The 68,891-nt window shown below is 25.4% G+C and overlaps 3 protein-coding genes across 4 annotated transcripts in view; 2 read left to right on the plus strand and 1 right to left on the minus strand.

The window, feature by feature from the left end:
- LOC145842510 (uncharacterized) overlaps positions 1–1,980 on the minus strand; it is a 3,679-nt gene extending 1,699 nt beyond the window's left edge. Inside the window, exons 1-4 of the mRNA XM_082949967.1 lie at positions 1,880–1,980; positions 1,374–1,655; positions 691–828; positions 240–269 (exon numbers count right to left, since the gene is read on the minus strand). Coding sequence (XP_082806093.1) covers positions 240–269; positions 691–828; positions 1,374–1,655; positions 1,880–1,934 — 505 coding nt within the window. The 5' untranslated portion in view covers positions 1,935–1,980. The remainder of the gene's footprint in view (positions 1–239; positions 270–690; positions 829–1,373; positions 1,656–1,879) is intronic.
- Positions 1,981–24,311: 22,331 nt separating this feature from the next.
- On the plus strand, positions 24,312–54,734 carry LOC145843405 (broad substrate specificity ATP-binding cassette transporter ABCG2-like). Of its 2 annotated transcripts, none has more exons than XM_082950882.1 (17): positions 24,312–24,382; positions 28,665–28,715; positions 30,024–30,175; positions 30,627–30,686; positions 36,371–36,488; positions 36,777–36,932; positions 48,422–48,579; positions 49,495–49,646; positions 50,942–51,046; positions 51,221–51,345; positions 51,408–51,491; positions 52,181–52,329; positions 52,657–52,746; positions 52,804–52,928; positions 53,091–53,335; positions 53,397–53,509; positions 53,576–54,734. In XM_082950882.1, the coding sequence occupies exons 1-17, from the start codon at positions 24,359–24,361 to the stop codon at positions 53,721–53,723; spliced, it is 2,055 nt and encodes a 684-aa protein (XP_082807008.1). In that variant the 5' UTR covers positions 24,312–24,358; the 3' UTR covers positions 53,724–54,734. The 2 variants fall into 2 exon arrangements, with proteins under 2 accessions (XP_082807008.1, XP_082807007.1); XM_082950881.1 differs by lacking the exon at positions 24,312–24,382 and adding an exon at positions 27,488–27,549.
- Positions 54,735–57,716: 2,982 nt separating this feature from the next.
- On the plus strand, positions 57,717–60,224 carry LOC145842956 (broad substrate specificity ATP-binding cassette transporter ABCG2-like). The gene is made up of 6 exons (XM_082950429.1): positions 57,717–57,817; positions 58,147–58,236; positions 58,294–58,418; positions 58,581–58,825; positions 58,887–58,999; positions 59,066–60,224. The coding sequence occupies exons 1-6, from the start codon at positions 57,717–57,719 to the stop codon at positions 59,211–59,213; spliced, it is 822 nt and encodes a 273-aa protein (XP_082806555.1). The 3' UTR covers positions 59,214–60,224.
- The last annotated feature ends 8,667 nt before the right edge of the window (positions 60,225–68,891 follow it).

The following is a 68,891-nucleotide window of genomic DNA, read 5'->3' on the forward strand; positions in this document are numbered from 1 at the left end:
TAATAACTTTAAAAGAACTTTTAAAAATGTATTGTATTAGTTTTATTTTAATAATATCTTAAGCTTTATTTAGTTGCACTAAATGTTTAAATCTTAAAAAAAATAAGTTAGAAAATTATGATTGTTGAAAAAAATTAGTAAAGTTTTCACACTTTGTATTTGTTTTTACGGGAAGCTTAAGAAAAAATAACATGTTTTGTAAAATACTCAACATTAAAAAGTATAAAGATTTCACGTACCTTTCACATTACATCCACATTCAACACCACCTGATGTTTATAAAATTGTTATTTATAAAAGTCTTTTGCGTTTCACGTGAACTTGTATAACTTAAGAATTTAATACTTTGTTTTTACTTGTTAGGTTACACAACACTTAAACTAATTTTAAAAACTAATTGCAATAAAAATCATGGACAAATCTATTAAACACTTTAAATGAAATGAAAACTTTATACTCATTTTAGTAAAATACTACTTTTAATCGTTTAAGATTACATAGCAATTGCTTGTTTATTGTGAAATCTGCCAGTTCGAAAAATATAACATATAAAGCTAAAATAAAGTATTTAACCAATATTAAATAGGTTTGAAAGCTGAAAAAAAGAAACATTGTTTAGTTTTAATTTAAGGAAAGAAAAAAAAAATTGCTTTGATTAATCATCAAACAATTTATTGAATGAAAATTTACCTTTTTTACAGCCGTACAAAACTGCATTCCATCTATTACAAACTTTTCTTGCTCTTTTGTATGTTTTTGTATGAGAATTTTGGTCGTATAAGTGTTCTAATGAATATCTATATATTCCATTGTAATCCTCAATGAGTCCTAAAACAATTCTTTTTAGTTTATATTTTCTAACTTTTTAGGACGTTACTTAATCGATCAAATCGAATAAAAATAAAAGTTGTTTTAATTTTAGAAATGCTGAACTGAAAATATATTGTAAGAGATAAACAGAATCAATAAACAATCTTTAGATACTTTTAAGGAATTACTTGTTAACAAGCCTAAAATTTATTATACTTTACAATAGCATTAAAAATTTGATAACTTTTAACAAAGTTCAAAACTTAGAGCTAGTTTTTCAAATAGAAAAACTATTACTTAGTTATAATAAACACAAAACAATAAGTGATATATTACTATTCTTCTTTATAATACAGGGCTTTAAAACTTCAAAGTTTTATTTCACCTTAACTATCAAATAACTACTTCATTTAAATTTAATATTAAACTATATATAAAATATAACACCATTTTAAAATATAAAAGAGTCTGCAATATTCATGTGCTACTTTTCAAGCTCTTAAAAGATGATACGTTTAGTTTTAAAAAATCAATTCAAAGTAGTAAAAAAAAACAAATTTAACCTGTAAATACAGGAAATGTGTACGATACTTCATTTAGTTGACAACGAATATGTACATCGTGAAAAAGAACTTCTGGTCTAAGTATTTTTAACTTGCTAACAGCTTTATTTACATTTGGTTTGATTGAGTTAGATATTTCGAAAAACTTATGGTCATTATCAACTTTCTGTTTGTTCACGAACCACGAAACTTTGTCTTTGACGTCATAACGGAATTTGCACACGAATGACAGTCTTGCTCTTCCAGACCTTTTTTTCGACAATATTTTGGTGGCATCAATAACTTTAAAATATATGTTTTTACAGCTTTATTATTGTAAAAAAATGTTTTTATTAGTTGAAACGGTAAGGTTTTACACGTATATTTACAGTGGTCTTGTTTGTTGAGTTTGCATAAATTAAACAAACAATATTTCAAAGAGTCTTTTTTACCAATAAACTTAGCTCTTTTGCTGTTATAGTTTAAATAACTAAATAAGCAATTATTAGCTTAGTAATAATACTTACTTCTTCCAGAAGTTAATAAATAACAACAACAGATGATGATGATTTGTAACTTCATTTGATATGTTTTTACTTGCTTTTTTTTTGTATTTTATTAAAGCGCTAACAAAAAAATCAACAACTATTCAAAACTATAAATATACCAGCCAAACTTAGATTTTATAGAAAAAAATAAAAATTTCGCTTTACTTAAAAGTTATAGTTTAAAATAGTATTCAGAACTAGTTTAGCACGTACAAAAATAGAAAGAGATAAAAAAAAAATATTTACATATACTTACACAATTTTTTTTTTTAAAACTTTACAAAATGCTTAGTACAGTAGTTTAATAAAATAGTTATAGACTTAATAACGTTAAATTTGTAAATTTACCTTTTAGTTAATTAATTATATTGATATAGCAAACTAAGCTGTAATTCAATTCGAGTAGAAAGTATCATAGCTATTATATAAAGTATACTAAATAAGATCTTTCTAACTACTAACACAATGTTCTAAAAAAAAGAAATAAACATCAAATATGACTTTGGTGTTTTAATTGAAGCTATACCAAAGTTTTTTGATTACATATTAACAAACTAAAAAAGTATATAATAAAAATGAAATGTACAATTCTGTTTAACAAACTACCTAATTATAATATTCGATAAGACTACTCAAACGTAGAATTTTCTTTTTAAGTCTTTCAAAAATTTCAGTACCTGAAGGCAAATAAGAAACACTATATAGAAAGTTTAAATTATCAATGCAAACAATTACATTAAACATTAAAATTTACGACAAAACTAGTATTATATTACAACTTCAAAATTATTTCTAAATTTTCAAAGCTTATCTAATTTCGTAACATTAAAACTTTTAAAATTCCTGAAAATTAACTTATTTTAAACATTTTTAGCTAAGTATAAAATAAATTTACTTGTATCTGAAAACTAAAAAGCTTGTAATGTATTTGTACACCTGCTTTATTTTTTTTTAATATTTATAAAAATGGGCTTGCTTTCTTATTAAATAGTACTTTTATTGTATGCAAAACACGTGTTTGTTTTGAGAAAAACTTCTCTCTCCAGTCTATTTAGTATTTCAAATATTCAATAATAAATCATAACGTCATTGAACACAAAAAAAGCTGTAAATATTAAAAAGCAAAATTCAGGAAGCTGTGTTTATAAACTTCAATCTAACATGCACTTCCTACAACATCCCTTTTACATAATAAAATTTCTATGTAAAAACGTTTTTTACCTATATGTAGAAATATAAATAATATTTAAATTGAAATTTCTAACTGTCTATTCTTAATACATATACTACAATTGTATTTTAATCTTGATTGATTTCAGTATAATTAAACTTTACACACATCGAGCACTAAAACTTCTTTCTCTTTTGCAAATATCAACACGGGACAAGCGTTTCACTTTAAATTTTTAATTATTAAAATTCTTATAATTTCCTAGTTTTTAGACGATTTAATCTTAAACTATTAATTACTTAACTATGTATACTTTTTTTGTGAATATAAAATTAAAACTGAATGTGTGTTATTTGCAATTTTTTTCCCTGTACTTTTACAAATATTTACAGTCAATATTTACAACATAATTGTAGCCTAGTTTAACACTTAGTGTGTTTTGAGAATAAAATATATTAAATTTTCTCTATATTTCAGTAAATTTAATTCCATCTGTTATCTATTTAACAACGAAAAAAAAACTTACTGCTTTTGAAAACATGTGTAATATTTGATTTTGTTGTTATATTTTTAAGTTAGATAAGTAAGTGCAAGCAATCTAAAAACCAAAACTATTTGGTAGAGATGTGAACTACTTTTGTATTTAAGTAAATATTTTTGACATAAACGAATATTAAAGTTCATTTTATATATAAAATGAATGTGTCTTAATTAAACTCTACTTACAAATTTATGGGTTTAAACCATGTGATTGTCATGTGCTTGCTAATGTACTGTCACTTTTTTGTTTATTATGTTCTTTGCACTTTTTAATGTTATTTTTAAGCTGTAATATAAGAACTCAAGTAAACTGTTAATTACAGCAGCGTTTTAAAATATTTACACTTTAGTGTTTTTCGCTATAACAAAATTTTATGATTTGTGTGAAGATTTCGTAATATTTTTAAATCAAAATATTTCTAAAAATAAAGTAAAAATATTTAAAACTTAATTATTACTTGTGATGTTTTAGTTTAGAAGTTTTTAAATAAATTTTAAAGATAGTAACATTTATATCTAAAATAAAAGAATTTTGTAAAACTCTAAAAATAAAAACATTATCATTTTTGTTTAACTTAAGCAAGAAAAATTCGATAACACTAATTAATAAACAACCAATGTATACTTAAAAAAAAAAATTTTAATACAATTCATTTGAACTGAAGATATTATAATTCATAAATTAAAACTAAAAAAAAACAGTTCAATAACAAAAATTGTAATAACAACTTTCAAAAAAAGTTAAGCTAGTTTTTTGTTATAAGTTAATGATAAATAGCTAACACTTCGCACTTAAAAATAATTCTAAGTTATAACTACATATTTTAATTTATGAAACTTATATGGTAGTGCTGTATCTCATACCGATTTTCACTTCAAGCAAAATAATAATTCAACAACTTATATATAAAACCATCTCTCAAGAACATTAATATTTGCAAAGTAAAATTGATTAAAAAAGTTTTATAACTTTGTATACATTTTAATGATAGCCTTGTAAACTTTAAAATTTTGAAGATAAAACATTTGTATCAGAACTTGCTATGATTAGATTACTTGTGAAACTAAAAACACTACGTTGTATAAAAAAACACAAAATGAGTCTAAATTCTGTAAACTTTTCAATTTAACAGTGTAAAGTTAAAATTAAGTACTTTTATATGATTAAAAAGCAGAAGAAGTTTTATGTTACCGTAAAGCTTTTCTCTAAGCAAAAAAGATTTAAATTATAATTTGTAGTAAAATTTGTTTTTGAAACACTTTAACTTATTAACAAAGTAGTTGAGTCTATAATTTGTTTTTAAGTTTTTATGTACAAAAATTTATATTTTGTAAAATAACAATAACTAAATTGAAATATACTTTTTAATTATGTCTTTAAATTAGTATTTTTAGATAGCTTATAGAATTTGTTTTATAAAGTCTTAAAACAACAAACTTAGGTCTATATATTTTTAAGCATAAACTTCTTGTTCACCTAATTCGAATACAATGTATTTTGTTTATGAACTTACTTTAGGCAAAAAATTGTCATATTTAATAAGTAGAAATTATTTACAATAATAATAAAAAAATATTTTGATGCTGTAACTGTAAGTAGTTAAAATAAATATGACTTGTGAATTTATATAAGTGATAGAGATTTTTCTTTCTATCTTTTATGAAAACTTTTGATAAAATTTGTCATACAAAGTATTCGACAGACTTATGCAGTTACTAACATATAATAATTAGTATAAATTTTTTAACACAAATTTATGATAAAAATATTAACTTGAATTTTTGTTTACTGAAAAAATTAACAATAACTTAGATAAAAAGCTAAATATAGTTTTGTAGCAATTAGGTTTTTATTTATACAAATAAAAAAGTTCTATAAATATTCCCATTAAAAAATCAACACATATCTCACTTGTAATCTAAATATAAAACAGTTGTTTTTATAACAAACAAAAATATTAGTAATTTTGTAGAACTTTATTTATTAAAAAAAGTATTTGTGTTCGGATTTGTGTGTACGGACAACTTTTTGTTGTATGCAGACATATTTGTTTAGTAGCTTATACAACAAACCTATATTACATAAAATAATGTAAAATTTACTGAAACTCAAACAAATTAGAAGAAATTACTGTATTAAAACTAATGTTCAGAAACCTTAAAAAGAATAGTATATCTAAATAACATCATTTTTAATGTTTACTTAAGTCATCAACACTAAGGAAAAGAAAATATTTTTTTAAAACTTTCATTTAAACTTTTGTTTGAAGTAAAAGTAATGTTATACTATTTTTTTTATATAAACTATTTAATTAAAAGGACTCAAAAAATAAGATTGAAATTTGAAATGGTACAGTTGTTTAGTTTAGTTAAAAAAATTATAATTTACTGACAAAAACTTATCATAACTTTTGTGAAGACTAAATATAATTCAAAAAGAAGTGTTTACTGACCGTTCCAAAATCTTTAACTTGAGTTATTCTTGTATATTGTTGTAGTTATTTGCTTCCAATCTGCAATTGGTTCCTAGTCAAACAACTACTATCTGAACTAAAAGTGTCATGTCTGTTGATAGTAGCTTTTTTTTTTTTAATCACTATTATAACTTAGGCTCACATTAAAAACTTATTTGAAAAATTTTGATGTTAAATTAAAATGAGTCAATCATTTCTTTTAACTATATTGTGTCCAGCATTAAAAACTAATTTTGCCATTTTATTAACTATGATTTTTGCAAAAAAATCTAATTTATTTAAATTTATAATATATTTTATTTTATTACTTGTGAAAAACAAAAAATTGTAATGAAATCTATCGAATGATAGAAAATGGTGTTAATGATAGGAAATGGCTAGAGAAGAACTAATTTGAATCGAACATAATTTGGACAGAAAAAGGTAAGGGTGAGTTATTAGTTTAAAAATATTTCATACAGATATAAACAATTTTTATCATTTTTACTGTAACCTAAGTTAAGTCTAAGTAAGTTAGGTAAACGGAATACTTATATATTTAATAACTTTAGAAAAAGTGATTTAGCATTATTAATATTAATAAAAGTTTAGATAAGGATAATATATATATATATATATATAGAAATAACATACACAAAATAAACTTTTGCTTGGTACAGCTGTTTCTGCGTTTAATACGCGTCCTCAGCCAAGTTTTATTCAATGAAAAGCAAACTTCTAAGTACAGCAATAAAATTATACAAAATTAGGTATTACGTAATAATAGATAGTTGATTTTAGACAAAATTATTAACAGAGTTTTTAGATAAATTGCTTTCTATAATGTATGCACCCAGTTTGTAATTCGTTTCTTTTGTTTAAAGATTCAGATTTCTTAACTTTTAAAATTTCGATTTTTTCCGCATTGCACAATTTACATCCGTTTTTTAAACTGTATTTATTTTTCGTTCTTGTTAATATTTCCCACTGAATTTTAAAATTAACTTCGTCATTTTTTAGTTTCCAAATGTACTGCGATAAAGTTGTCGTATTTTTATGTTTTTCGTGTTTGAAGCTGTACTTGTGCTTTGTGTAGCGATTCTTGAACGATAGTCCAGTCGAGCCTACATAAAACTTGGTCTGGTTATCAGTTATGACTGTCGCTTTATATATAACATTTTCCATCAGGCAACTTCCATTTACCGGGCATTCTTGTTTTTTGCGGTCACACATTCGCCTCTCTTTGTACTGCGTGTCTAACATCTTTCGATTGTGTGCCATTATAAGTTGTTTCATGTTTGGCATGCAGGAGTAGGACACTTTTAGTGTCTTCCTGTTAAAAACTTTACAATATGGATGGTTTTCAGTAAAGTTCTTGTCCACAATCTCTAGGAAGCGCTTCCCAACCCGTGTTGCCACACTTTTGCAGAATGGAGCGTTGAAATATAAAATATTTCTTCTCCTTCTTTTCTTTTTGTTACCCTTCTCGTTTTTGTGGCTATAGGCTAACTCGTGATCGTATCCACTTTTTCTTATAGCTTCCTGGTATTGTTGGGTTGTTTCCTTAAAAATGCTTTGACTGCTAGAAATCTTCTGGAGGCGGTAGTTCACTGCAACTGTATATATATATAAATAATTGAAATAAAGTTGGCTATAAAAATAATTTTGTTAGTAATTTTAGATTTTTTAGATATTTAAAAACTGTGCATTTAAATCTATAAATGATAAAGTTTTTGTATATAAAATAATAGAAGTTTGTAAAACTCAATTTTAATACTAGAATCAGTAAATTAAGCATTTAGGTAAACAATGTTTGCAGTTTTAATTTTAAGACAGCAAAAAACACATTTTAGATTTTAGGTATTTATTGTTTAAACCGAATAAAAAACCTGTTACACTAAGTTACTAAGAAAGGATTATAAAATTAAATTAGTTATAAGTACCAGTACTCTTGATAAACAAATTGTTGTCCTGGACAAGACATTAAAAAGTATCCAAGTGGTGTACGACTCGAATACTGAACAGTTCTTCGTGCACCAGGTCCTAGGACCAAATATTTTGAGCGTTTTTTTGTGAACTAATGTTGAAAGTAATGTTGAAAGCCAACTATGTTTATAAGCAAAATAAATACTATTCATTTTATTCTAATTTATATAGTGAATTAAAAAAAGCAGCACCAAATGCTGTCCCGGAAACAGTTGATTAGTAAAAATAAAACTTCTAATATTTTTTGTAACGGTAATTAGAAGTTTTGATGTATACTAATATTTGCTCTGAGAACTAGTTTTTAAATTGAAAAGTAGCACCATAGTTCGTTATAAGAATTGCTGATTAACATAGATTTAGTAATTTTTTCATAGAAGATTTCTTTTTTATAAGCAAGTGTATATTGTAAAGATAGTGTTTAAGGTGTATATTAGGTTGTTTCTAAGAACTATTATTTTTTTTTGCAGATTACTTTGCAAGCTACTAACTATTAAAATGTCGATGAATTATACACTGTTTATAGCTAGTGCATAATATACCTATAAAGTGAAGTAGACTCTTTACTAAAACAGTATTAGAACTTGATTTAACTGTAATAGTTTTTTGTATAAAAGTTATAATGGTATTCTAAGTATTAAAATAATAAATGGCAGGAATTTAAAAAAGTTTTTGGATAAACTCTTAATAATAACTTTAGGACAACTTCGATAAAACTAAAAACTTAAAGAATTTTTAACTATATAAAGAAGCTCTGGCATTATATCGCGTACAGACTATTACAAAACTGCTCAATGATTATAAAAGCTTTCAGGACCTAATTTTTAATTTTAATTTGTAAAAGTCAGAGGTTTCTGCTCTAAAACTACTGCAAAATTGTTGTTATAATTTTTTTAGATTTTATACTCAATATTAAACAACAACACACAAAATTTTCGAATACAATAGTTTTTCTTAGTCTATAGATTTCACATAAATTACAGTTTATTTAACTTATTGTAGCAATAAAAAAAAACAAACGCTAGTGTATACTATCAATATAGATGAAGAGTTAAAATTTAAAGAAGAACCAAATAGAATTCTGTTTTCTTCTTTGTTGTGATAGATACTACATTCAAAATAGTAAAATACAGATTTATTTTTTCTAATAAAAGTTGTTTTACTCTGTTTTTCTTTGCGAAAAATACTACAACTCGTATTTTTGTTGTTCAAACTTTTTATTAAGTTTATTTTAGTTATCAAAAGCTTGGTATAGATTTGTAGAAATCCCATAATACAGCGTTTAGTGCATTAAAAGTAAGAAAATAACTTTTTTTTTTATTACGTATAAAAATTTTGGGAAGCTAAAGTTTTACAGATATTCAAAAACAGATATTCGCATTTTTGAACACTTATTCATTATAAACACGTTTTCGTTAAAAAATAATGGAATATTTTACATTTTCTATTCAATTTAGACAAAAAAAATCTTAAACGATTTTCTTGCTTTGTAGATATTATATTTTTGGTTTATATTAATTAAAAACATCTAAAAACTCCTTCCTTGACCTAAAAGATCACCTAATTACTTGAGTATAATCTATATAACACAACTAAATTTCTCAAAAAAATAATTTAGCTTACAATTCTTATTTAATTTAGACAACAAAGTTTTTATTCTATAAATGTTTTTGAAAACATAAAGTTTAGTTTTAAAATTTCAGAGCAGTTACTTATAAGTTAAAAATTTTTTTAGGCCTTATTCAGTTAGACTTATTTTTTAGGATTAGATGGCTTATATTTTTTTTTTACAAAGAAAAGTAATCAGCTTATCAGTTATTTTCTATATTGTTCAAAAGCAAATATAAATTATTTTAGGAAATTTATTAGTTTATTAAAGTTTATAAGCGTTAATCTTTTCTTAACAGTTAATAAAAGACAAAAGAAAGAGTTATTTTTTAAAAGGTTTGTAGTATTGCACGCATGACAAATCCATACAAAACTATTTTAGTAGAGGATCTTAGAACAGTAGGTCATTATCTAAACAACGCGGTAGGTTATTTTTATTTAGTGAAATATTCTGAAATAAATGCTTAGTGAAATTATTTTTTAAAGTTTTTGGCAACAAGTTCATTCGCTTAAAAAAAAATTTCTTTAAGCCGATGAACTTAAAAACATAAAAATATGAAAAAATATTGAAATTATTGAAGAGATTATACTCGAAAACATATTTTTAGATCTTCCTTGAGATAGAAACCAACCAAATTTATAACTGAGGTAACAAGATATTTAAAAATAAAATAAAAAAGATAAATCTTGAATTTAAAATATACATTAATTTACAGAAAAAACTTTATATGCACGAGAAAATATTGTAATTTTTTAAACTTAATGACAGATACTGGAGACTGTTTTTAAGTTAAAGTGGTTTTGTAAAAATATAAATAAAGAGTTTTTAATGTAAAGAACATATTTTTTAACAGTATTTAAACGCTAAAAAAATTACATTTTGGATCATTTTATAACAAGAGAGTCTGATCAATTTACAAATACAAAAAAATACCTCCGACAGTTTGTAGTAAAGCTCTTTGTATCGGTCACATGACAATTCGGACAATTCAAATACGATAAATTAAATACCGCCAATTAAAATTCGGGCAATTTAAATTTCGACAGACCAAATTAAAACAATTCAAATCCGACAACTCAAATTCGGACAATTAAAACTACGACAATTCAAATTCGGACAACTTAAACTCCAACAATTCGAATTCTGACAATCCAAACTCCAACATTTCAAATTTTGAAACTCAAATTCAGACAATTCATATTTCTATAATTCAAGTTCGGACAACTCAAATTCGAAAAATTTAAATTCCAGCAGCTTAAACTTAAATGACATTTTAACCCGACAGTTTTAATTTTGACAATTCAAATGCCGACAACTAAAACTCCGATAATTAAATCTAACAATATAAAATAAAGTTTCAAGATTTATTTATTTTTATAGCAAATAACCTCTTTTTAGTTTTTGCAGTCAAAGCTTTGACAATTGTAACAACTAAAAGATGTTATATAAAATATTGTTAAATTTAAAACTGTTATAAAAATTAGCTTAATTTAAAACAGTGATAACTAATTTTTTGTTTTTATTATTTTTATTTTTAATCTAAATTAGTTAATTTATAAAACTACCTTTAACAAACAGTAAAATTAGTTTCTATCATTACATAAAAAACTCAATGTTATTTTTTAAGTGTTTTATGCTAATTATAATTTATATACTTACTAAAAAATTATACATATTTTCTAACTATTATTTGTTTTTACAGTTTATTATTTACAAAACAATGTTTACTTCTATATTGGCATATAGGAGATTATCAGTCGTAATAAACAAATCTGAAAAAAAGTTTTTTGACAAAATAAATGGAATTTATGTAAAAATATCAAACAAAACAAAATTAAAAACAAAGTATTAAACTTTTTTGGTTGTGGTTAAATATTACTTTGTTTTTCATTTTGTCATTTTCATCTACGTGCACCCCTTTGTATCTTATGTGTTTTTATCATAAAATGAATTTTATACACTTTTAGCACTACTTTTACACAAGCTTTTGGAATCAATGTATGGTTGGATAATTGTGAAAAAAGTTTTATTCATCATGATTCATGAGCAAAAAGTGGACGGGAAAATTTGTGGCATTTGTGTCATCGAAAATGTGATATTTTAAGAAAACAAGAAAGTGTTCTAAGTTAAACTTAACTTCAAATTTTTTTTATTTATGAAATGGCTGAAGAGATACTGAGAGTACTTCTAAAACTACCAAATAAAAAAAATAAAATTTAGCAATACAGAGAACAAATCCGATGGAAAAAGAGTATGAAATCTATATTTTAGCTGCTGAAGATTTGTAATAGTTGAAAAAGTAATATTAAATCAAGTTAAGTATAATGGTAATAAGAATTTTTATACAATTTCATTTAAATATGAATAAAAGAAAGAAGCAGCAAATGTAAAAAGATCACGAAGTGTATCGCTAAAGTTCAAAAACTTTTAAATTTTTGATTAATATAATAAAATTATTTAAATTTCATTTAAATACAGATTTTTAAGGCTGCTTTTCTTTCATCTGAATAAAATTGTCATAGAGACAAAGACAAATCATTTTAGATGTTTTTTGTCTAAACTGACTAAGAACTGTAATCTCCATTATTTTTCTACGGAAACGTGTTTAGAGCAAATAAGTATTCAATAATGCGAATATCTGCGAAACTTCAGCTTAATAAAAAGTTTACAAAACTAATCAATTATAAGGTTATGCTTGATAAATTTTTATTTGATATTTAAAATGTTTCTAATTTTGTAAAAAATAGTTTCCTAATTTGATTTTACTGATAATTTAAACTGTTTCATATTAAGTAGAATAGAACTGTTTTTTTTTTTATGACTTTACTAATGCTAGTTTTAACAAAAACTTATTAATAAAAGACCATTTTTGATAAAAAAGACTACGGTTCTAGCCTTATCAAAATTTTCATATCAAAAGTATAATTAACCTAATTAATTATATTAATTTTGTTTCTAAACTTTTTCTAAACATTTATTTACTCCAAATCATTTAAGACATTTTGTATTTATCGTCCATACTATTTTAAATATAACATTGTAATTGTTGTTCATAATGTTAAATTTGTAATTTACTTCGTTTAGATCTTAATAAATATAATAGTAATGCTTTAGCCTTTATAAAATACAAAAAAAAATAAGTCTTGTTGTATATAAGACCTTTTTGATTTGAAATGTTTAAAAATGAATAGAGTTCACGATTTTTTATGAAGTTTTAATTAATAGCAGCACTAATTGTAATTAATTATTATTTTCTATGTTGAATATTTTGAAAATATTTTAAACATTAAGAAAGTATTAATTTATTAGTTATAAAATTATTAGCTTTGTATGCTTTTTCAGTAAAGTATTTAATTATAATTAATCAAAATTTTATTAGTTAAATTTAAAGATTTGTTTTTTCACCAAAAATATTCAATTTTAATTAAGTTAAAATAATTTTGATTTTATTAAACTAAAAAATTACGTTTTATTTAAAAAAATTGTTTAAAACTGTGTGTTAAAATGACAATTTATACCAAAAGAAAAACTTAATGCTTTAAAACTAAAGCTACATAAAATATAGATAAAATACTAAGTTTTGATATGTTAAGTAGATAGTCATAAAAGTAAGAAGAAAATTATATATTTCTTAAATTATAAATGAATAGTTTTTCTATTGATTTTATATCAAAAACAAGTTTGTTTGTTGTTTATTTTTATGATAAGTCTTCATATTTACTTGAACTGTAGCTGTAATTAATTGTTTTCTAATAAATCAATTTTAAGTAAAAGCATAAAAGTTTGTAATTTCACAAGTTTTATCATTTTTCATGGCATTAAAAATTTAGTAAGCTAAAATTGTTTATTAATCACTAATAAATATTTTTTATAATAACTCTAATTTATGACTAAAAAAAAGAATGAATAGTGTATTTTTAAGTCTAAATAAAATTAGTTTAGTATACTTAACATAAATTTACTAAAATAGAAACCAGTTTAATTTCAGCAAAAATATAAATATGAAGACCATTTTATTTTATGGTTTATTTTTTTAAAACTCAATAAAAAGATAAATTAAATTTATTTAATGAAAGTAGTTCGGTAATAATAGCTCTTATATTTTTTATATTACATAAGTACACATAAATTTCTTTCAACTTTTCTTTTTAATAAAGTTTTTAAAATGATAAATTCTTCTCAAGCTAAACAATAATATATTGACATTTACATTTAGTTGTACTTTTAAATTAACATCACTTGATAACTAGATTGTTTTATTATATTATATAACTTATCAATTTAAAACTAAAATAATATTTACAGTGATATCTTATGGTAATAAATTTTACAGAAAAAACAAATTGAAAATATTAATTTAAGTGTTTTTTAGATTAAAAAATCTTATTTAGATATAAATTTTTTTTTAAAACATTTTTTTTAATGTACTAACAAAAAAGTTTTTTATAAGTTTATCTATTTCTGTTCAATTCTTACTTCAAGTATGAACATGTTTCAAGTACCTTAAAATGTAAAACTGGTTATTAGTTATAGTTATCACACTTTAACATATATTCATAAATGTCTGTTAATTTTTAAAATAATACTTATGAAAATATTTTTTTAAATTCCCTTAAAGTAAAATGTTGTATTTATATTTCACAATTTGTAAATTTTAAACTTACTTTTTATTTGTATACAGTTTTTTAGTAACATGTCAGTTATTAATTTAATACTAATGTGTTATATTTGTTAATGTATATCAAGTAAGTAAATAAAACTTTATAAACGAGGCAACTAGTTTTTTTAATTGACAACATTACTAAATCCCTATAATTCTAATAATCTTAACTTGAAATTAATTTGTTTAGAACTTTTTGATTTGGAAATTTAAAGCACAAGTAAATGAGCGTTTAAAGAAAGTTACTGTTTTAAAGTTTAAGTTTAAAAACTATATATAATAAGTTTTTTTATGAAAATATATTCTTTAGTGTTTATAAAATTGCATCACTAAAGCTTTCTGCTAGTTGCAGTAGTACTTCTCAAACTTTATTAGCTAAACTTTAGTTAATTTTTGAAATTTAATTAATTTTTAACCTTCATTTAATTTATCAAACCTACAGCTTAATATATGTTTTGGTAATATGGGTTTTTAAATTTAGTTTAGAAATGGGTTTCTATATAATTTTACACCAAAAAACATTTTAATTTTTAAATTATGCTAGAAAAAACATATTTTTTTTACTGTTTTTAATTTAAAACTTATAAACAGTAATTTTATTTTTATTTATTATTGAGACTTATTTACTTTTATAGATATTATAATGAACACAGTTTTTGATGAAAAATCTTACCTTCATTGTTGCTCAATATGTAATACAGAAATGGAACAGAGAAGTTTATTAGTAAACCATATGTATAACCATGATAATTGTAATGTTACAAAAGCTATTTTATATACTAAAATTAATCATGAAGAAAGAAAAATTACATACTTTCAGGTATGTTAAAGTATAACTTTTTATGTTTTGAAGAAATTTAGAGAATGTAGGATCCTAAAAAAACTTTTAAAGTAGTTTTTATACCATTATAAAGTATTTACTGTAATTAAATACAAGATAAAACAAGTGTTAATTAACCTGTCATCTAAGATTTTAGATTAAAATTAACACTGTTTTTAACAAATTTTAAGTGAAAACATTTAATTCACTGTAAATAAAAAAAAAATTGAGTATATCAATTAATATGTAAACTAACTTTAAAAACCAATAACTTATATGTTTTTACAATTATTTTAAGAACTTATTATGTGTGATGGCATTTAAAATTAATTTTTACACATTTCCTTATTAGTTAAGTATTTTACAAAGACAACACGTTATAGATCACATTTTTTTACCTGAATTAATTTAAGTTGATAAGTTTGGTAAAAATCTGAGCTCTTCTCTTTAAAATAAGTTATAAGTTTGTTTAGTTTTAACTTAAACTAAATGCTAGATATTCAAAAAACCTTTTAATAACACTACTAAAATAGAAATCTAATAAAAGATAATTGATATATTTTTAAGTTCTACAAGCTTAAAAACTGCTCTTACATAGTCAAATTGAAAGTTTTATTAGAAAATAGAATTAAACTAATTCTATTAAAAAAAATGTTAAATATATCTAAAAGTTATGACCCATAAATACTGTAGAAATGTAAGAACCTGGTAACAAATGAGACACCTGAAACTCAACAAAAAACTCAAAAAACAAATGAGGTTAAAAAGATAAATTTAAACCTCACAAATGATCAGAAAGTGCATGAGGTTAGTTTTTTCACAATAAAAGTATCAGTACTTTTGTAAATAAGAAAAAGTCTTAGTTTCAACCTGACATTTATAATTTAGTTGAATGATCTTTATATTTTTCAAAAGCTGTGCAGTAGAATACTGGAAAATAAATTATGTGCACACTAGACTTAATGATGTAAGTTATTATTAAAAAACACTAGTTTTATTAATTTTGAATATAGGCATTGTGTTAAGAATTGTCAATTTTTAAAATAATTTATATTTTTGATATAAAAATTCAAACCAACAAAGTTTAATATTTTTTATTTTTTTAAACATTTGTGCACGTTAAAATAAATTATATTCACACTAATGTACACAATTTTACACCGTGATGACCACTCTTTTACAACTGTAAATTTTTTGAATGTGTTTATATAACGACTAGTAATATTATTTTGAAAAAAAAAAATTTGAGTACTAAATCAAAAATTTTTTGTCAATCTAATATAAGAATTAATATTTTAATGAAACAAAACAATAATTTATTTAATAAATATCTCTTTATATAAGTTTATCTGACAACAAGGCTGAAACATGTTTATTCAAACCTTTAAAAAAAAAACTTGTTTTATGCGTTTTGTATGAAAGTCAAAAAACACTTCAACATTATTTCTAAACCTTAGTTTTATTTATCTATTGATTTAGAAGTGATTTCTTAAATTGACGTATATAAATGGTATTTAAAACTCTTAATTTTTGAATCACTTATAGTTTTGTTTTACTTATAAATTTTTATGTTTTTGAGATATTTTTTAAATATTTTGATCATAAACTTATGTTAAGCTTTCTTTAAAATAAAGTTATAGTAAAAAATTAAAGCAGAGAAGTGTATTCATTTTTGAATCACATAAAAAAAATTAAAGTAAGATTATTTATAAACTATAAACATTAAATTAAAATCTTTATTAATACGAAGTATCAAAACTTATTTTAAATATCTTAACATTGCTGAACTTTTATAAAAGCTTTATTTGCTATCTAAATGCACTTTAACCAAGTTAGTTTTACATTTCTTAATATACTTTTGACATAACATTAGAATGTGCTCGTGGTGAACCCAAAATGATTTTTTACAGACCAATTCCTTAGACCAAAACTTGTGAAATATTTTTTTTACTTAAAAACTTCAACACACAACAATCTCTTTGTTCGTTGTTCTTAAGGTATAACTTGTACAGAGTTTAATAGCTTAACTATACAGCTAAAATAAATTATGTTTTTTTTTAGTTCGTTTTTTTTTTTGAATCTGTGGTAGAGCCCATAGAAAAAGTGGGACATTTTGGTGTGTTTTTTTTGCGTAACATATTTCTAACACAAATTTTATTAACTTTTTAATATGGTTTAGTGTCTTTTTATTTTTATATACAATTATATTTTTTAGGGATATTGGCCGAGCCACTTTTTTTTAATTTTTAGTCTTTAATTAGGGTCTTCTTGCTTAGTGATTTTTTTTTATTCTTTAAATTCACCTAAGAATAAAGATAATTTTACTAAATAAAAATATGTTATGCTGTAGTTCAGGGACTTAGATAAATAAGAGCTATTGTTTTACATTATAGGGGTTTATTTATTATTCAATGTACTTTATCAAGGTATTAGCTTACTACATTATTAACACGGGCCTGGTGTAAATGACGGTAATGTTCTATCTTATCTTGGCGCTAATGCCTTATTAGAACTTTATTACTAAATCTACTAAAGATTCTGTCTATTTATTAATGTAATAAGTCTTACTTTTTAAATTGACAAATTTTGTGACTAATGATTAACTATAAACTTATACAAGATGTTTCCGTGGTTAATTAATGAATTTCATATAAATTAATTAGTAAAAATACAATTAGAAATACAACAAAATCAATTAAAAATAAAGAACACTAGAATAGAGCTGTGCGAAAAGGGCATGCTAAGGCTGATGAGCTATTTCGTAACGTTGGAAAAAAGTACATAATTCTACAATTTATTGTAACACCAACTAGCGGACAAGTATAAAACAATGAAATCGAGAATCAATCTCGTTACAATGCAAACTAAGAATCTACAAAAAGGTCTTTAGTTGTTACTTAGTTGCGTAAGATATCTATCAAAAAGATTAAAATTAGAATTTATCAAATTTAAAAATGGTATAAAAAGAGCTCTATTCCTCAGTAAGCTTAAACTTTATGAAAAAAAAATGTATTGACTAAGCAAGAAGGTCGTAATTAAATAGAAATGAATGAAACTCTTTGTGTTGAAATTTTCAAGTCAACAAAATTGACTTAACTTTTCTTTTAGAATAATTGTTGTCTTTTTTTGTCGTTCAGATAAAAATAAAGCTAACAATAAGAAGTTAAGCCAACAATATTTTTTTATTTCCGTTACTTAAAAAATATCACAAATTAAGTAAAAAAGTTAAAGACTTTTATTATAGCATTTGTGATTTATTTTAGATAGGGGTTTTCCTAAGTTGTCCATAAGGCCTGCTGTAGCTAGTCTGGGGGTGACAAGCTGCAAAGTGACTACAGGGTACTTAGTTATATTTAACAAAAAAATTGAAATTTAGATTAGATATTTTGGGGTTTTGAATTGAAGAGCAAAAAAAAGTCTTAGGTGTATCAAGGGAGGTTTGAAACTTGAACTAGATGAAAAGGGTTTTGTAATGTGACATCATATATAATTGAAAAAAAGGCGTAAATAAAAATAAGTTTAGAAAACAGCTGTTAAAGTTATATTTAACTGTTTGTAAGTATTACTAAATACTTGTAGTTCAATCGTGAATTGTTAATAGACATTATCTAAATAGGAAGTTTCTTTTGAAGACTTTAAAGCATCTATATCTGACCAAGAAAACAAAAGGATTGAAAGTACCTATAAAGATGACTTAAGTGAGCAAAGTGCTGAAAAAACAAGTTATTATTTTCTTTTTGTAATACTTTTTTTGTAGTTAAACTACTAGTATCAAACTTAATTTATGTATTTTTTACTTAAGTTCAATGAAGCAAGGAAGTTAAGTAAATAAATTTTATAAAAAACAGAACATGTTTGCATTCGTTGTAATGCTAGTGAAAGCAGTTTTGATTCTATGATTGTTCACCTTTATAAAGAGCACACAGATGAAAGAATGCTGGAGTTTTGCTGTAAATTTTGCAATTTCACGTAAATATATTTTTATAATGGAAGCGGTAAACTTAAATATAAGATACTTTAGTTAAAATTGTAGTTTTATTTTCTTAAATATTTCAATTACGTTGTAAACATGTAGTAAACTTTTCCAAAACGTTTATGTTCATTGGTTATTTCATCTTATATTTTTTCAAACAAAATTAGTTTTTTGAAATGTTAAGTTTCTTTTGTTACAAATTAAACTTATTATTCTTAATAGAGATAGTAAAGACTCTGAAGTTATAAAACACACAAAGCTAAATCATTTATCCATAAACGAATACTTGAAGTATAGTTTTGAACAAAAGTATGAATTGAAAAAGTTTCAGGAAAACAATGTGACACTGGTTGATATATTGAAAACAGTTCGTGCAGTTTCTTTAATTAAGTATTTATATTTCAAAATTTAAAGTATAGAGCTGAAACAACTAACTTTTTTTTTAAATTACTTTTAAACAAAATGAAAATTAAACAAAGTAGCTTTTACTTAGATTTTGTAATTTTAATATTGGTTTACAATGAGAGTAATGTTAAGTTTCTTTAATAAAAACTATTTGTAATTTTTTTAGTTTAAAAACTTGCCTAATGTATCTACCTTCCTATTAAAATATAACTAATAAGACTGATTAGTTGATTTTTTTCTGCAGTCGAATAAAGCTTTAATTCCCAAAATTATAAAAATTGACCTACATCAGAAGAATACTAAGGTTATCGATTTAGTAGACGTAAGTATGCACAATTATTAAGTATATATGAGTTAGTTTAAAAGTTGATAATAAATAACAAAAAAAAAAATGTCGTAAGCAGTATTTTTAATATAAAATAACAATGTGTTCTTCTAACTTTATGTCAAACATAAACAAATGAAAACCATAAAAAAAATAAGTTAGATTGTGAAAATATTGCATTGCAGGGTAACGTATGTGAAAGAATCAACGACCAGCAAAGTCCAGTGGGTAGAAAAAGAAAATTGAATAAAGGTAGCTTGGAAGAACTTGAAAACTTTGTGAATAAATTTGATCTCACTTCAAACCTAGGTTTAACTAATACTACATAAAAGTATTTTTAAATAATATATTTTTTGCTTAATGTTACCACAATTTGCAATTTTTATTTTAATCTTTTCATCATTTATCTAAAAATTTTATTGAATTCTTTTCAAAATCTTTAATTTAAATATAAACATTTTTTTGTTCTAGGTAACTTTTTAGGCGAAAAAGTAGTAGAAGAAAAAAAAGCAGCACAACCGATATTTTTTAAGAATAACCCCCCAGTGCAACCTCCAGTAAAATATATTAGTCCTAATCCTAAAAAATATATACCGCTATGGACTAAGAAAGACATGAACTTAAATGCTTCCAAACAGAAAAAACCAGTAGAACTGATCAAAATTTCTTTTGACAGTAACAAACAACCGGTGCTAGTAGCTCATAAAATTTCAAGTAAAGATAAGTTTCATCTGCCGGCCAGAAAAAACTTTGAGCCAATGAAAAAGCTACAGAGATTCAAGCTTACAGGAACACGCTGCAACTTTTGCAATGTAGAGTTCAACAACCCCGAAATTTTCAAAATGCACATGGCAAAGCACACGAAAGGACGTCCATGGGCGTGCAGCAGATGTCACGTTGACCAGAAAGACGTCTGCAGTTTTTTTAAGCACATTCACGACGGTTGTAATATTCAGAAGCACTAAATATTTCTTCGCTTGCCTTTACTGGGCACACGTTTTAGATTAAGCCATTTTAATTTTCATTGTGCCAAGTACTAGATAGTACACTTGTAGAAATCTGTTTTCGTTACAGTTTTGATTTAAAAGTGTAAAAGGTCTTTTTGCTGATATAGAATTGATTTAAAACGTGTATTAATAAATGTCAAATAATAATGTTTTATTTATAGCGTAAAACTAATTTAGTAATTGTTTACGAAAAATATTTTTATCTTAGCTATATTTATTGTTTTTTGGTTAATAAATTATAAAAATGTTATAACTATTTTTCTACAAATAACAATTGTTCTAAAACACTGGTTCATAGTTTCAATTAAGTTTCAAAAGATTTGACGAAAGACTTCAAACGATAAAATAAAGTTTTAGATATTTGTAATACTTATTTAAATTGAAAAGCTTATTGAAAAATTACAAAGAACAATTTTAAAGATTTTTTTATAATAGTACTTATCTGATTAGACTCCAACAATCATACATTTAGAGTAAATACTGTTTTTGACCTTACAAAATTTAAAATACTTTAAATGAAAATTAATTACTTAGCGGTTTTAATTTTTTACTATATGGCCAGTTTTTTAATATTTAAAAACAACTTAATAAATTTGAAATTTAACGGTTTGAACTTTTTAGTAATAAATAACCATAACAAAAACTACAATTTATTATATTTTAAACGCGAAAACTGAACAGAAGTTGATAATATTGAAATTAAAACGGTACTAATTAAAATTATTGTGTTAACTTACACTTATTTTTTTATACTTATTATGAACTTTGTAATCAATGGTTCAATTCGAGGTAGGCGAGGATTGCTTTGGAGTTTGCGCAGATTTCGTCGTCATCTAGTTTGTTCCGTTCGAACAGATTTCTCCCATTACCTCGGCAACAAAGGTTGTCAAAACTTTGTATGTATAATCCACCAACTAGAAGTCCAACCACACGATAACTGAACGACAGTTATTAATATTTAAACAAAAACATTACAAGTTGAAATTGTTATGTAATTTTTCACTTATTCTCTACCATTAACTAAAATTTTCATAAAAAAAATTCTTAAATTTAGATAAAGTAGTTTTTATTTGGATTTAAATAATAATGTGGAAAGTTTTAGTATGCTGTTGCAGCTTAAGATAATTATTGGATTGTAACAATTTAAAAATTCTTAAAACAAAGTTCCCTCAGAAAATAAATATTTGCATATAGCAACTAATTTCTTTGACAAGTAAGCTGAGTGTTTTAATTGTTCGATAGCGTAGTTATTCCAAAAATCACAAAGTATATGTAAAAACTTTTTTTATAAACTTTATTTTTAATTAACTCAATTTTTTTAAATATATAACTTTAAAGTAATTTCAAGCTGAATAATATTTTAATAATCACTTGAAAATTAATAAGTAAGTAAAACTTGCTTAACTACTTTATTATTTTTATAAAAAATTTGCAAACAATTATAGAAACTTTTTAGGCTGCTTTATTTTTTACAATGCACCAACTTTAATATTTCAGAATTTTAACTCGCTTAAAAGAACAGTTAACATAACAAATACTAAATAAACTTTTTAATTTACATTTAAGGTTAACAGTATTATGACAACGCTTACTAAATCATTTCATCAAAAAATATATTTACACAATTCATTGGTTTTTGACATTCTTTATGTAGTTTTTGCTGTTATGTAACAACTAATTTTCCCTCACGCAAGCTTTACCAACCATGCGACACAGTATTATGTGGCTAAAATATAAGAAAATCCTAAACATTTTCACTTCAGCTACATTTCATAATTTATTTTAGCGAATAGGTTGAAAAAGAACTTAGTGATTTTTTTAATATGTTATAGTTAAGATGGCCTGAAATGATATCTTTTTAGTTATTAGTCTTTATAGAACAACTAAAGCTGTTTAGTTACCTTTTCGTTAAAAGTATTTATATGAAACCGTAGTTTTTTATAAATATTAATATGAAGTAAAAGAAGTTTTATTTTAGCTTTTATGAACTAAAAAAGGGTAAAAAAACAAAAAACTTACACTAATTACATACTAATTTACCTTACTAAAAACTGGTTATTTATTTTTATCCATGTACTTTAAAAGCTTGTTTATAGTTTTCACTTTTTTGTTGCTTTGTATTTAGATAAATTCTAGTAATTGAATTTATTATTATTTTGAGAAACTGTAATTTTTTTTTACATTCATTACAGTTTTTTGTTGGTTTTAAATATTCATTCAACAAACTGTAAAATAAAATTCTGACAATTAGTAAATAAAATAAAACTAAAAGTTTGATTATAAACTAAAAACAAGGTGTTTGATTTTTTTAAATTAAAATAGTTTTTAACTAAAACGTCTAAGTTTAAAAAATCGATGCATTATTTTGTAGACCTAAACTTTCAAAAAATGAAAATTTACTTTAACAAAAAAAAATTAGAATAAAAAAAACAATAAATTTAAAATACCTACGACTAAGAGATTGCTAAAAGTTCTAATAAAATAAACTGGAGATCATTTTTCATAAATACTAACAACAGTCTTATCTATAGAATAGACTCAGTTTAGCAAAAAAGATAACTTTTTCAGTAAATGTAATTTTTTTACAAGTTTTCAAAAATTTTATGGTTTAACTTTTTACTATTTTATTAGTTATTTAATTCAATTTGGTTATTTAAACTTTATACATTATTTTTTTTATACCAGTTTTCGCTTAATACGAGATTTCAAACTAATAGAGCTGAAAATTAAACAGCATAATTCATTAGTTTTAGAAAACACTGAATCAGAACAATACATTTTTTGTGAACTATTTTGTCTTGATATATAAACCTTAGGTTAAATCTTTAAAAAAAGGTTTAAAATACTAGATATATTATAATTACTTACTTAGTTTATTATATTCAATAAATAAAACCAATTATTTTTTAACAAACTTTATGTACTAAAATGGAAGGCTCTTACTTTTTTTTAAACAAAGAAAATAAATGAGTTAATAAGAAAAAAAGAGTACTTTAAAACGATTTTTATTAAAGTTTCATTGGTTTACAACATGACAGTTGTATATTTCATTAACAAAGAAAGATATTTTGTTAATGTTTAACTAGATCAGTCATCTGAAATTAAACTCATTTGTTTTAAAACACATTTTATACTAGCTGTATACAAGTTAATAAATGAATTTTTTATCACAGTATTACATAATAAGAATTTTTAGTTTGTTCAAACTAAGATAAAGATTGTTTAAATTAGAAAGCATGCTGTTTAAGTATTTGAAATATTTTCTTTTTTTTTAACTTGTTAATTGTATAAATTGAATTTTATAAAATTGTAGCGTGTTTTAAAAAAGTTTATTTTTCGTATTTAAGTTTTGAACAACTAACTAGTGAATAATGAGTAAAGCTTAAGTTGAAAAATTATTTTATAATTTCACTTATTTTAAAATAATGTTAATATATATATTTTTTTAATAACAAAATTATTTCTAGCTGTCAACACTTCCAGCTAAATATTAGTATACATAAAAAAGCTGTATGGAAATGAAAATAGCGGGAAAGGTTCGTTTCCTTTAGATTTTTTATTGATTTAATAATGTAAATTAGTTTTATGTTAAATATACATAAGTTTTCTGCAAAAACTAAAGTAAAAACATTACAATCTTTTGTACGAAAAACAAACAAGCTTTTAATTATCATATCAATGCTTATTTAGTTTAGGTTTTAAATTATGTGCTATAAACAGAAAATAATATGACAATATAATGTATAAAATAAGCCTAACATTTTTACTTCTGCCATAAAAACTTGAAATTTGTTTTTCTTAAAATTAAGTTGAACATGAACACTTTTTAACAAGTTTAAACAGTTGTAAAATTAAATAAAAGTTTTATACCTACTAGTTTAAGCTAGAAAGTACAGCTTATATTTTATAAAATAAATACCTAAAATCGGTAGAAGTCTAAAATGCACGAACGTACACTTTGCACGGCGTCAATTTTGCACTAGGAGTCACTTTTGCACGAAGACACTTTTGGAAGGGTTGAAATTTTTTATCTTTTTGTTAAGTTTAATAAACAATTATTTTTTTTACAATTACTATAACCCCTAACCCTTAGCCTCGGTCGTTTATTTTTGTTTTTTTTTTATAACTTATTTTTCATTAGTTCTTTTATTTTCTTGTTTTTTATTTTTATTAATTTTTTTTTAGGTATTTTTTTTTCTATCACTGTTACCCTTAACTTTTAATTCCGGTCAGTAACTTTTTTTTCTTTTTTGTTTATTTAATAGTTTTTTTTTAAATAGTTTTCTTTAATACATATTTTTTTGTTTTAACTATCACAGTTACCCCTAACCCTTACGCTCGGTCGGTAACTTTTTTTATTTTTGTTTTTAATTAGTTTATCTATTTATTTATTTATTTGTAGTTTTAATTTTTAATTTTTTCTTTTTATTTTATTAATTTTCTTTACTCTCGTGCAAAAATGACCCTTTGTGAAAAAGTGTCTTCGTACAAAAATGTCTTCGTGCAAAGAAGTTTTCATGCAAAAGTGTCCCTTCGTGCAAACATGTTTTCGTGAATATTTGACCCGTTCTCACCTTAAAAATAATTAGTTTATTGTTTTATATACCTTTAAATTGTAAGGCATGAATTGATTATTTAATGCTTAAATACTTACATTTTAAATAGCATCATTTATAACTAATTTTGCACTATATAAATAAGCTTTTGTTGTTATTTTACATTAAAAATATTTATAAACACATATTTTTTGTCAAAAGTTTAGTTTTTCAATATGACTACTTTCAGTCAATGTTAGTGATTATTTTTGTTCTAAACATTGTATTTTGATTCTGTTAAAAATTATGTTTAATTATATGAGAAATAAATAAAATTTAATGAAGTAAATAACAGCTAATAAATTTTATAGAAATTGTCAAACACGCTTTTTTATACTTACCAGCTTGACAAAGCTGTTTTTATTTATTTAGTAAAAATCTTATCATTTTTGCAAATATTTAAAAAATTAAATTGATAAAAAATATAACTTCCAAGCTTTTTTTTAAATTTCATACAAACATTTTATACTATCTTTTGAAAATTTAAAAATCTATGACAGTTGTTAGTTTTGAAAAGCAAACAGTATCTGCAATACTTTCAATTAATAAATAGTTACAGGTTTATTACAAAAATGAGTAAAAAAGGCTTTAATATAGATTCTTTATTGAAAATCTTTTTCATTTTTAAAAACTGTTTAAAATTAAATTTTAGTATGGACTCAGGGTGATGTATGCAAACTAAAATTTTAAACTTTTTATGAAAAAGTATCAATACTTGTTGTTTTTCCTGATGTACATGTGTTTTAATCTAAATAAAATCTGTTACGAATATAAATAACAATCACTAACAGTATGTGTTACAGTACTATTAGATTTTTAAACTATAAAAATGAATGATAGATTGTAACACTCTTTACTCTTTCATAACTTACAGCTTATTGTTTAAAATTATTAACTTTTACAAATTTTATTAGTATTGTAACAGTTCACTTTTAGATCATGTTAATAATAACTAAACTGATAATTATTTTTTTTAATCTTATTAACATTTTATTTGTCAATACTTTTTAATAAATTGCTTTGTTTAACATAAGATTTTAAATATTTGATATTTTTTTTATATCTATTAAAAAACAAATTATACAGCAATCTACCTTTATTGTACCAACATATGTTTCTGTGTGTTTTAGAATCAACACACTTCAACTGGGTATTTAATGGAAAGAAAGACTGTTCTTCTTATTAAAATATTATTATAATAGAAAAGCTATCCGTATAAACTGAAACTGCAGCTGTCTGTATAAACTTTAAATAAAACACAACGTTTTTACTTTTGAGAAACAATTGTTATAATGCTCTTAAAAAGGTTTTAAGCAGAAATCAAATTTATAATACTTTATATAACTGAGAAGTGTTTAACAATATTGTTTAATGAACGATAAAAAAAGCGCTCAAAAAGTTTGGTCTTAGGACCTGGTGTACAAAGAAACCTTTCGCTAATCGAATCGTACACCACAATTACTAAAGTGCTAACTACTTAAGAAGTTTTAACTAAAACAAACAGAGCTTTGTAAACTTTAAACACTGGTACTTGGATTTGATAGTTTAGGAAAGTTTTTCAATCCTTTTATTTTTCCAAATAAAAAACAGAAATAATATAGCAGTGCATGACTAACAACTAAACCCCTATTCGTAATTTATTATAAACATAGTTTTAAACTAAATCCTTATCCTTAATCCACATTAGAAATAAAATATCTTTTTTTGACTAAATAAACACTACTTGAAAATTATCATTAACGTCCTGGACAAGACGTTAAAAGGTATCCAAGGTGTGCGACTCGATAACCGAAAGGTTCTTCGTGTACAAGGTCCTAGAATCAAATACTTTGAGCGCTATTTTTGTCACCCAATAAACTAAATACATTAAACTTTTAGAAAACAGAAATAAAATATTAGCCAATCAAATTTAAGCAGTACTGCTGCAGCTGGCAGTTTTAGTTTAACATTTTAAAGAAACTCAAGTGTGGGTAAAACCCAGAAACACAACTTATATTTTATTTTAAAATTCGTATATTGATTACACAATAATATAAAAAACATATTAAAAATAGTAGTAAATGTCTATCAATTTAACTAATATACAACCAAAAGATCCATTTTTACAGGTTTAATTCATATATTGTAGAGATATATTAATTTCAATAGAATTTTAGTAAAAGTTTTTTTTATTTGTTTTTTTAAGTTTTATAAGAGGAGTGTATTTTAACTAACATAACATATTTAATATATTATTAAGATGTTTCTGTTTAATTCTGTCTCTTATTTGTTCAAAATTTAAAATTTTTAGATCACTAAGTATTCATACAACTGAAGATAAATTTATTTACTGCCACTCTGTTGTTTTTCTATTAATAAATAAAACACTTCACATAAAATAAAACTGCCCTAATAGATAAAATTTGTTATGATAGTATAGTCTAAAATCAAAAAAATAATGTTTACACATAAAAAAGCAACAAAAATTTTTTAAATGAATAAAGGTCAATTTATTAAAATAAAACATCTATAATGTATAAAGTAAATTTAAGTTGCTTTTGGACATAAGGCCTAAGTAATGTTGTCATTCTGAATAATAATACTTGACTTAATTATTTAATAAGTTTTTAGTACCATTTTAGTTTTATTAAAAAAATAAATGTTTTATTTTTCAGTTTTATTTTAAACAAAATTTTACATAGGTAAAATGTTTTAATGACTTTTATTTTTAATATATCTACCAAGAGAACAAATATATTTTATATTAATAGTTTTAAGAAAATATTTGTATAAATAATATGTTATAACTTAATTGATATTTTGGTTTTTTATTTAATATTATGATTTTCCTGGGAAAACTTCAAAATAGTGTGTTTTTCAATAACTTAACAAACATAGTTTTAAAATTTAAAAGTATCAATTTTTTTTCTGTAAAAAATCTAAATATAAATAATAAGATTTTTTTTGATGTACATTTGTTTGTGTTTTTAGTGTAGTTTGATATATACTTTAATAAACTTTAATATATTTAAATGATACTTAAAAAATAAATAAACTAATATGTATATACTCAATAAAGATGATCAAATATTTGTTATGTACAAAAACTGTTGTTATTTTTTTATGACTGGCTTTACTTATTTGGATCTCTACGATTTGATGTATCATTATGTTATTTTTGACGAAAATAATAAAGCTATATAAATTATTTATATTTTTGTATTTAAAAAGTTTTTTTTAATAGGTAAATGATTCATTTGAATTAGAAAATAACCAAGGAAAGAAATCAAGTCAAGTAAGTTATATAAAATTTAAAATAATTAAAGATAACTTTATTTTTATATCTAAATAAACTTTTGTTAGTTTTAAATACTTGAGATATGTATAAAATTTTTAAACCACTAAGTACATCAAATGATTTAATTAGTTCAATAGTGTTATTAGAATGTTTTTAAGAGTTGATATCGTATTTTGTTTTATTGTTAGATATTAAAATGTTTGGTAACTGATAAAAGAAATTTAGTTATTTTTAGTAGTTTATATAGTATTTAAAGTCTTTAAATTTTGGTAGTTTCGTTGTGTTCATATGAAGTAGTTTTTTAAAATGAAAATTTAAAAGTTATTTATTTTTCAGTAAATCAAATAAATAGCCATAGGTCCATCAAATAGTTGTTTTAAAAGTTTTGTAAAACTAAAGATAAGCTCTAATTTAAGTGTACACTTTGTTTTGTTGAAAAAGTTTTATTAATAAAGTCATACTTAATTTTATTGTTAAAAGCATAATTTTTTTTTTAATATTTAAATATTGTAAAATTAAAAGCTGCAATTTTTAAAAGTATATAAAGATGGTAAAAAATATATCAATACACAAAATTTAGAGTTAGTTGTTCCTAATAAAGATCCTAGCAAATCAAGTTCACTGAAATATATAATAACAAATTTTCACAGTACTCTTTTTTTATTTAACTAAAATATATTTCTGTGTCTTAACACACTGCAATGGAGCTCTGTAAAAAAATACTGTAAGAAAAGAATAGAAGCTAGAGTAAATGTATATGTGTGTTTACTAAAGATAAACATAATTAATATATATTAATAGTTAATAGTAGATACAATTTGTGGTGTTAAATCCGACTGTTATAAAACTATATAATATTTGTAATGATTAAATTTAGTTTTTAATAAAGGTATAAGTTATAAAATTATAAAAATATACTAACATCAAATATTGTATCTACTCTTAACTATTAATCTGTAGCAATTATGCTTATCTCTAGTAAACAAACATATACACCTACTTTAGCTTTTATTTTTTCTTTATTACAGTCTTTTTTAAAGTGCTCCATTTAAGTGTTTTAACTTGTTAACACACAGAAACATATGTTAGTTTAATTTAGAAACAGTACTGTGAAAATTTGTTATTATAAAACATATCGAAATGCTTCTTTATAAGTTTATAAATTTGAATTTAGGCTTACAAAAATTTTAAAGGTAACAAAATAATACCTAACAGTGTTTAAACATTTATATTTTAAGTTAGTACAAGCTGAAATATTAGATAAAAAGTAAAATTAATTTAAAATTTACAAAGGATATAAAATAGGTTAATGTAGCAGTAGAATCTACAGGAGCAACTAAAAACAGAAAAAATGTTTGCTTGAGTTTCCATGACATAACATACGAAGTGGTTACCAGGTTGGATGAAAAGCCTGTTTGTGGTAAAACTGGTACAAAGACTATATTAAATGGCGTTAGGTTTGTTAACTAAATTGTCTATTACAACATAAGTAATTGTACAATATTTACCTTCAAAAATATTTAAAAATATTTGTGTGATTTTTTCTGTTTTTAAATGTACAAATAAAAAGTATAAACTACACTAAAACTAAACAGTTAATTAAAGAAAAGCAACCTTAAATTATTGCTGTTCAACCTTATTGGAATCTTACAGAAGTTATGTAGATAGTTGTACATAGCTATGTAACAAAAACTTCAAAACTTTTAAATAACTTAATTTTTTTTTTTCTAATATTTTGCTCATTATTTTAAACAATTTAATTTGAATTTTATTTATACTGTCATGCATCTTTATTTTGACATGATTTAGTTATGAAAATGTATGTAATGATAAAGTTTATGCTTTTCATAAATTATAACTGCTTATTTTTTTATAAATTGATTTTCAAACCTTTATCAATTGTTTTAGTGGTGTTATACCTCATGGACTAAATGCAATTATGGGTCCGACTGGTTCAGGAAAAACTTCGTAAGTTTTGCATTTATTAACTACTTTGTTAATTTTTGCATTAACTTAACATAATTGTAATAACTTTTTTGTAAAGCAGTTCAGTTTAAAAAGGTTTTACTATAAATTTTACTGAACTTGCTGAAATTTGATTTAGTTTTTATTTTATACAAATATATTTTTATTAAGATCTTGTAGTGATCGCAATGAAATTACTTATATATTTTTTAATACATTTATGTCTTTGTACATCTTACAATATCTTGAAACTGAAATAAGTTTCTACAATCTTAAGTACTATTTTTATTTTATGACTTATACTGTATACTATTCAAAATAAAAGTCATTTATGTAATTTATAGCAATAGAAAGATTTGTTGTGCTAATTTTTATAAAAAGTCTGTATACTATATAGTTGCTTAATATAATCTTTTGTTTACATTTTTATTTGTTCTTTTTTTTTTCACCATATTTGAAGTTTTACAATTTTATTTTTAGTTTTAACTCAGCAACAGTACTTTTGATTTAAATTAATGCCCTAAAAAGTATTTTTCAATTTTGATCTTTTTATCAATATAAAAATAGTAGATAAAAATAAAAATATTTATATTTTTCAAGCTTCTTATACCATTAAAAACCTTGCTTAACATCAGGGTTTTCCAAACTTGTTTTTTCATATTCCCCCCTTCAAGAAATTTGAAAAGCAATAGCCCCCTTTCTCACATAGTTTTACAATAATCTACTCTTTAATGCATTAAACTGAATTGGTGCACACTGTTAAATAACTGATTAGTAGACTGTTCACTAATAAAAACTTTGTCACATTACTTATAGAAAACACTATTCTAAAGGGCTATATTTTAGTTAATTTTTTAAATAAACCTGTGTATATCCATTTCCAAAAGTTCTTAAATACTTATTACAATATTATCAAGTCTTATAAAATAAATATTGGATTAACTAACTTGAAAATTACATTTAATAAAAGCTAGTCTATATAATAAAAAATCAATAAAAACAGATAAATATTTATTATTTTAACTTATAAATATATGTATGTTATACTTATACTTTGTATATGTCACTTACATCCAATTAAGTAATTCGAATCGCACATATGTCATTTAAAAAGAAAAATGTAAATAAATAATATTTTGTAATACTTTTTATGCTTTTGATATAAAAAATGCAAAGAAATGATTAGTTTAAAAGAGTATAGAAAAAAATGATTAATAATATTATATGACTAATGTTCTCTATCTAGACAGGCAAACTACTGGTAGTATATTAAGTTTAAGGGACGTTGGAAAGTTCTTTACGATTTATGCAGAATGGTTGATAAAGATGGCTGGGTAGCTAGAAAACTGTCAATTCTGTGCTTGTAAATTTCAAAAAAGCAGGACTAACAAGCTAAGTCAGGGTTGTAACTCTTCAAAGCATAAAAATTAGTTGATTGCAAAGTAATAAAAGACATTAAAAAAACAAAATGTCAATCATTTAAAATATCCAATTTGTATTTCAAAATTTAGATCCTAAACAAAAATTATTTAATTAAAAAAAATATTTTTTTACCATAGGTAGAAAATTTTACTTGAATTTGTTAATGTCAGACAAATTTACAAAGTACCAACTACCAAAAAACTATTAAAACATGACTAATAGTGACTTAAAAATATTCTTGGCATTAAAGTCCTAAAAATAAACAAATGTTTCTGTAAGTATCTTATTTAAATATTGTGCTTAAGTTTTTGGGCATAATTTATTTAGAGAAAAACTTTTTAATCTTGCACTTAATATAATAGTTGACGAAACAAATCATTTCATAATAAAAATTATAAATTTAATATAGAAAACACGTTACAATTTAGGTTATTACAGACAGAAAAAGTCTTCAAAACGTTTGTAAATTCAAATAGTTCTTCAGACCACTCATTTTTATCGGCATCATACAAAGCTACTGTTTCAAAATTGTTACCGAAAATAAACGCTTTGCCTCACATTGTAGTAGCTTTAACAATAGCTGATTCAACAAAATCCAAATTAAAATACTTTTTTAGGTGGCTCTTTTAATTTAATAAACTTGTCAGAGAAAGTATCATAAACTTCACATCTGTACATCAAGCCTACTACAAACATCTTGTTTTCATGGTTATTAAACTATGTAAAGCTCACGTTTAATCATGTCTGACATACAAGTCCATGAATTTAATCCGTAGTTGTAAGCTTCAATTAAGTTCATATAATCATTACCATCAAATCCACCACAAACAACAATTTTACCTTGAAACACAGTGCATGCTAAACCAGTTCTTGGCATCTTCATTAGCATCTTCTTGGCAATTTCGTAGCTATTGATAATCCATGTGTATTGTTTTGTGTCTAAAGCAAAGCATTCGGCAACTTCTTCATCATCTTCAATGATCCAATAAATAATATTCTATTCATAAAAACGCATACTTTATCATACTCGTATGGATTGTCGATGCTGGCTACACCATTCCATGTAGAATATTTTTCTACACACAACAAGTCTTCACTTTATTTTTTATAACAAAGTATATGTCACCATTTACATAAGCAATATCACTGATTCAATCAATATTAGGGGAGAACTTAGCAACTTGTTTGAGAGATTTAAAATATATACATTTTACTTCGCCTATAAAATTGAAGTTTTGTTGACTTTTGTACCTGCAAATATATTAACAGCCAGATTTTTCACAATAAAATTCGTCCTTGTTGCATAAAGTTTTTCTGATGACTGAAAGCGATTTTTTAGTTTTGCTAATGAGTAAAGTAAAGGAGATTTGTCAGAATTACTTTGAAGAGACCTGTAAAAACCTTCGGGCAACAAAGGTATACGAATTTTTAATAAAACACTTTCAGCAAACTTGCACCTTTCTTTGCAGTTGTAATCAACCCAAGTACATGTTTCATGGTAAACTTCAAGTCATCAGTGATGTGTAACTCAGAACTGGCAAGTATTTTAAACAGATAAGTTGATTCTAAAATAAAAAAGTTTTCAGTTCTGCAAACTTGTATAAAGCCACGTTCTATGTAGTGTAACACAAACTTTACAAGTCTCAATTAATTGTAAATTAAATACTCTTAATCTGATAGTACATGGCTGCATGTTGTACATTCAGGTTTTCTTTCAAGATAATTGCTAAGTTGTTTTTTACAATTTTATCAAGTAATAGATTGCCTTCTTTTAGACTTAAGATTAAACTGTCATCACGTAGCTTCTGTTTATCTAAAAATAACTTTTGTGTATCTAAGTGATCAAACTAAAAACATGGTAAAATAAAAAGTATGGTTTAAGTACTTTTAATAGACTTTGTAAACTAGTTAATTTGTAATGATTCTTAAATCGACTTATTTATTACCAGCTTGTTTGCCAAGATGTTCAAAACTTTTCTCAAATAATGTTTTTTAACTGTTGTTTCTGCACACATCTACGCATTGTAAGCTACAATTATTTTCTTATAAGCACTGTCTTTTGCTAGAGTTTTCACAAATCTTACTACTTTTTGCATCTACACTGTTTTTATGCTTGTTTTGACCCATTACTTTATACTACACTAAAGAGTAAAAGTTTTAAATAAATCTAATTATTAAACCAATATTTTTTTAGACTTGATTTATAAAAGAAAACATTGAACAAATTTTATAGTAAGAGTTAGGTAGCAAAGATTTACTTGTTTTTCAAAAGAGCATTAGTAAAAAAAACTTTGTAGAATATAGCAAGTGTTTACTTTTGTTTTGTAATGTTTGTTTTATATAACATGAATAAGGTAATTAATTGTAAAAACAATATGAGTGTCAGTTACAAATTTCCTTTGTTTAGATTAAAACTTTTGAAAACAAGAAATAAAAATGTTAGTCCTATGTTTTCTAATTGAAAGTTCTTGTTCATACAGCTCACTCAAAATTAATTATGTCAAAAATTATATCTCAAATTTTTCTTCTCTGATTTTGGAGCAATAAAGTAAAAAAAGTGTAAATAGTATTTCACAAAAATTTTCAAATAAATATAGTAAAAAAATTTTTAATTACACATCAACTTTAAGAAATATTTCTTACTAGTGACTATAAAAACGCAACCTTATTTTATCTGATAAATTATCAGTTGTTTATCTAAACTACTACTATTTAATTTTACTATACTTTGAATTCCTGTATAGATGAATCACTTATGTTTGATAGTGTTTCAAATGTGTTAAAATTCATTTAGTATCAACTAATAACTGCACCAAATTTTTTTTTTTATCAAGAATGTTATTATTCACATTTCAAATTTTCGTGAGCTTTTAAGTTAATAACTAACCTTACTTTAAAAAGTTTGAGTTTAACAATGATTGTCAACAGCATAACAAACTAACGTAGTAAAATTTTTAGTAGGAATTCTAAAAAAAATTATTTATTATCTGATTGAATACCTAATGCATAATTTCTAGTTTTATATGAGAAAATTCTCCCATTGCATTACCATTCTAGCATAAACATTTAAGTTAATTGATTAATTAATTACGCACAAACAAAAACTTATTCTGTTTAGATTCCTTAGCCAAATCTATTTGATTTTGGAGCTTGTTTTTGGAAAATGAGGAATTTTATTGTAAGTATAGACTATACACCAAGGGTCAACAGGCATTCGGTAGGCTGGCAAAGTTTTGAATATAAAATTAATTATGAGCTGCAGTTGTAATTTTAGTTTTTCCTCTTCATTCCAGCATCAGAATATCTAGTTTTAAGTTCGAGTTTTCCATGTGTTTTACCTAATACCTTTTTTTTACTCCTCACTTTAAACTTAAAAATAACTAAAGTAAGTATCAAAAATTTTATTTTTTGGGCAGCAGGTTATATCTTTCATGTGAGGCAGACCATTTAGAATAAGAAAATTCTTGCAGGCCGAACTAACCAACTCTTTCACGGGCCACATGTAACCCGCAGTTTGCTTCTTTATCAGGGTTTCTTAAACTTTTTTTATAAGGTTTTTCAAAAAACTTATGTTAAGTACACCTAAGCCTTTTTTTACTATTCATCATCAAATCCAGATTAATTACAATAAATTTCAAAACTACCTTAATTACGCCTAAGATCTTTTCACTATAAACTCCAGAATATCTAGTGCAAGTTTTAAACTATGGCCCCTTTACTACTCAACCCCCTCCCCCTTTGGCCCCTTTGCAGCCTATGGCTTACTATGAAATGACCCTTGTTTGGGAAACCCTGCTGTAAATGTTTCAAACAATATTATTACCCATTAATTTTTTTTATAGTAAACTAACACAACTAAACATTTTAAAACAAGGTTGCCAAAAAACCTGGAAATACCTTAAATTTGACAATTAAGCAAAAAAACCTGGAGTTTGAACAAAATTCATTAAAAAACCTGGAGTTTTAACAATTTTTACTTGGAAAATTATGAAATCTAAGTTTGATACAAAAATCTATTGTAAACTTTTTTTTGTAGTATTAAAATTTGTTTATACTTTTAAACAGCATTAAAGTATCTTTTAAATATTTTTATTCCGTTTAAGACAGTTTTTTACTCTTAAGTGTATTTTTAAACAAAAAATTGACTAAAAACTTGTACTTTTAAAAACCTGGATAAAATTTAGAAAACTTAAGAAAACTTTCAAAAAACCTTCCGCAACCTTGTTAAAATATTTCATTAAACTATTTAAAACCTCTAATTGTAGACTCTTAGACGTGCTGGCAAAACGTAAAGACCCAAAGGGTTTGAAAAAAGGTTCAGTTTTAGTTGATGACCAGTTAATGGAGGATGACTTCAGACTTATGAGTGGTTACGTTGTTCAGGTTTCAATCACAAATTTAGTTTCTACTTATAATTAAATTTTATGCTGGCTTAACATTTTTGGCATAACTTCTAGTTTTATATAGTCAGTAAAATTTAAAAAACTTTATGGTCTAATTAGAAAAAAAGAGCCATTAGAAAATTCTGTTAAAGCATAAAACATTGTTTGATTTAAAATCAACATCTTAAAAATTTTCCTTAAAAAAAATCTTCTTTAATATAATTTTTTTATTAAAATTAGTGTGTACTTCGTACTTTATGTAATACACAGTGATATTATTGATCATTAGGACGATGTTGTCATGGGAACACTAAGCGTTAAGGAGAATTTGGCGTTTTCCGCAAACCTTCGTCTTTCAACAAAAGATCTGAGCAACGAAGAAAGAGCTAAGAAAGTTGACCACGTGATTGAACAGCTTGGACTGCAAGCATGTGCCAACACACTGGTTAGTTGTAAAGAATGATGATTTAACTGGATATCAAGTTGTTTATGTTGTTAAATAATACAGTTAATACTGCTTGTTCTCAACTGGCAAAGTGTATCTCTGATAGATTGCTTAAATCGTGTGCTACTTCTTAATCTATTTTTTGTAATAAAATACAATGGTAAATAAAATTAATTTCTGTACCAGTTTCAAACTGATTTTAACATTCTAATATTTTTTTGATAAAAAAATATTTAATAGAATGAATTGTATTTAACTTTTTAAGTTCCCGTAAACCATTTAGAAAAAGAACCATATAAAAATGTTAAATATCTTTAAAATAAACCTGTTTACAAGTTTAGTATCAAAAATATTAAACTCTGTTACAGATTAACTCTGAATTTGTTCCTATAAATTCTCCAAATAAATACAACCTATTTTTGAAAAAAGATATAAGAATATTAGTTTTAGATAAAGATGTAACCCCTATAAAAATGATTTACACAGTATTTATACATTTTACACATTTTATATTTTAGTAGAAGTTGTTAGTTGATTAAATAAAATAAATTAATTAAAAGCGGCGAAAAATTAAAAAATATTAAAAAACCCTTAATTTTAAATTAAAGAAAGACTAATTTAGTAACATAAAAATACTACAAATCTTTCGTAAACAAATTTAGTGTGAAAATAATAATTTTACTAGTCTTATAATATTCTATAAGTTTCTAAAGCTTTTTAGGTGGAGTATTTTCTCCAATGCTCCACCCCACGCGACTCCCCTGGTTTATATAATTAATTTTTTTTGTTTGATTAAAATAGATTTGCTCTAAATTTGCATTTAATTTTGTTTACTGGTATTACTTGGTAAATATTTACAGTATAAATCGAATAGATTAAATTTGTTTTTGATATTTAAAGTTTGTAAACATGAACATTTGGTAAATCTGTGAAAAGTTCGAATAATTGTTGTGTAAACATTATGTTGTTCTTATTTAATTCAATGTACAAATTAAAATACTACGGTAGGAAAATAAAAGTTAGATACACGACTTAAATTTCAAAATAATACTGAAGGTTTATGTTTATATTTTTTAATCAAATATTGTTAATTTTTTAGACTTTGAACTTGTTATAAACATATAACAGTTATTTTTATTGCAAAAAAGTGTACTATTTGCTGACTAGATTTAATACTAACATTAAATATTTTATTAATAATTTTGTGCCGAAAGCATGCATTATTTTATATATTTTTTTAGTAATCTACTTTATAACTAAAATCCAGACGTTTTTGCAAATAAAAACAATTTTTTTGTTATTTGAAGGAGTTAAAATTCGTTAAATGCATATCATATCGGCGTTTGTCTTTCAAGTATGCATTAGTATTACATTCCGCTCTGCCGTATGTCGCTAAGTTACGATTATCGAATGAAGCGCTCGTGATCTAGCTAACGTCTAGTGAAGTAGCTACAAGTTTAAGAATATCGATCTAAAATCAAACGCCGTGAGTCCCGATTATTTCGTCAAAGCTGTTAGTTGTTTCTAACTTTACTATAGCTTATACTTTTTATAGTTTTTATTTGTGTAGTGATTTATAACAGTCTCTTTAAAATAGTTAGAAAGATTCTAGGTGTGTTATAATTTATAACCTAGGATCACAACTTAGGAATAACTAACTTTAAGTAACACATACATTATTTGAACTTAAGCATTGTAAGCTACACTTAAGTTAGACACGCAAAATAGCTTAAGTGCTTGGAGACCACGTATTTAAGAGCTCAGTACTATTTAACCCCATAAACAGTATTTCTATTAAAAGTACATCTGTGTTTGTAATTTATTTATGTAGAAAGATCGATCTCTATTTTTTAAATTTTAAAGAATAAGTTGTTTGTTTTTTATCTATTACATGTATTATGAGATTTGTAAACATATAAAATCTACAAATTAATTTAGTAATAAATAAATTTGTTATAAATATTAAGCATTATAGTCAGTTTAACATATTTATGTGCTTAAACTAAATTTTCCGAAATAATTCGTTAATTATTTTTACTTATAACCAACAGTTCAATTTTTACTTTTTACTTATTTTTTCTACAAGTCTTTTTGTATTTATAACTTTTGTATGTAAACTTTTTATAGTTTAGTTCTTTTATTATTGAGTCAAAATGTGATTAAAATTCATACAGTAAATCAGGTATTTCATTTGTTGTCATTACAAAAATGCTGATCAGTATCCATACAGGGAGACTGCTTAAAAATTTTCTCGTACTTTCTTGTAATATTTTCCAGTTTTGTACAATCGTCTTTGATATTATTTTCCGAGGTTCTATTGAAAATATCGCTCATGAGACTGGAGTGTCCATCGTCTATTTTGATCAGCTCATCTACGATTTGATTCCTTCCGTGCAACATGATGTCCTCTAGATCGTGTATCTGAAATTTTTTGTTTGGTTTGAATATTTTAGCTGTCAAAAAGTGTTCAAAATTACAAGCTGATTGTTTTTTAATAAAGAAGCTAACGAAGCAAGTTCGCTAGAATATATAATAAAAACAATTAGCATAGTACTTTTCTTTATTCAAATTGAGTTCAATTTCTTTAATTACTTCTATTTAGTCAACAAAAGTTGAGTTATGAAAATTACTGTGCAGCTAGAAATATAAGAATACTTGTTTCAATACTTGATCGCTACACCAGATAAGAGTATAAGAACAAAAAGTACCTAAATTATTATTTGAATATAAATGAACTTGATTTTTCTTAAAAAGTTGTGAAACTTGATTAAAATATCATAAATATTAATAAATATAACATTTATATGTGGTAGATTTTTTTCTTAAGTTTCTATCTTGTGTCGTCCCTCATCAAATAAAATTAAGATAGTCTGAACTTACATCATCTCTTTCTTTTTTGTTGAAAGTGGTTTCAAATTTTGTTTGTACTTTGTCATTAACACTTTTGTCCGTTGTTCGAATGAAGTCTGTGTAAATTGAGCAAAAATCGTTAATTTCATTCAACTTATCCATTTTTTCTTGATCAACAAATTGCGTAAGTTGTTTGTTTTGTTGTGTCATACAATCATCCTCTTTAGAATAAATAAAGTTGTCCAATCTGCAATTGATGTTTGTAAGTTTTTATTAATAAATAAGTATTAACTATATTATTTGATGAAAGTTTAAAAAATTAAAGTAATTTGACTGTGTCCTGAAACGATCTTTGAAATGTTTTATACTTTATGTAAACTAAGATTTATTATATTGAAACTTGTTTATATTCAATAAATTTGTTCTGTCAATTTTTTTTTTATCTTATAACATATAAAAAATAATAAATTATTATAATTTTAACAACAATTTTGTGTTCCAATTATTTAAAAAACCTTGACATTAAATTGAAAACACATTAAAATAAACGTATTAAATAAAAAAAAAGTGTAAATTTTACTATTTTTAATCCGATAAAAGTTGAATATTTTTGCATAAAATAATCAAATTAATAAAACTAAAAAATGTTTTTACTTAATTTTAAATTAATAACTAATACATCATATTAGAGTCATAAAAATTATTTTAGTGCTCTATATATAACTAATGCATTATTTTAAAATATTTTTATAAAGTAAATATAATAAAAACACCTCATTTTAGTCCAATAGTTATCATTAAACTGGGAGTAAGAATAATTATCTTTATCTGACATCTTACCATATACTAGAAAGTTCCATCAATTTATAAACGACTAAGTATAAAAGTGCTACCATTCTTACACTGAAGCTAGCACACACAATTTACAAAAACACTGTATATATTCCGTAGAAAAAAAAAAATATTGCAGTTTTAACACGAGTTAGTTGCTTAGCAACTATTATTTTAAAATTGTTTAACTGAGTGTTTGTTAATTAATTGATACCTTGTAAATTTCGCTATATACTTTTAATGTTTTATGTGTTAACATAACGGTAAGATGCATAAATGTTCTAGTTGAAAAATATATTTTATAAATAGATTTATGAATTATAGTAATAAAAGTTTTATCTTTTGACAACAAAACAAATACTGTATAAAAACTTGTAAAAAATGTTTGAAGCAGAGCAGATTTGAAGGCAAGTATTAATTATAAATATTTTTTAAGTTTTGATATATTCTCAGCATCTAAAATTTCAAGTACAGTGAAATTTTATTAGATTATATTTTTTATTGAACTTACTAATTTTTTAATCATTACATACTTATTTTGTTTAATATTTATTGCTAAAAATAGACAATTTATCTATAATTATTGTTTTTAAGTTTTAACTAATTTAAGCATGCAAGTTTCTTAAATTCATCAGGTTGCCAATTCCTTAGACTGAATTGAACTTAAGACTAGTTTGAAAGTTTTTGAAAAACTTAGATTATTTAAAAAATATTTCAAAAAGATTGAACCAGGGTTCTGTCTAGGCTGTTTAAAGTAAGGTAGCACAGTTTTTTCTGTTTATAAGTAGAGTGTTTTTTCTATTAACTTTAAATAAAACACTTTTAAAAATTAAGTAAGTGACTAGTATTATGTTGAAGTATATGTAAATTCTATTATAAATAAAAGAATGTTTTCATAAGTTTAGTATTGAAATATTTAAAGTGACCCTTCCTCTTAATTTTATAAGAATTTTTTCTTCCTATAGAAGTTTAAATATGTTTTATTTTTTAAAGTGATGCAGACATTATGATAGTTAACTAACTTTGCATAACATTTGCCATTTAGTAAAAAAACTATAATTAAAACTGTAAAAATTGTTTAAAAATATATACTAACTATTGTTATTTTTAATATATTATTTGAGTGTTCTTTAAAGTTTTTCTTTAGAGTTGAAATTTTAGTTCATTTACATTTAAAAATATTTATAAACTAAATTGTTTAGATTTAATTTAACTTTGAAGTCAAGTTTATTCTTAAACAGTAGATAAAAAGACACTTAATACAGTAAAACCAGATACATTTCACGCTATTTTCATCAGTAGTTAAATAGAAATTAGTATAAAGAAAAATTTCAAATTAGAAAATAATATATGAAGTTTTTTCTTAAAAAAACGTTTTTAGTGTTTTATTAAAGCTTTCTTTTTCTTTTCTTTAATTTTTTAGGGGTCATAAAGGCTCCATGAAAAAAATAATCCCCTGGGTTGAACCATATTTTAATTGAACTATAAAAAATAATTTGAAGGGGTAGCTGTCAAATTTGCACGACCGTACAAAGTTGCACGAGGGCACAAAGTTGTACGAAGATACTATTACACAAAGACAAATTTTCAAGAAAAGTGCAATTTTGTCTTCGTGCAATTTTGACCCGTTCCCGATTTGAAGTGATCTTGCTACCTTTTAAACTTTAATTAATTTTGTTTTTAGTAAGTTTAAATATACTTTTTTTTGGCAAACTCTAATTAAATAGTTAGTATGCAAACAATTTTTAAACTAATTACTAAAAAATAATTATTAAATGTATTCAGATGATACTAGTTATTTTATAAACCAGATACTCTTTTTTCATTAAGATAAGGAGATTTGTGTAAACTTCGGCTAAAGAGTGTTGCGTTGTATTTTTTTCACTATAAACAAGGGTTAAACTTGAAAGTTAACTTTTAGCTTTAAGTAAAAAAGCTTTATATTAAAATTTCATTACTTTAGTAAGTTATTGTAGGTCAATTTCTGGTAGTTCAAAAAGTATATTTTTTAAAGTAATTCTGTTTGTGAAAAATAAATAAACTCTTTAACTTTGCAAATGCAGATTAAACTGGGTTAAATTTGTTTTGAATAACATAAGGCTTTTTAGATTTCAAAACTTGTTGCAATTACCAGTTAGTATTTCAAACAGTTTTGTAAAGTGTGTAGCATATATTTTCGGTGTTGATGTTAATAATAAATAATTGCATAATAAGTTGCATTTAAGTTTACGTTTGAAAAATTCTATTTCTATTTTACCCATATGTTCAGCCCAACTTAGGATAGTTTTATATTGCCTCAAAAAGTGAAAATTATGTTACAAGTAATAAAATTATTTTATATATATGTTTTATTAAGCTATTTTTTCTTCTATTCCAAATAAAATTTTTTTGATAACATAAACAATTTCAAAAGTTTCATATTTTCTGTAATAAATATCAAATATTATGTTATAAATGCTTATGTTACTTGATAGAACGTTATCTCTTTCTATAACTGCATATTAAAGCTGTATAAAAATTCGTGTTTACTAAATACTAAAATATAAACTGATTTTTTAAAAGTCTGGCTGTAGTGTAGTACCTAAGTTGTTAATTTTAATCATTGAAATATATTTTTTTTTTGTTACAATTTTAAGTATTAAAAAAACATTGATATTCAAAATAACACTTTGGTAACTTATGAATAAGTTTTATAACTTCAAATTAAATTGTTTAAATAAAAAAAAAAGTATTATATAAAAAGCTTAATTTTTTTTCAAAAAGTTGTAAATTAACATTATACAGAATTAATACATTTTAAGAAGTATTTTTATGTATAGCTTGCAAAGGAAGTAATTGTAAAACTTTTACGCTCGTTTCGTTTCATTTTGTGTGTTTTATAAGTTTAACTTTATTCTTTATTTTCAATAAAAGTTAATTTTTAAGCTTTTTTATTATAACACCTAAAGTCATTTCCAAAAATATTTTCTACTTTTATTGTACTGAGTACATCAAATGAAAAAAAGCGATCTTTTTGTCAAATATCATTCTAATGAATATTTATAAAAAAGTCTTATAAAAGTTGTTCTGTTTATTAATTATACATATGAATCGGTTTGTTTAGACCGGGGGTCGGCAGGCAGTTGGTGGTCGAGGGCCAAATTTCAAGTTTACAAAGTCTTTGCGGGCCGCAGTTTTAGTTTTAGTGACATTTGAATAATCTTTTGGTTTTAGTTTTAGTCACACTAGAGAAAAGTTTTACTTTTATTCACCTTATCATTTTAAATAACTTTTAGCTATACATAGAATGACTATTTAAATTAAATTAAATAAAATTAGAATAAAATTTACATTGACTAATATACTTAAGTGTTAATAAACTATGTACTTTCATAAGCACTTACCAAGTTAAATCTAATACTTTTGTAATTTTACGTACAATTTAACTCTCTATAAAAACCAAACTTGACTGACAATTTATTAGTTACTTTTATATATTTGTTATATTATCAACCCCTTTTTTCATATTTCTAAGAATATTAACTTCAAAAAAAGTTTTTGCGTGTTAAATAGTTTACATTCATTAAAAAATTTAGTAATTAGTTAATTTAATAAAATTAATACCTATTTCTATTAGAGAAAGCTAGAACAAATTCTTTAACATAATTAATTCTGAAATACTTAAATAAAATATCTTATTAGTAACTAGTCTTTTACATGGTTGTCATTTAAAAAGCAAAAATGTCTGAGTTGTATCAAACCAGCCTAAGTTCATTAAAAGTTTAAAAAACTAGTAAATCGTTGTAAATCAAGCTTAAGTACCTAGTAAAAATATCATCATCATTAAAAAATACACAAAGTGTAAAAAAACAAGAAAAAACTACAATTAGTAAACTACACTACAGTCATAAAAACTATTCTGGGAATTCTAAGATTTATTTAAAGTGTTTGAAATAAAAGTTTCACACACATCTGAGTTTACAAGCTTTTAAAATAGCCTTTTTGTGTAGCAACCCAATTAAAACAAAGTTCACAACATAAAGAAATAACGAAACTTATTAACAGTAAACAAATTACATGCCAAAAAAATATAAGTCAGCTGGAATGGACAATTAACTTTCTTAAACATTTTTAACAAAAGTATAAAAATTAATTGAGTCATAAGCGAAGAGAAAAACCTCTTTTTTATTAAGCATTACAGCAATTATTTATCTGCAATAAGAATTTTAAAATATTAGTTGTAAAATAAAAGACGAGCAACAAAAAAAAACGTTAGTTAGGAGTTATTGCGAGAAACGATAAAAAAACAAATCACCAAAGCCAGTTCCAACAAAGCACATGATTATCTTCAGTAACTACAGAACTATCAGAAAAAAGTTGTTAAGGCAAGTTATAAAGTAGCAAAGTTTATTATTAATAATGAGATACCGTTTATAATTGAAAACTTTTTAAAGAATTTAATCAATATGTTAAGATGAGAGCACTGATAGAAAAACTATTGCTCATCTGAGAATTTTTATTAGAGATGTGTTTTTAACTTTGACACTTTAGTATAATTTCTTGGTTTAGTTCAAACACGAAGCACAACAATCGGTGAAATTTTACAAGTAAAGGTGCAATGCACCAAAAGTTTTTAGAAGTACAATTCCTTCTTTTATTTTTAGTATAAAGTTTAATTAAAGTTTAAAAAGTGTCTTATAAAGTATATCAATATTAAAAAACACTGTTAAGCTACTTTAGTATATTTTTTAATAAAGAAATGTTTATTTGCTAAATTTTTTGTGTCAAATCGAAATTTCACTACTTTACATGTAAAAATTGTTTGAAACTCCAGGTTTTTTCAAAAATTCTCAAATTCAAGTTTTTTTCCAAAATTTTTAAGCATAAATTTTCAAGTTCAGAGCTTGAACTTGATATATTATAACATATATTATAACTGAAACTAACACTTTGGGTTGAGCAAAACTTACATCATAAGTTTAATTTGCCACTCTTTTAAGCAAAAAAGCCAGCCTGAATTAACAAAAACATTCCTGATATTTTTGTATACAAAAAACAATTCAAGCCAAAAACTTATAAAATGACTTAGTTGGCATGAGATTTGAAGTCTTCAAATAGTGATAGTCTGAGTGTGTGTAAATGTTTATAAACTATCCCTAAGTCTAGTTTATATTAAATAGGTAGCTCCAAAAAACTCAAATGTGTGTATTGATATGCAAAGCATAAAATTTTACATAGTTTGACAAAATCTATGTTGGAAAAATGAAAATTTATACCTAACAAAAACTATATTAGTTAATGTCATATATATTGTTTTAATTGTGTCTGTACAAATTTAGATATTACATGTAGAAAAAACAAACTTAGAAAATTATGCATAAACTAAACTTAAACTAACTAAAGTATTTTATAAAAAGTGGTTTAAAATGTGAGCACTTTTTTAAGTTGGTGTGCATATAAATTAGTTTAAGTGCAAAGAAAACTTCTAAAAAATTAAAATGTGTCAAAACAAAACTTTAATAAATCTTTTTTTCTTATTACTATGTTATTTTAAATGTTTTTACACTAAAACATAACATTTACAAATAAAAAATATATAAAAGAAACTTATAAGATGTAACGTTATAAGGCGTTAAATCCTGGAGATCCTGATAAGCTAAGCTTATCGGAATGTATATCACAGATGTTCTTGTGCTAAAACTTTATTTCAACTAACGGCGTTTCACTGCTCTCAAATAAATTTAAGAACAGATCTACGGAGTCTATAAAATGTTAACACACATTAGAAAAAAAGCAGAAAAAAGCATGTATAATTATGTATAGTGTTTATCTAGGTAGTAACTATAAATGGACTTTATGGTTTAAAAACAAAGTTTGGGATAAAAGCATAAAATTATAAAATTGTCTACAAAAAATCAAATTTAATAAAAGTAGGCACTAACCTCAAAAAGCTCTAAGAATAGGCAAATTTTAAAAATGAAAATTAAATTGAGTTGTGCAGAAATGTTACGTCATAATAATTTTAACAATTTTTTCAATAATTTATACAGCTTAAAAACATGAAGTATTAAACTTGCAAGGATATGTAAGTTTTGTGAAATAAATTAGTACATAAATAGACAGAGTTATTTAAAGTAGAATCGTCGGTTATGGGGACAGATATTCGATAAATCTTGCCGCTTATTCAGAAGTAGGTCTTTATCTTCTGCTGCAATTACTGCTCTTTCTGTATTGCAAGTTGGGCAAATTCTACTTACTCCGTTGGATTATGTCACGCGTTTATCGGATTATGTCTGGAGCTTTTTTCACAGGTACGGTAAAAGGCCAAACATGAAGTGGAGTATTGTTTCAAAGATAAAACATGCATCCAACGGAGTAAGTAGAATTTGCCCAACTTGCAATACAGAAAGAGCAGTAATTGCAGCAGAAGATAAAGACCTACTTCTGAATAAGCGGCAAGATTTATCGAATATCTGTCCCCATAACCGACGATTCTACTTTAAATAACTCTGTCTATTTATGTACTAATTTATTTCACAAAACTTACATATCCTTGCAAGTTTAATACTTCATGTTTTTAAGCTGTATAAATTATTGAAAAATTTGTTAAAATTATTATGACGTAACATTTCTGCACAACTCAATTTAATTTTCATTTTTAAAATTTGCCTATTCTTAGAGCTTTTTGAGGTTAGTGCCTACTTTTATTAAATTTGATTTTTTGTAGACAATTTTATAATTTTATGCTTTTATCCCAAACTTTGTTTTTAAACCATAAAGTCCATTTATAGTTACTACCTAGATAAACACTATACATAATTATACATGCTTTTTTCTGCTTTTTTTCTAATGTGTGTTAACATTTTATAGACTCCGTAGATCTGTTCTTAAATTTATTTGAGAGCAGTGAAACGCCGTTAGTTGAAATAAAGTTTTAGCACAAGAACATCTGTGATAAAAGAAACTTAGGTATAAAAAATATTGGAAAGAATATCTAAGCTATAAAGAAATGACACTTTAGTTAATTACTGTGCATTACTTTTGTAATGGAAAACATCTGCATTTAGTTTATTTGATAAATAAGTATAATATAACTAACTTATTAAATTCAAGCACTCTTTTTTCAGATAATTACTTGCTGTTGTAAAATAGAATTTATTATGAAACTCAGGAAAATATCCTGTTAGAATGCTAATCTGTCTTTTTCACATTTTTAAATTAAAGTAGTAACTTCTTCTATTTATTTTTAAATGTTATACAGAGACTTAAAACCAAACTAAACAAATTAAATCGAATTACCGAAAAAAATTTAACTTGAAATATATTTTTGCTCAGCGGGCCACTTTTACATGCTCGCGGGCCACAAAATTTTCTTTCGCGGGCCGCATTCCATTCAAAAAAATAACGTGCTCGCGGGCCGCAGTTTGCCGACCCCTGGTTTAGACTTATATTTAAGGCATACACTGTATTTAATTTGGTTTTAAGTATATCAGTATTATAATAAAATAGCTAATGTCTTTAGGCATCGTAAATTTGGTCAGTTTAATGCTTGAACGGTATAATTTACGTTTAAATTATTTTTTTTTTTCTGTAAAAACTAAGTAATTGTTACAGTTAAGCTTTGTTTAGCGGATTGTTTAGCCTAATTTATTTATAAACAACTATTTTAATGACATTTAGTCTTCAAAAATTTAAATTATGAGCCCATTAAACGCATCAAAATACTTCCTAGATAATGAGATAAAATCTAACTAGATGAGTTAAGCTAAATAAACTTTAAATGATGTTTAATAAAACGGCCATTTTATCTACGTATAAAATGCCCTCAGGTAGGAAACGAGTTCGTGAGGGGAGTAAGCGGGGGAGAGAGGAAGCGGGTGAATATCGGCATGGAGATGATACTCGATCCACCGGTGCTGTTCCTCGATGAACCGACGACAGGTCTGGATGCCAACACTGCCAACTCAATCGTGCTACTGCTCTACAAGTTTGTATTGTGATGTAATAAGCGTTGAGATGAGTTTATACTAATTTGTAATTTCGTAATTGTTGTTTTGGTGTTTCTAGTTTTTTAAATTTTGTCTACAACTTGTTTATTGTAGGTGTTTGTATATGACAATCGATAATTATACATTAAATTCTAACTTAAAATTTTAAATATATGCACAGCATATCGTTGTAATTTTTTCAATATACTGGATCATAAAATGTGTAACAAAATTATAATTAAATAATCTCTTTTAATATTGATGCGCTATATTTAGCAAGTTAATAATGAAATTTTAGTCTCTTTTTTTTTCAAAAGTTTCCGTGCTTATTAAAATAGTTTCTCTTAAATCTGCCATGCTAAGGTGCACATTAAAGAAAAAGTAACTAAATAATGTTAAGATTTATTAGCTTGGTTATTATATACTCAAAAACTGAAATAATTGGTTTGATTTAATTAAAACATTTCATCATTTTTATTATCTAGTGTCGCCAGATTAGTAAATTTTTAAAACCAGATATCAAGGTGACACAATAATTGTATTCCATATCCTTCTAATAATTTAGTTGTAGATTTGTATATTTTATTGTATTCGATGGAGGTTTTAAGTTAAAACATGAAAAGTTAAACTTGATGTTTTTTGTTGCTGAAATTGTGTTTGAAATTCTTACTAAATGATGTTTTAGTCAGTAAATGTTATTAAAAGTATAATTATTTATTGTTAGATATATCTTGTACCAGTTGATAGTTTTATTGTTTATAGAATTATATAGCTTGTTTTTGATACGCATAAATTTTATTTATTTTTTGGTAGTTATAATAGTTTACCAGTTATTTTTAAAACTGATTGCCGTTTTTCGTAAAAAAACATTTGCATTGTCTTATCTTAAAAATAAATATCTATACCTTCATCAGGTTAGCCATGGGAGGCAGAAACATCATAATGTCCATTCACCAACCGAGGTATTCAATATTCGCATTGTTCGACAGACTGGTGCTACTAAGCAAGGGCAATATAATGTATATTGGCGGTGCTAAAGAAAGTGTCCATTACTTCAAAGGAATTGGTTAGAATATTAATTTTAGTTAGTATTTATTTTTAGTTATGTGTAAACACGGATAAAAAATATTTGTTAAAGAATAGTTATTTAACAATATATGATTAATACTATATGTATATGTTTTTGAATAAATAGTTTCTAGCAATACAAATTTTAAGTTAAAAAATGAATGCCTTATGTATGTTTAGTTTTCGAAAGAATTAAAAAAATATATGTTAAAGCTAAAAAATAAAATATAGTTATTGTTTGATAGTGATCCAATTTACTAGTTATTATTTTTTTAAATTAAAATGCATTATGTAAGCATTGTAACTTTTTGCACATCCATAGTAATGCTTATGTTAACTATCAAAATTATTAAAAAAATTGTACTATAAGCTAAGTCTGCTAATAAAATGTTAGCTAATCTTAGTAGTTTGGTAAAACACTTATATAACTTCATAAGAGCTGACTCTAAAATAAAAGCAAATATGTTTTTTTAATAACTTTCTATAAAATGTTTATTTTTCGTCCTCAGTTTTCTGTTCTGCATGTTTTGACTTAGAAATTTAGCTAAAAAGTATTAACGTTGTCGTATTTTATATTTGAAAGTGGCTAAGATCTAAATGATACTTGTTGCATAAAATATTGACTTAGCTTATAAATATTTTATACAGTTTCAAACCACATGATTATAAACATTAACTTTAGTCAAACTAAGTTGTCACGTGTTTTTCATTTTGTATAAAATTGAACTTTAATAGTTTTTCAAAAGTTGTTCAATTTTTGTTGATCTAATAAAAACGTCAGAACTATAAACCTTTGTTGACCAACAGATATTGACCTTGAAGTTTCGATTATGTTGTGTAATTTTACTGCTTTTTTAGCTGACTGTTGTTAATTTAATTGCTTTTATTTTATTTACATGTTTAGTTTTTATCATACTTAAGCAAATAATACATGATTTTAAATAGTTTCTTTCGGATAACATGATAACATCAGATATTATACAAAAAACAGTGGAATAAAGTTTAAAAAGCTTGGAAAAGTTAATTTAAAAACTAAGTAGTTGATAAAACTAGAAAGTAAATAAAAAGCACTCAATTAAGTTTAAATGTAGTTATGTAAAGCTAAAATAACAAAAATTTGTTGTACATTTTTTGTTTGAAATTTAAAATTTAAGGTATAAAAAATTAGCAACTGATCTAAACATTCTGACATTTTATATGATAGAATAAAAACAACTTTAACAACATAATTAAAAATCTGCTCACACAACTTAAAAATAGAAGATTTATTTTTTCATAAATATTTTTATTCAGGATACGAATGTCCCGAATACCACAATCCTGCCGATTTCTTTTTGGACGTTGTTGGTGGCGATGTTAAAACTGCACAGCTTATAGAGAAAGTCACCGCTAAAGAAAGTTTGATTTACTAAATAAAACTAATTGTATTTTTTTGTTTTAAAACAGAAACTAATTTCTTAAGAGTAACGTTTAAATCGACGATAGATCACTAAATTAAATTGAAAGTTTCCTAGGTATTTGTATCTAAAGAGTAGTTAGTGGTTTCATAAAAGTTGCTATTCAAATTCTCAGGCGAAACAAATTACGAGGAAATAACAGAGGCGATTGCAGACGATGAAAAGACAGACAACTTTCAGATGTTGCTTTCATCGTTTTTAACTAGCGACCTTCACAAAAGGGAAAAGGCAAAAGTCGATGTGCGTATTGGTTATTATTTTTTATCAATTGTTCGTTTTGAACTTTATTAAACTTCTCACAGGAAATTTGGGGTAGAGCCTCTGGTAATATTGAGGCTAAAGCATACAAAATGGTCGAGACTTATGCCAATCCGTTCACCACACAGGTATTTTATTTATTCTCAATGTTTGTGTACCTTTTGAATAAAGTTACCTATTTTTTTATTTCTAAGAAACTGTTGTTATTAATGTCTGTGTATATTTTATCGAATAATACAGAGTTCTCTAAAAATTATAAATATGTGCACAGTAAATCACTAAAACAATCTATGCACTCAAGATGGTTTGATAAAGAATGTTTAAAATATAATCTAACGTTATTAAGTTTTTTTTTTTATAGAAATTTAAATTTTATTACAATTTTTAAATATACATTAGCTTTTTAAAACATAAATATGATTATATTATTACATATTTTAAACATTTTTAACTACACATCAAACTTTTTTGCACAGTAAATTAATATTTGTTTACGTTACTGTACAAAAGTGTAAATTTTATGAAACATAGATTAATAATATTTCAATAAATTAATTTAAATTTTTGAAAAAAACTTTATTATAAATTTAAAATCGCATCTATTTTTTTTCTTAACGATTGTTTGTATCTATGGTGTTATAATAAACATAATACTTAAGATAATAGAAAAAAGTACATTTTAAACTTAATTAAAAGTAAAAACTAAGATAAGGAAAACAACATTGTGAATCCCTTAAAAATTTAGCAAGAAATAAGTTTTCTACACTGCAGTATGATAGAATTTTGTTTTTTCAATAACTTCTATTTTTTTTAACAGCTTCAAATTCTCTTGAAAAGAACTGCATTAAACTTGCTCCGAAATCCAATGACTTCGGTCGTGCAAATATTTGTTATGATTATATTCGGTTTACTTATTGGACTTATTTACTTTCAATCTGATTATAGCCTTGCTGGTTTGCAAAACAGGTAGATTAAAAAAAAAAAATTCAAACGATTTTATGTTCTTTGGTGAGAATTTTTTATTAGAATAACATTTTTTATCAAGAAAGCAAAAAATATTTTGGTTAGTTTTTTACTTGAACTGTAAAAAGTGATTTGAATATAGATAGATTTTTAATGTCTTAAAATAAAAAAAAAAGTCTTAAAAGACAAACAAAAGTTTGTTGTAAATCTATATTATGTAAAACCATTTAAAATACTTACTTAGATAAAATTTTAAACATAAACACAAATATTTAAATCAAACAGGTACTTATAAGTTTTACACTTTAACTAAAACATATAACTTCACAGAGCTGGCTGCTTCTTTTTTCTGGCAACTTCCCAAGTCATGTCAAACTTATCAGCCCTTGAAGTCTTCATAAGAAACCGGCAGTTCTACAGGTTTGTCAACTTTTTACGAGAAAAAATACATTTTTTTAAATAAATAATTGTTTTCAGACACGAATCTGCATCCGGGTATTACAGGGCATCGGTGTACTTCTTTGCACAAGTGCTAGCCGACCTCATACCCAACAGGATCATCCCCAACTTCATGTTCACCTGCATCATATACTTCATGATCGGTCTGTTGCGTCATGAACCATCATTTTTTAGTTTAAATTTTCCTGCTACAGTTGATAATTTAAAGTTGTAGTTTTCAGTTTATCCTTAACAGCAACAGTTGACTTATTTCTAAAGTTAGGTTTTTGTTTGCTCAATTTTTCAATGTACAAATCTTCGTACAGGATTCAAGCAGGACGCGGGCGCATTCTTCTTCTTCCTCCTCACCTTGTTCAGCACGGCGATCAGCGCCAGTTCGATCGCCTTCCTCGTCTCCGCCTCCGTGGAGTTGTTCGCGGTGGCCAACGTGTTGGTGTCCCTGCCCTACATCTTCATGATGCTCTTCAGCGGCTTCCTCGCCAACATCGAGTCCATACTGCCGTGGCTCGCCTGGATAAAGTACTTCTCCATACTCAGATACGGCATAAACGTTCGTTCGGTTTGCGTGGCAAATATGGTAAATTTTTAAATTAAAATTAACTACAAAACAGGCGCTGACGGTGAACGAGATGACGGGGCTGGTGTTTTACGATTTTCCCGACGCCGACGGCTTCGACGGCACCTCGTGCACCAACACGACCAGCGGCCGACCGATCATCGGCTGGTCAGTTTCATTGACAATTGAGATGAACAAATTTAATTAAAAATTTATGTGTTAACTATCCAACAGCACGACGGGCGAGATGTACATGGATCAGCAGGGGATCGAGTACGGGGTTTGGGGCATGTGGCAGAACATCGTGGCCCTAATGTCCATGGCTGTCGGGTTACTGGCCCTCACATACGTGCAACTGAGGAGAATCAACAAGTACAAGTAACCTTCTCAACTAGTGTTTTTGTAAGGATCGACTTTAGTTTAGTTTTAAGCTTTTTTCTCAAAGTCTCATGAACTTGAATTAGCCTTTTTTGATCAAGCCTCAGAATAATGTGCAAATAGTTATAACTTTAAAGTTTAAAAAACCATATTTTTCAAATTTATGACTTAGTTTTGCCAATCTGTTTACTGTTTTAAGTAAATTTAACCAAAGTTTTTATTTTGTAATAATATATTGCGAAATTCCACTTTTATCTTTTTCTTTGCTAGCTTTAATCCTTGCTTTTATAATTTTATTTTTTAACGTTTTTGGGCTGCCCAAAAAGACTGTGAGTAATATTTTGATTTTCTTACTTTTTTAGTTTGAAAAACACACTACTAGTTTCAGGGTTGCCACAAACTCAGGGAACTCAGGGAAACTCAGGGAATTTTCAAGTTTTAAAAAATCTCAGGGAAACTCAAGGAGACTCAGGGAATTTTGATTCTTTTTTTTAACTCAGAGAAACTCATGGCAGTTTATTTTTTTCTAAATATTTCAAGGAAACTTTAAGATTTTTTTAGAAAATCTTAGGGAATTTTTTTTTAGATCTAGAATGAGATTTAGTTAATCCAGTTTCAATATTTTGTTCAAAAAATTAATTTTATTTATTTTTAAGTGCTTATTTAGAAATGTTTTAGCTTTGCGGCTAGTTCTTCAATATTCTTAGAACTAACATTGTAATTTTTTAATAAATGATAAAATTTTTAAGGATTTGAAAAAAAACTCAGGGAAACCCAGGGAAGTTTAAGGTTACTCAGGGGAGTTTCTGGTCACTCAGGGAAGATTTTTTGACTCTAAGAGTGGCAACCCTATAGTTTTGTAATTTTTATAAAGTTTTTAAGTTAATAAGTTTATTTATTAAAATTATAATCAATTTTAATGAGATGAGATGTATCATTTAAGCAGCCCAATAAACGTCTTGTAATAAATTTCAACAAACAAGCTATAAAACTTTTTTTTCAAATTTTAGTGATCACTGATTATTTTTACAAAATCATTTACTTTTCCTTTAAAATCGTACTAATATTTTTGTTTTGTGTTTATGTTTACTTCATTTAAAGTTAATAAATAACGAATAGTTCACTTTAATTTAAACAACAAATTTTTTATTGGTTTATTTGACGACCATTTAATCTTAATACACTGTATGCTTATCTAAAAACAAATATTTTTGAAAAAATACTTAAACTGTTTCATATTTTAGATAAAACTTTGATTACAAGTTGTGAGGGAAAATTAAACAAAGTCCAAATAAGTTGTAAAAATAATATTTTGTAATTGAAATATAAAACTTAAACTAAATAAAAAGTTTACATAAAAATTTAGTAGGGCAGACCTGTAAATTTTAAGTAACAGGTCAGGCTAAACAAAGTCATTTTAATGGGCTTCTTTATCAGTTTGTACTTTGGTACCTCATTTCATTTTGAAATAAATATCGAAGTAGTTGTCAAAGCAGCAAAACAATTTTTTTTAATCTTAACAAAATATATTTAAAAATTTTACTTAGTGTGTTAGGTGAAGCAGACCTGGCGCGATTTATGTGTATTTGAGGTTTTAGACTAGTTTTCACGAGATTATAATTAAAAGCAACTGTTATATTAACACATATAAGTACTGTCCATCTTTGTAACTATTTGTTTTGTTGTGAAATTTATGTAAAGAATACAAATATAAATACATTATGTAAAGAATATTAAACAATTTCTGTGTAAAGCTTTGCTTCAGTTTAACCTTTTTTTAAATTTAGTTATTTTTTTATGATAAGAAATACTGTTTAACTTTATGAAGAAGTTCATCAGCTCAATCGAAGCTTATGTTAATAATATAAAAAAAGAAGCGTTTTTTGTAAGTTTGTTACTTCTAACTTCATAAAACAAAAACACTATTAGTCTTTTTCAAATCACTATATTCTCAACTTTGTTTCAAACGCTAGCCTATTAACATGTACATTGTTTTTTGGAGCTGTTTTAGTATTTTAGCAAAATTTTACAACTATTTATCAATTATTAAATCCATAATAGTAACAACAATTTGCACTCTACTTTTGTTTTTTTAAGTAGCAGTTGAACAAATAACTCGAAATTGTTTAAGTTTTTGCTCTCGTTAAAACTCATTAGTCAGTTGCAACTGAAGAAACTAACAATTGTCAATCTACAAACAGTTTATCATGTCAACTTATCATGTAAGTTTCATCGGTTGCGACTGATTGATAACTTTTGATAAGAATCCAAGGTCCTCAGCCCACCGAGCGGGTGTGGTCTGATAACTCAAGTGGTAGGATTAAAACTTGTTTATTAAAGCGTGTAATCATAAAAAACAAGTATAACTGATTCCTTATAACATTGTTGTACCTTGAATTAGAGGGATCTGTACATATAATAGTCAAAGATAGTAGATCAAAGTTCAATGTAGTTGTTTGCTTAAACAATAGAACTAGATAAAAAAAAGCACACAAAACTTTTAGCTGAATTTTGTAAAAAAGTAACAAATAGTGAACTTTACTACACGACCATTAACAACAGTATCCGAGACAACTTTTTCAACATTACCCCGGTTTCGTCCTTGTTAGGACCCATCAGCCAGGCATAGTCGCGAGAAACCGTTGCTGAGATCTAAACCAATCGGTTTCACTAAAGTATTAATAAATAGTATTGTTTATTGAACGACAAAAATTTGCTCAAAAAGTTTGGTCAACCTTTTAATGTATCGAATCGTACACCAGAACAGTTTAATTTCATGTCTAGGACAGTAGAAATGAATACAAGTAGAAATAAACTTCATCAAACAAATCGAATGTATATATATAAAATTCTGCCAAATAAAGTTTAAATTGATTATAATATAATAATACTTGCAGTTTTTCAAGCTTTAATTTAGGACTATAAAGAAAATATTTTAAAAAAATTAGTAAAATGTTTTAAAAACCAATTAAACTTTTAACAGTTTAAAATGAAATGCACATTAAAATGGTTTAAATTAAAACAATTTTTATGTAAATCTATAAACTTGAAATTAAATTATGTTATTATTTTTGTTTGAAACAAAATGAAATATTTGTGTTTTTAATTTTTCAAATCTTCGTTATGTGTCTTCAAATTTAAGTGGCCTAGGTTTTAATGCCTGGGTCAATTGTAATGCAAATAAAAATGCAATAATAATAAATAGAATCGTTGAAAAATAATAATTTTCAATCCTTGGATTTCATTGTTTCATCAATTGAAAAAAACGGCATTACTGGTGGTTTTTTCGTTTCTTTTTAATATTTGTTATTATACTATTTGCTACAGTAAACTTGGAAAAACATTATTTGTATATAGTAACATAACTATTGTAATAACGTTAATTAAGTACAAGACCAATATACTTTTACAAAAATTAACACTCGACAGTTCTAAAAATAAGTATCTAAAAATACTTACGACTGCTTTACGTCGGTTACAGGTAATTATTTAAGACAATATTACTAATAAAACATTGTTTTATTAAAAACATTGATTGTAAAAATATGATTATATTATTACCTATCTTAAACATTTTTAACTACACATCAAACTTTTTTGCACAGTAAATTAATATTTGTTCACGTTACTGTACAAAAGTGTAAATTAAATGAAACATAGATTAATAATATTTCAATCAATTAATTTAAATTTTTGAAAAAAACTTCATTATAAATTTAAAATCGCATCTAATTTTATTTTTCTTAACGATTGTTTGTATCTATGGTGTTATAATAAACATAATACTTAAGATAATAGAAAAAAGTATATTTTAAACTTAATCAAAATTAAAAACTAAGATAAGGAAAACAACATTATGAATCCCTTAAAAGTTTAGCAAGAAATAAGTTTTCTACACTGCAGTATGATAGAATTTTGTTTTTTCAATAACTTCTAATATTTTTAACAGCTTCAAATTCTGTTGAAAAGAACTGCATTAAACTTGCTCCGAAATCCAATGACTTCGGTCGTGCAAATATTTGTTATGATTATATTCGGTTTACTTATTGGACTTATTTACTTTCAATCTGATTATAGCCTTGCTGGTTTGCAAAACAGGTAGGTTTTTTAAGAAAAAATTCAAATAATTTTAAGTTTTTTGGTGAGAATTTTTTATTAAAGTGAAGTTTTTCATAAAAAAATCAAAAAATATTTTTGTTAGTTTTTTACTTGAACTGTAAAAAGTGTTTTGAATATAGATAGATTTTTAATGTCTTAAAATAAAAATAAAAAGTCTTAAAAGACAAACAAAAGTTTGTTGTAAATCTATATTATGTAAAACCATTTAAAATACTTACTTAAATAAAATTTTAAACATAAACACAAATATTTAAATCAAACAGGTACTAATAAGTTTTACACTTTAACTAAAACATATAACTTCACAGAGCTGGCTGCTTCTTTTTTCTGGCAACTTCCCAAGTCATGTCGAACTTATCAGCCCTCGAAGTCTTCATAAGAAACCGGCAGTTCTACAGGTTTGTCAACTTTTTACGAGAAAAAATACCTTTTTTTAAATAAATAATTGTTTTCAGACACGAATCTGCATCCGGGTATTACAGGGCATCGGTGTACTTCTTTGCACAAGTGCTAGCCGACCTCATACCCAACAGGATCATCCCCAACTTCATGTTCACCTGCATCATATACTTCATGATCGGTCTGTTGCGTCATGAACCACCATTTTTTAGTTTAAATTTTCCTGCTACAGTTGATAATTTAAAGTTGTAGTTTTCAGTTTATCCTTAACAGCAACAGTTGACTTATTTCTAAAGTTAGGTTTTTGTTTGCTCAATTTTTCAATGTACAAATCTTCGTACAGGATTCAAGCAGGACGCGGGCGCATTCTTCTTCTTCCTCCTCACCTTGTTCAGCACGGCGATCAGCGCCAGTTCGATCGCCTTCCTCGTCTCCGCCTCCGTGGAGTTGTTCGCGGTGGCCAATGTGTTGGTGTCCCTGCCCTACATCTTCATGATGCTCTTCAGCGGCTTCCTCGCCAACATCGAGTCCATACTGCCGTGGCTCGCCTGGATAAAGTACTTCTCCATACTCAGATACGGCATAAACGTTCGTTCGGTTTGCGTGGCAAATATGGTAAATTTTTAAATTAAAATTAACTACAAAACAGGCGCTGACGGTGAACGAGATGACGGGGCTGGTGTTTTACGATTTTCCCGACGCCGACGGCTTCGACGGCACCTCGTGCACCAACACGACCAGCGGCCGACCGATCATCGGCTGGTCAGTTTCATTGACAATTGAGATGAACAAATTTAATTAAAAATTTATGTGTTAACTATCCAACAGCACGACGGGCGAGATGTACATGGATCAGCAGGGGATCGAGTACGGGGTTTGGGGCATGTGGCAGAACATCGTGGCCCTAATGTCCATGGCTGTCGGGTTACTGGCCCTCACATACGTGCAACTGAGGAGAATCAACAAGTACAAGTAACCTTCTCAACTAGTGTTTTTGTAGGGATCGACTTTAGTTTAGTTTTAAGCTTTTTTCTCAAAGTCTCATGAACTTGAATTAGCCTTTTTTGATCAAGCCTCAGAATAATGTGCAAATAGTTATAACTTTAAAGTTTAAAAAACCATATTTTTCAAATTTATGACTTAGTTTTGCCAATCTGTTTACTGTTTTAAGTAAATTTAACCAAAGTTTTTATTTTGTAATAATATATTGCGAAATTCCACTTTTATCTTTTTCTTTGCTAGCTTTAATCCTTGCTTTTATAATTTTATTTTTTAACGTTTTTGGGCTGCCCAAAAAGACTGTGAGTAATATTTTGATTTTCTTACTTTTTTAGTTTGAAAAACACACTACTAGTTTCAGGGTTGCCACAAACTCAGGGAACTCAGGGAAACTCAGGGAATTTTCAAGTTTTAAAAAATCTCAGGGAAACTCAAGGAGACTCAGGGAATTTTGATTCTTTTTTTTAACTCAGAGAAACTCATGGCAGTTTATTTTTTTCTAAATATTTCAAGGAAACTTTAAGATTTTTTTAGAAAATCTTAGGGAATTTTTTTTTAGATCTAGAATGAGATTTAGTTAATCCAGTTTCAATATTTTGTTCAAAAAATTAATTTTATTTATTTTTAAGTGCTTATTTAGAAATGTTTTAGCTTTGCGGCTAGTTCTTCAATATTCTTAGAACTAACATTGTAATTTTTTAATAAATGATAAAATTTTTAAGGATTTGAAAAAAAACTCAGGGAAACCCAGGGAAGTTTAAGGTTACTCAGGGGAGTTTCTGGTCACTCAGGGAAGATTTTTTGACTCTAAGAGTGGCAACCCTATAGTTTTGTAATTTTTATAAAGTTTTTAAGTTAATAAGTTTATTTATTAAAATTATAATCAATTTTAATGAGATGAGATGTATCATTTAAGCAGCCCAATAAACGTCTTGTAATAAATTTCAACAAACAAGCTATAAAACTTTTTTTTCAAATTTTAGTGATCACTGATTATTTTTACAAAATCATTTACTTTTCCTTTAAAATCGTACTAATATTTTTGTTTTGTGTTTATGTTTACTTCATTTAAAGTTAATAAATAACGAATAGTTCACTTTAATTTAAACAACAAATTTTTTATTGGTTTATTTGACGACCATTTAATCTTAATACACTGTATGCTTATCTAAAAACAAATATTTTTGAAAAAATACTTAAACTGTTTCATATTTTAGATAAAACTTTGATTACAAGTTGTGAGGGAAAATTAAACAAAGTCCAAATAAGTTGTAAAAATAATATTTTGTAATTGAAATATAAAAATTAAACTAAATAAAAAGTTTACATAAAAATTTAGTAGGGCAGACCTGTAAATTTTAAGTAACAGGTCAGGCTAAACAAAGTCATTTTAATGGGCTTCTTTATCAGTTTGTACTTTGGTACCTCATTTCATTTTGAAATAAATATCGAAGTAGTTGTCAAAGCAGCAAAACAATTTTTTTTAATCTTAACAAAATATATTTAAAAATTTTACTTAGTGTGTTAGGTGAAGCAGACCTGGCGCGATTTATGTGTATTTGAGGTTTTAGACTAGTTTTCACGAGATTATAATTAAAAGCAACTGTTATATTAACACATATAAGTACTGTCCATCTTTGTAACTATTTGTTTTGTTGTGAAATTTATGTAAAGAATACAAATATAAATACATTATGTAAAGAATATTAAACAATTTCTGTGTAAAGCTTTGCTTCAGTTTAACCTTTTTTTAAATTTAGTTATTTTTTTATGATAAGAAATACTGTTTAACTTTATGAAGAAGTTCATCAGCTCAATCGAAGCTTATGTTAATAATATAAAAAAAGAAGCGTTTTTTGTAAGTTTGTTACTTCTAACTTCATAAAACAAAAACACTATTAGTCTTTTTCAAATCACTATATTCTCAACTTTGTTTCAAACGCTAGCCTATTAACATGTACATTGTTTTTTGGAGCTGTTTTAGTATTTTAGCAAAATTTTACAACTATTTATCAATTATTAAATCCATAATAGTAACAACAATTTGCACTCTACTTTTGTTTTTTTAAGTAGCAGTTGAACAAATAACTCGAAATTGTTTAAGTTTTTGCTCTCGTTAAAACTCATTAGTCAGTTGCAACTGAAGAAACTAACAATTGTCAATCTACAAACAGTTTATCATGTCAACTTATCATGTAAGTTTCATTGGTTGCGACTGATTGATAACTTTTGATAAGAATCCAAGGTCCTCAGCCCACCGAGCGGGTGTGGTCTGATAACTCAAGTGGTAGGATTAAAACTTGTTTATTAAAGCGTGTAATCATAAAAAACAAGTATAACTGATTCCTTATAACATTGTTGTACCTTGAATTAGAGGGATCTGTACATATAATAGTCAAAGATAGTAGATCAAAGTTCAATGTAGTTGTTTGCTTAAACAATAGAACTAGATAAAAAAAAGCACACAAAACTTTTAGCTGAATTTTGTAAAAAAGTAACAAATAGTGAACTTTACTACACGACCATTAACAACAGTATCCGAGACAACTTTTTCAACATTACCCCGGTTTCGTCCTTGTTAGGACCCATCAGCCAGGCATAGTCGCGAGAAACCGTTGCTGAGATCTAAACCAATCGGTTTCACTAAAGTATTAATAAATAGTATTGTTTATTGAACGACAAAAATTTGCTCAAAAAGTTTGGTCAACCTTTTAATGTATCGAATCGTACACCAGAACAGTTTAATTTCATGTCTAGGACAGTAGAAATGAATACAAGTAGAAATAAACTTCATCAAACAAATCGAATATATATATATAAAATTCTGCCAAATAAAGTTTAAATTGATTATAATATAATAATACTTGCAGTTTTTCAAGCTTTAATTTAGGACTATGAAGAAAATATTAAAAAAAAATTAGTAAAATGTTTTAAAAACCAATTAAACTTTTAACAGTTTAAAATGAAATGCACATTAAAATGGTTTAAATTAAAACTATTTTATGTAAATCTATAAACTTGAAATCAAATTATGTTATTATTTTTGTTTGAAACAAAATGAAATATTTGTGTTTTTAATTTTTCAAATCTTCGTTATGTGTCTTCAAATTTAAGTGGCCTAGGTTTTAATGCCTGGGTCAATTGTAATGCAAATAAAAATGCAATAATAATAAATAGAATCGTTGAAAAATAATAATTTTCAATCCTTGGATTTCATTGTTACATCAATTGAAAAAAAACGGCATTACTGGTGGGTTTTTCGTTTCTTTTTAATACTTGTTATTATACTATTTGCTACAGTAAACTTGGAAAAACATTATTTGTATATAGTAACATAACTATTGTAATAACGTTAATTAAGTACAAGACCAATATACTTTTACAAAAATTAACACTCGATAGTTCTGAAAATAAGTATCTAAAAATACTTACGGCTGCTTTATGTCGGTTACAGGTAATTATTTAAGACAATATTACTAATAAAAAATTGTGAAAGTCTTATAATGCTAATCACTTTTTAGTAAAAAAATTGTTGAACTGTTTATTAAAATCTGAACTTGAAAGCTATTATTAGAAAATATCCTACGAATATTGTTTTTAATTTTTTAGTTGCAAGAAAAGATAACATTATCAAAACTTAAATAAATGGAAAACTAAATTGAATTTATTCTATTTAAAAATTTCTATTAAAGATGTTTTGCTTAAATGATAAAGGATTTATTTTAATTCAAACTTACATTCAAAAACTTAATTGCTTCACCGATTTGAACTTTTCAGCTTTGAAGAACAAAACCACACCACATTCATCTAACCACCTTAAAACTTCACTTAATTTGCCGATAAACATCTTTATTATAATTTCGACTTCAAACAAAGTAGAAGGTGCATTACTGAGAGCATCAAACACTGACGAAATACTGCTACACTTATTTTCCAAATACTCGATACCAACCAACAGTTCGAATTTTTGACAGTCAATCTCTTCAAAGTCTGCTACAAAGTCAACTACAAACTTTATGACGTCACAAATGGACTGAAACTCATTCATTAGACCATAAAAACTAATTTACAGTGAACATTCCAACTTGACAATAAATGAATATCAGCAACATCGGTGTCACGAAGCTTTTGAAAAGCATCATAAAGTCTTACACGGAAACGCTGCAAATAATCCGATAAATTTACACACTCATCCCGGACACATTTTTGTTCGCAAGTAGACTTTGGTGGTCTGTTTGCTTTTCTGTAGAAAATACAAGTCAATGAAATACAGATCAAAGCAAATCCGAGCCATTCGAGTTTAACATCAATTTTGAAGAAAGCCATTAGTACAGAGGGAAATTACACAATGCTTTTTCAAAAAAAATCTTCCTTCTGGAAACAAAGAACATTAAAACTTTTCTTGACATCTTTTTTCTCAACTTTACCAGAAAAGACAAACTTTTACAGTGGTATGTTTGCTTTTCTCAGATAAGGGATACTACTTAGAGATTTGCAAACAGGAGGAGAAAATCTTCTTAGAAACTTACGATTTTGAACAGTTAAGCGACTTGATCCATCAACCCTGACAACACATTGATGGCAGTCCTTTACTTTCACCACCACTCCACTTTTCCCCACTTGCTAGGAAAGTTACCTGTTTGATTTAGTATCACGGTATGATCACCGCAATTCAGTGGTGGCAACGATTTTGTGTTCTCACTTATATCTTCCAGAGACTTAACAAAACGAATACTGAGAGATTCTTCCTTTTTATTCCAAACGTCACGCTAGATTTTTGAGATCTGCGGGTTGTTGTAAGTCATAACTTTCTTTCTGACAAAAAGTAATGACTTCTTATCTTTTGGAGGTAAGTGAGGATTGCTTTTGGATTTGTGCGGTTTTCGTCGCCATTCAGTGTGTAGAAATACATTTTTCTGTCCCTTTACCTCCTTTTTCTTCTTTACGTTTTTACGCTCGAACATATTTTTCCTACGACTTCGGATGCAAAAGCTATCAGAATTCTGTGTAGACAATCTACCAACCAGAAGTGCATTTGACTCATCAGCTTTATTTTGGTGACTTTGATAAACTTTTGTACGGGACTTTATCCAGCATTGTTTACAGGCAGAACACTTAATATACTTTATATTTTTATTGCTGCAAACAAGTTTATCAGTTGACTTTTTACATATGCTACAAGTTATTTTACCACTTGGTTTTTGTGTGGTTTTCTTTAAGGATTTGTATACATTTGGTGCATACAATCCACCAACTAGAAGTGCATTTGACTCATCAGCATAATTTTGGTGACTTTGATAAACTTTTTTACAGGAATTTATCCAGCATTGTTTACAGGCAGAACACTCAATATACCTCATATTTTTACTGCTCCAAACAAATTTATCAGTTGATTTATTACATATGCCACAAGTTATTTTACCACTTGGTTTTTGAGTGGTTTTCTTTGAGGATCTGTATGAGAAAACTGAGGCTGTAACAGCGGGTTTTGACATTGCATCACGTGCCATCTCTTTTCTTTCAATAAAACCGATTGTCTCATTTACATTTTTCTCATCTAGATTTTCCCATCCTAGCACCTCTTTACGGATATCCTCATCGGCCAAACCTGTTACCATGACATCTTTTAGGATTATGTCTGTAAAATCTATCATTTGATTACAGCCATCCTTTGGGCATTTACATGTGTACGAGCATGTACTGGCTTTTCCCTTTAAACGTGCAGCAAATTATTTAGTGTTTTCAGTCAAATCCTGTCTTGCACTAAGAAAGTCTGATAGTCGTACAACAACTGAAACAGGAATAACTGCAAACTGCTTGATCATCCTTAAAAGATCTTGCTCACTTAAACTTACTACATCTTTATGTCCCTTCAGAATAGCATCGCCTAAATCTTCCTCACAGCACTGGTACAGTTGACGACGTTTTTCTACCTCTGTTATCTCCATGCTATCTTTAAAAATAGTCCACTTTTGTACAAATTTGTTCCAACCCTCTTCATTGCAGCCTGTCCCTATTCGAGGACGGTCCATCTTTGTAGGCTTTGGTTTTGAAGAATTTGCATTAATGTGAACATTGTTGTAGATGATGAGCAAAGAAGCAACTACAGAAGCATCGACGTCTGGTGTTTTATATGTGCAACTCTCAAGAGGGCATTTAATCACAGGCATTGTTGATTCAATTCAGCTAGACTTTATCATAAACAAATATATCTTTCTTGGTTGAGTTTATTCACAAACTAATTACAAAAATGATAAAGTCTGTAATACAAAACATAATTAAAACTAAGTAAATACTTATACAATAAACTTCACCACACGACCATCAACAACAGTATCTGAGACAACCTACGACCGGTTTCGTCCTTATTAGGACCCAACATGCAGGCATAGTCGCGAGAAACCGCTGTTAAGATCTAACCAAGCGGGCTTAATTAATTTAATATGCACTGAGGCGACCGCTTGTGGGTAAAGTATAAACAATTGACGCAGTAAATCATTTACAGCCCAACTTCTTTGACAGAGGTAGGCAAACTGCGGCCCGCGAGCTTTTTTTTTTTTAATGTAGTGCGGCTCGCGAAAGAAAATTTTGCGGCTATCGAGCATGTAAACGTGGCCCGATGAGCAAAAATGTTTTTGATTCAAATTTTTTCCGTAATTTAGTTTAATTTGAATAATTTTGTTTTAAGTCCCTGTATACCATTTAAAAACAATAAAAATACTTTACTGCTTTAGTTTAAAGAAAAATTAGCATTCCACCATGGTTTTTTTCTCAGTTTCATAATAATTTTTTTCTTATAACAGCAAGCTAACATCTGAAAAAAGAGTGCAAAGAGTTTTTGGATTTAGTAAGTTAGTTATACAATAACTATTAAGTAAATAAACTAAATGCAAAAGCATTCCATTTTGTACAAAAGTAATACATGCACAGTAATTAACTTAAAAGTTGTTTGTATACACTACACAGTGTAGGTTTTTTTTAATGATTTTATACCTAAGTTTCTTTTATAGATGTTTTATTACTAAATGTTATATTTGAGTGTGCACAAAAACATTTAAAATAACATAATAATAAGAAATAAAGTTTATTTTATTTTGGTTTTGACACATTTTGATTTTTTAGAAGTTTTCTTGGTACTTTAAATTAATTCCTATGCACACCAATGAACAAAGATGATTATATTTTAAACCACTTTTAACTTAATACTTAAAATAGATTAAGTTTAGTTTATGCATAATTTTGTAACATTATTCCTCCTACGTATAGTATCTAAGTATGTACAGACACATTTAAAACTATATATATAACACAAATTAAAATACTTTTTATTAAATAAACATTTTCATTTTTCAAACAGTCTTTTTTGGCAATGTAAGTTAGTTTTTATGCGTTGCATACCAATATACACAGTTGCTGTTTTTTGGAACTACCTATTTAATACAAACTAGATTTAGGGATGGTAAATTTATTAAGTTTGTACATTGTCAATCAAAGTAGTTCAAATTCAAGTAAATAAACAACTAAACATTGCCACACACTCAGACTATGACCATTTGAAGACTTCAAATCTCAGGCCAATTAAATCGATTTTTTTTTTCAGTTTTGGCTTGAATTTCGTTTTGTATACTAAAATATCAGGCTGGCTTTTTTACTTTAAAGATTGTAAAATTGAACTTATGATTTATGTTTTGTTTAATTCACAGTGTTGGTTTGAATTATAATACATGTTAAATTTTAAGTCTTGCAGCTGATATAATTTGAAATATTATTTATATTATTGTATACATATAAGTGTGAACAATCAGTATTGCCAAAATCTTGATACCCGGAAAAGCTTAAAATTTGGCAATTTATGCTTAAAAAATTGTAAAAACGTTGAATTTGAGAATTTTTGAAAAAATCTGGAATTTTAAACAGTTTTTACATGCAAATTAATAAAATTTCGATTTGACAGAAAAAATCTACCATGTATGTTTTTTCATTAATATTGCTATATTATTTAAGAAAGATTTTTTTAACCTTTAATTTAATTTTATACTAAAAATAGAAGCAAAAAATTGTATTTTCAAAAACTTTGTATTAGTACATTGCACCTTTACTTTTAAAAAGTCTTGACCTATTGCTGTGCTTTGCATTGGAACTAAACCTTGAAATTCTTCTAAAATATCAAAGTTATTAAAAAAACCTCTAATAAAAATTCCCACATGAACAATACTTGTTGTATCAGTGCTCGCATCTTAACAGATTGAACAAAGTCCTAATTTAATTTATGCGGCTTTATATACTTTATACATTTCTTAAACACGACTTCTTGTTGTCATTGAAAAAAAAAAAAATCGTTTACGACCGCCAACACAAATTCTTAAAAAACATTTAAAATTCTAAACGGTGTCTTCTTTTTTTTAGTAATTAGTTTTGCTACTTTATAAATTGCTTTAACAATTTTTGTGATCAGTCTGTAGTTACTGAAGATAATCATGTACTTTGTTGGAACTGACTTAAGGGATTTGTTTTTTTTTTTCTTTGTTTCTTGCAATAACTCTTTTTAATTCTTGTATTTCGTCTTGTATTTCACATTTACTGTTTTTAAATGCTATATCTTTATCGCAGATAAAGAATTGCTATAATGCTCAATAGAAAATAATTTTTCCTACTTCATTAATGGCTTAATAAATTTTTATACTTTTGTTAAAAATATTTAAGAAACTTAATTGTCCATTCAAGCTGACTTATAATATTTTTTTTGCTACATACTTAATTCACTGTTAATAAACTTCGTTACTTGTTTAATTTGTGAATTTTATTTTAAATAGGGTTGCCAAACAAACAGGCTAGTTTAAAAATTCAAAAAAATCAGACTATATCATACCTGTTTAAGACATTTTTTTGGTTTAGGTGTGTGTTAAACTGTTTTTTTCAAACACTTTGAATAAATCTTCAAAATCACAGTATAGTCTTTATGACTGTAGTGTAGTTTACTAGTTGTAATTTTTTCTTGCCTACTTACATATTATGTACTTTTTTATAATGATCACATTTTGGTTAGGTATTTGAGCTTGATTAAAAGAAAGTTTTTAGCTTTTTCAACTTTTAATAAACTTAGGCTAATTTGATATAACTCAGAAATTTTTACTTTTAAAATGGCAACCATTTTAAAGACTAACTAATTACTAATAAGGTATTCTATTAAAGTATTCGAGCATTAATCATGTAAGAGAATTTGTTTTAATTTTTTACAATACAAATACGTATTAATTTAATTTAGTTGACCAATTACTGATTTTTTTAAAGAGTGCGAACTATTTAAGACGCAAAAAATTAATTTCAAAAATTAATATTATTTTAAATATGAAAAAAATGTTACTAATATAAAACATGTATAAAAGTGAACCATAAATGTTTTTCAAGCTCGGTTTTTATAGAGAATTAGGTTGTAAGTAAGATATCAAAAATATTAAGTTTTAGTTAATAAGTATTTATAATCGTTTTAAACAAAAAAGTTTTTTATTTAACAAAAAAAATCTACAAATTTATTAGTATTCGTTATATTGCCTAAAGTACTTTCAAATTCTTCTTCAGTAGGCAATTAGAACTGATTAATGTAAAATTTTCTTGCATATAAATATAACATATAAATACAACTTTAGCAATATAA

The sequence above is a fragment of the Thalia democratica genome, chromosome 8, assembly GCF_965202585.1.
Source record: "Thalia democratica chromosome 8, ktThaDemo2.hap1.1, whole genome shotgun sequence".
NCBI classification, from domain to species: Eukaryota; Metazoa; Chordata; class Thaliacea; order Salpida; family Salpidae; genus Thalia; species Thalia democratica.

Bases quoted from the DNA above. Each gene is read 5' to 3' on its own strand.
- LOC145843405 (XM_082950881.1), top strand. From the start codon at position 27,502: ATGTCTATCAATTTAACTAATATACAACCAAAAGATCCATTTTTACAG. The intron at 30,687-36,370 runs GTAAGTTTTGCA...CTCTAATTGTAG, and splicing joins ACTGGTTCAGGAAAAACTTC to ACTCTTAGACGTGCTGGCAA. The intron at 52,747-52,803 runs GTTTGTCAACTT...AATTGTTTTCAG, and splicing joins AGAAACCGGCAGTTCTACAG to ACACGAATCTGCATCCGGGT.
- LOC145842956 (XM_082950429.1), top strand. From the start codon at position 57,717: ATGACTTCGGTCGTGCAAATATTTGTTATGATTATATTCGGTTTACTT. The intron at 57,818-58,146 runs GTAGGTTTTTTA...ATAACTTCACAG, and splicing joins CTTGCTGGTTTGCAAAACAG to AGCTGGCTGCTTCTTTTTTC. The intron at 58,237-58,293 runs GTTTGTCAACTT...AATTGTTTTCAG, and splicing joins AGAAACCGGCAGTTCTACAG to ACACGAATCTGCATCCGGGT.